Below are 64,659 nucleotides of genomic sequence, written 5' to 3'. Positions count from 1 at the left end.
TTATACTGTGAGATTATTTCATTTGGATCCACTAAGAAAAAGACTTTATGAGTTAACTAGAAACATCAATTTAACTAAATCCTACTAGTGACCATCACACATGAATGAGTTGAAGAACTTAAAAACGTCATCAATGCATCAGCAATTACACAGTCACTGCCTTTAAATAAAGCAGCATGCAGCACAACATCAGTGTTTCTCTGCTCATCCTGGACTGAAGCTCAGGCTCTACTCTTCAACACAATGGTGACACACAAAACACAACAGAAACCCTTTAAATCCCAACAGATCATTAAACACTAACATACCTCCACTATAGCATTATGTGCAAAAACACATAAAATCACACAAAGCAAATCACAGAATTGTACTTTTTTGTTTAGTAAATTTGACAGTGAGATTTTACTGTTAACAACCAACTGAGGAATCTAACATCACACAGATGGGAAATTGATGTAGTCCATTGATTTGTTTTTCAATAAATAAACTGAATTAACGTTTTTTTTTTTGGCACGCTTCACCACCAACAATGCTAAATCAAGACAGAATTTCATTTATAGTGATAATTGGTCATTTTGAATGGATGAATGAGGCATTTTGGTAAGATTTTTAAAAATGGACTGTTCGTCGGATTGGTCCAAGACCTTGGGAGATTTGTCGCACTTGAACTTTGACTGGATTCGAGGAGTTTATGTGGTTGTAATAAAAATTGTAACAAATACTTCCCTCGCCGGTCAATTTGACTCCCATAGAATGAATGGGAAATGGGATTTTTTATTGGTCAAAAAACAAAAAAATCTGGCACAATCCAGAACACACACACACAAATGAAGAAATTAGACTAGAGAGCATCCCCAATGCAGAACACACACACACACATCAGTTTTTTTCAATCAGTCACAATGCAGACTGCACATAGATATGAAGTTTACAATGCAGAGCATGGTTTCATTGTTTGCATATATATATATATATATATATATATATATATATATATATATATATATATATATATATATATATATATATATTATTGAGCAGATTATTAAATGACAATATGATGTTCTCCATGTATGTCATGTATATATACATGACATACATGGAGAACATCACAACCTTCTGTTTTCTTTTTTAACATCCATAGAAATGAATGAATACAAATTATATAAATAACCAGAACAACATCCTTATCCCTACCCATCCTAAAGTACCCCACAAAAAATAAAGGGAAAAAAATGTAAAGTAGGGACATTCTCAATTAGTTAAGTCCATACTTACCCTTCTCATCTCAGTGCGTGCCGTAACTCTGTATGACGCACCCACCGCTAGCCTAGCTTAGCACAAAGACTGGAGGTAAATGGCTCCAGCTAGCATACTGCTCCCAATAAGTGACAAAATAACGCCAACATTTTCCTATTTACATGTTGTGATTTGTATAGTCACAGCGTGTACGAATAACAAGGTCACATGAGACACAGCCATCTTCTAACCGTGTACATACTGGGAACTATATTCTCAGAAGGCGAAGAACTTCCGCGGAGTGTTTTACTCCAACTCTGAGCGAACTCTCTGCTCCTCACCACGGGGCTTCTCAGGCGCTGCGAGCAAATCACTCCACCCAAGTAGCAATGCTTCAGACACAGCCTCAGATGAAATCAACTGAAGAGAAAAGAAGACATTAAATCTGTGAAGATCTCAGGAGAGGAGGATTAAACAACTCCACAAACAGCATTACCAGCTTCACTTATTACTAACCAGACTAACTTTATTTCTGTCAGACGTCTACAGAAGTTTTATTGAGAATTAACAGAGATTTAGATGTTGTTCTATTATTTCGTCATGGAGAACAGTGTTTGCTTTAGTTCGTGACCCTTGACTTTTAGACACATATTTTCTCTGGCTGCTGTACCTGTGTTTGTAAGACACATTTGTTATGGCAGGAAAAGCCAAAAGACAACGCATTCAGGTGATGTTGGTTTGTTATTGATGATAACAACATAATCATCATCTACAATCAGTATACAGTCTTTGTGAGGTGTTATTAGTTTTTATATTTTTGATTATAATAGCCCTGTGATTATACAGAATGAGATCCAGGAATTTCATAATAATTTGTAAAGGATTTTGAATGCATAATAAGACATATTTCATCTACTGTATCCTTCAGACACAAAGAGACATCAAGAATCAGCGAAGGAATCTCAAGAATGGTGACGATCAAAAGCTTCATGCTGCAATGCATGCTGGGTACATCTCACATTGTGACTATAGTATGAGCACACAGAAGTGTGCTGTGAGGTTACACTTTTAGCTCACTGTGAGATCAAATTGTGAACACATCACGAGTATCCTGACAGCTCATGGGGAGATCAAATTGTTGACTGAGGGTTGCTCATTTCACAACTTAACCAGTTTAATAGTTCATATCACCGCTGTTTTAAACAATATGGTGCAATTTATCAACTAAATGCATTGGTTTGGGGGGAAAAGATTGGAAATGTTTCCTGTTATGAAAAAAGACTTCACTTTAGGTTTTGATAAAGACTCTATAAAGAAATTATTACAGACTGAGTAAATGATTAAGAAATGACATCACAACAGTGTGTATATGTGTAGTTAAATCTCCATACTTTTGCCAATTATGTCTTCTTCATGTGCACGTTTGTGAATAATGTAACATCACATCATTTTTCTCTTTTTATTCTATTCGTAAATGCAAAATACCCCCTTGAGTAACTTTTAGCTTTGACAGTATGCTAAATGTGCAATGTGTAACTGTTTTTGATCATTTTAGCCACTTGTAATTCATTTGTAACATTTTAATTGATAATCTTGTAGACTGTCACTAGGACATTGTGAAGGTACTGCCCCTTTAATAGTGAAAGTGAAAGTGTTTTCGGTCGTATTGCTTAACCCCCGCGCCACTGGTGTCCTATTCCCGTGAAAGTAAATCCAGCAGAGAAATGATCAAGGGCACGACGATATCCCATCACACTGACATCCATACAGTGCACTGACCTGTCTTGTTAAATATCTTGTTTTGATAGACTGATTTAGCAGTTGTCCTGGCCTTCCTCTCCTTCTTTTCTTTTTTCTTTTCCCCTCTCCTTCTTTTTATGACGTACCCACATTTTTTCCACGACATTTTCAGTCAGTCTCACTTCCACTGCGTACTTCTAACTTCAGCTGTTCTCGGATCAGCCTGAACTCTGATTGGTTCTATTCACTAGCTTGGGTGGGACTTGAGATTTGATTGGGTCCTCCGCTGACTGAACTGAAGTGATTAATAACAATAGGACTAAACCATTTTTAGGGAAGGAAGGAAGAGGAGATTGTTTAAATTTCATGTTCTCTTACGAGAGGTTCTCTCGTATTGCGTAAGAAGCTTACGCTACGGGTAAAGTCATCTTTTCTCGAGATATGAAGCCAAAAAATTATCCTTAATTTAATATCTTGTCAACGCAGTGCGGCAGCAAGCAGACCTAGAGCAAGCGAAGTCGCGTGCTCATTGGCTGCTCTGCGGCAACTGCAGCAGCCTATCGCTGAAACCTTAGCGTGACGTCACGCCCAATGAGCGCGCTGGGCGCGCTCACGCGTCACAGCCCATGTGAGGAGGCGTGGCTTAGCTTATAAAAGAAGGTTCAGAGGCTGCTATTCTCTGATTTTTGTCTCTTCAGCGACGCACTACGCATCGCTGGACTCTGAGGAAGCCGCCGTTGAAACAAGCGCCTTGCAAGCCGAGGATTACCTGAGGAAGCCGGTCGTCTTCGCCGCCTTCAGCTATCCCTGCCTGCTTCGCTATCCGGCGATTATATCCTTTTTCATTGCATCATGCCTAACTGCATTTCCTGCAAAGCTCCGCACAGCGAAAGAGACCGCCATGTGATCTGCGTTCTCTGCCTGGGTCGTGACCACGCAGCCCTCGCTCTCTCCGCGGGCGGCTGTGAATTATGCGAAGAACTGCCGATGTCGACCCTGCGGGCTCGACTCGCCTCGTTCGACGCTCTCGCTGTCTCACCGTCTGCCTCCACCGGGCCGCGCAAGAAGAAGCGCCGCTCTCAGAGGCCACCGGAACCCGCGGCAGCTGCTGAGTGCTCGCCGGAGCCCCTCCCTCGAGCCTCGCTATCTCCCTCTCCCCTTCCCGACACGCAGCGGCCGGCCTTCGCCCGCACTGCCGTCGCCCTAGGGGATGAAGCGGATGACGCCGCTTTATCAGACAGCTGTTCTCTTATGGCTTCGGACAGCGAGGCATGGTCGGGGTCTCACCGCTCCGCCTCCTCGACACAGGAGTCTAGCAAGTCCCGCGCCAGTGTCGACGCGGAACTCCTCCGCCTCCTCACCAAAGCGGTCGACCAGCTGGGACTGGACTGGTCCCCACCCAAGGCCCCCGCGCCTAACAGGCTCGACGGGTGTTTTCTGCCTAGCCGCCGCCAAGCGCCCGCCTCTAGGTCAGCACCCTTCCTGCCTGAGCTCCACTCTGAGCTCGCTAAGTCGTGGAACGCCCCATTCTCCGCGAGACTCCGCTCACCGGCCTCCGCGACCCTCTCCCAAGTGGACGGGGCCGCCGAGAAGGGATATACACAGATCCCTCCGGTCGAAGAAGCCGTGGCAACGCACCTTTGCCCGCCATCCGCTAGATGGCGCTCAAAGTCTGCCCTGCCGTCAAAAGCCTGCAGGACCACCTCAGCCCTCGTCGGCCGCGCTTTCGCTGCCGCCGGCCAGGCCGCTTCCGCCCTGCACTCCATGGCTGTGCTCCAGATCCTCCAAGCCGATCTCCTCCGTGATCTGGACGAGAGAGGCCCGGATCAGGACACTCTGACTGACCTGCGCAGCGCGACGGACCTCTCGCTTCGCGCCACCAAGTCAGCGGCACAAGCCATCGGAAGGTCCATGGCTTCGCTCACCGTCACCGAAAGGCACCTTTGGTTGACGCTGGCGGATATGAGCGAAAGGGAGCGCGCAGTTTTCCTCAACGCCCCGCTTTCCTCCACCGGCCTGTTCGGCCCAGCGGTCAGCGGGATTGTGGATCGCTTCTCAGAGGTGCAGAAAGCCTCACAGGCTATGAACCTCTTTCTGCCCCGCCGCTCGAGCTCCGCTGCAGGCCGCTCTCAGGATCAGCCTCCTGCACGCAGCTCGACACAGCGCTCTGCTCAGCCTCCATCTTTGCGACGCCAGGGCGGCCGCCCTAGACAGCGCTCAGTCAGCCGTCGCAGACCGCCTCCCCCCCGGGGACCCCGGCCTAGGATAGCGCTGAAACCTGAGCCCGCGAAGTCCTCCTAGCAGCCGCAGGGAGGAAAAGATGGCTGAGTCCCGCTGCGGCCGGACCGCCATCAAAGCGCTCAGCCCTGTCAGTCCCCTTAAAAAAGGCTACTGCAGTGGTTCACATCGCAGCCAACGAGCCAGTAACACAACTCGCTCGCCTGCACACAAACGCCGTTTTTACGGCGACCCAGAGATATCTCATAAAGAGTTTGGTTTCGGGTTTAGAAAATGTGCCCACACCCACGTGCTCACCACTACACACAAACACAGTTTCCCCGGTAACGCTCACAGAGCGCACTCTCATAAAGCGGGCAAGCGCCGCTCGAGTGCTAAGTGTAGAAAATGTGCCCACGAATCTGTGCCCACACCTACACGCTGCACGCTCTGTCACTCAGTTATCCCGGGATGCAGATCTTCTAAAGCTCCCCAGCACTGGCCGTGTTGTGTATGTAAGCCCCGCGCCCGCTCACGAGCGCGCGCACTTACAATCAGACACGTTTATCCCCATGCCGCTCTCGCGCCACGGGCTCCCAGCTTCAAAATGTGCCCCGTCCACAGTGATCGAGCCATTGAATGCTGCACAGCCAGTCTCCGCTGTCTGCGAGCCCCCGTATTCGAGCACCGGCGCGCGTCCCCCTATCTTCTCTGATACAGGTTCCCCATCCCGCACAGCGCGGCGATCTGAACCCAGAGACCATTCGACCCCTAGCGAGATGTGCCAGCGCATGGCAAGCTATCCAGGGCGTGTCAGAATGGGTGCTGAATACCATAAAGCACGGCTATTCGCTTCAATTCGCTCGCCGTCCGCCTCGCTTTCTAGCGCGAACCGAGACGAGTGTGAACACAGAAGTGGCTCATCTGCTTCGGGCAGAAATAGCAAAGCTGTTGCACAAGGGGGCTATAGAACAAGTGCATCCTTCTCTGAGCGAGTCGGGCTTCTACAGCCGTTATTTCCTCGTACCCAAGAAGGACGGGACGCTGAGACCCATTTTAGATCTGAGACACTTGAACAGAGCCCTCATGAGACGGCCGTTCAAAATGATTACAACCAGACAAATCCTCGCGCAAATTCGCCAGGGAGACTGGTTTATCTCTCTCGATCTGAAGGATGCATACTTCCAGATCCAGATAATTCCCCGTCACAGGCCATTCTTGAGATTCGCCTTCGACGGCCGGGTATATCAGTACACCGTCCTGCCGTTCGGTCTATCTTTGGCACCCCGTACATTCACGAAGTGCATGGACGCGGCTCTCGTTCCCCTGAGAACTCAGGGGATACGGGTACTGAACTATCTGGACGACTGGCTAATTCTAGCGCATTCAGAGTCAGAGCTTTTGTCTCACAGGACAGCGCTTCTCGGCCATCTGGAAAATTTGGGTCTCTCGGTCAATTGGGCCAAGAGCTCATTACTGCCCCGCCAGTTTATCTCGTTCCTCGGAATAGAACTGGATTCGGTGGCTATGACGGCCAGACTGTCAGAGCAGCGCGCGCGCCGCATTCGACACCTAGCCGCATCTTTCCAGACGGGCAACCAGACTCCGCTGAGAACATTCCAGCGAGTTTTGGGGCACATGGCCTCAGCGGCTGCAGTGCTTCAGCTGGGCTTACTGCGCATGCGCCCGCTTCAACGCTGGCTAAGAGCGCGAGTGCCTCACCGAGCCTGGACGGCCGGCAGCTTACGAGTCAGAGTGAGTCAGGGCTGTGTCTCAGCCCTTCGACCCTGGCTGGCAGCCGAATGGTATCGCACTGGGGTGACGATGGGAGTTGTCTCACGCCGGAAAGTTATCTCGACAGACGCGTCCAACGGAGGTTGGGGAGCGCTTTTCGAGGGCAGACCGGTCTATGGCCGCTGGTCAGACCAGGAGTGTCGCCTTCATATAAACTGTCTAGAGATGCTGGCGGTCGAGAATGCGCTCAAGCACTTCCTCCCATACCTGCAAGGCCACCATGTACTGGTCCGCACAGACAACATGTCAGTGGTAGCCTATGTGAACCGCCAGGGCGGTCTCAGATCCAAAATGCTCTGCACCCTGGCGGAACGCCTCCTAGTGTGGGCTCAGCACTCACTGCGCTCACTGAGAGCCGCGCACGTGCCGGGTCGCCTGAACGATGGTCCAGACAGACTGTCCAGGGACAATGTTCCCCCGGGAGAGTGGTCCTTGCATCCCCAAACAGTCCAGTTACTGTGGCGCCGTTTCGGCAGAGCGAAAGTCGACCTCTTTGCGTCACAAGACAACGCGCAATGCCCAAAGTTCTTTTCAAAGAACGAGGACGCGCTGGCCCAGAACTGGCCCAGCGGCCCGCTTTACGCTTTTCCCCCGGTCTCCCTGCTGCCGCAGGTTATCGAGAGATTCAGGGAAGCGCGCCACACGGTGCTCCTCATAGCCCCGTATTGGGAGAATCAAACATGGTTCCCGGATCTAATACGGCTGGCGGACACAGCCCCCTGGCCTTTACCGGTGAGGAGAGACCTTCTCTCTCAAGCCCACGGCTCGATTTTGCACCCCCATCCAGAGCGCTGGTCTCTGCATGCGTGGGTCATCAACGGTTACCCGTTGACTTGCCAACAGGGGTTGTGAACACGATCACACAGTCTAGAGCCCCCTCTACGAGGCGGCTCTATGCTTCAAAATGGTCTGTGTTTAGTAAATGGTGCACCGCCAAAGGGCTGGATCCACTAACATGTGGGGTATCGCAGGTGCTGTGCTTCCTCCAAGAGCTGTTGGACGCGGGCAGGTCCCCCTCCACGCTCAAAGTTTATGTTGCGGCCATCTCAGCTTTTGCCGACTCGGCGCTGGGCCGCGCATTAGGGAGGAACGAGTTCATCATCCGCTTCCTCAGGGGAGCGAGGAGATTGAACCCGCCGCGACCCCCGTCGGTTCCTATTTGGGATCTTTCCCTGGTCTTAGAGGCCATGAAAGCGCATCCCTTTGAACCCATGGAAACAGTGGATATGAAATATCTCACGCTAAAAACCGTTTTTCTGATAGCACTGTCGTCAGTTAAACGCGTGGGTGACCTTCACGCGCTGTCAGTTAACGCTGCATGCCTCGAGTTTGGACCTAATGACTCTAAAGTCATCCTCAAACCGAGACACGGTTATGTCCCCAAAAGTCTGGGCACACCGTTCAGAGCGCAGGTCATTTCTCTCTCCGCTTTGCCGTCATCCGGCAGCGAGATCGATGGTAAACTCCTTTGCCCTGTCAGAGCGCTTAGGAATTATACTACACGCTCCGCCGCTGTCAGGCGCTCGGAGCAGCTTTTCGTTTCGTTTGGTGGGCGCACCAAAGGTCTCGCCGCCTCGAAACACAGCCTGTCCAGGTGGATAGTGGACGCGATTGCAGCCGCTTATGCGTCTAAAAATCTGCAGTGCCCGCTGGGTATCAGAGCCCACTCCACCAGAGGCATGGCCTCTTCATGGGCTTGGTCTAGCGGAATTTCCATTCATGACATTTGTACAGCGGCAGGCTGGGCCTCCCCCTCTACATTTGTGAGATTTTACAATCTGGAAGTTCCTGCCCTGCAGGCTAAACTCTTATCTGTCTAAGTCCCGCGTAGCCAGCCCACTCTGTGTGCAGACTACTGCTGTGTGATTTAGCTCTCCTGGTTGAGCTCAATTCTGGGGTTGTTAGTCAGACCGGCCACGCCGCTCTGAGCCCCTTATGTGTGTGCTTATGTACTGCGCTAGCCATTCTTGGCCGCCCGGTTCCCTGTTATAGTGTTCCCCGGGTTTCTCCCTGGGACTCATTCAGTGGATGCGGGGCGCGCACGGCGTTGACAAGGGAAGTTCCCGTAGCGTAAGCTTCTTACGCAATACGAGAGAACCTCTCGTAAGAGAACGTACTCGGTTACCTAACGTAACCTCTGTTCTCTCTAGAGAGGGAACGAGTATTGCGTAACCCGCCGTGCTCGCGCCACGAGCTCACTCGCTTCAGCGACAAAAACCAGAGAATAGCAGCCTCTGAACCTTCTTTTATAAGCTAAGCCACGCCTCCTCACATGGGCTGTGACGCGTGAGCGCGCCCAGCGCGCTCATTGGGCGTGACGTCACGCTAAGGTTTCAGCGATAGGCTGCTGCAGTTGCCGCAGAGCAGCCAATGAGCACGCGACTTCGCTTGCTCTAGGTCTGCTTGCTGCCGCACTGCGTTGACAAGATATTAAATTAAGGATAATTTTTTGGCTTCATATCTCGAGAAAAGATGACTTTACCCGTAGCGTAAGCTTCTTACGCAATACTCGTTCCCTCTCTAGAGAGAACAGAGGTTACGTTAGGTAACCGAGTACGTTTTTTTTTGTTTTGTTTTTTTTGGTTTTCAGTTTTACACAGAAAGAGACACACACACACACAGAGACACGATGGACGTGAAGCTGCTGTGTCTGACTGTTGTTCTTCTCTCCTCACCCCTCCTCACACTGTGTGACCCGCTGTGAGTATTAAACACACCGTTTGCTCATAGAGTTACTAATAATCAGTTTAAGATTTCAAACGCTGTGATTTGATCTCCTCAGGTTTGTTCTGTCAGCTCCTAATTTGCTGAGAGTGGGTTCCTCAGAGAACGTGTTTGTGGAGGCTCAGGATTACACTGGAGGATCTTTTAATGTAAAGATCACAGTGAATAAATATCCAAAGAACGACAGGGAGATACTGTCTAAAACAGTGACACTGACTGCAGAAAACAATTACCAGATCCTTACAGATATAAAGGTGAGAGCTACATAACAGTGCAGTGATGTTTAATTCTGATTAATTTATCATCAGATATAATTCAGGCTGATTATCTGTTCTCTAGATCCCTGATGATCAGAACTTGTTCTCTGATGACCCTCTGGAGAAGCAGTATGTGTATCTACAAGCTCAGTTTCCATCTCACACTCTGGAGAAAGTGATAATGGTCTCATTCCAGTCTGGATATATATTTGTACAGACAGACAAGCCCATCTACACGCCTGCTAGCAGAGGTACGATTATGTGCAAAGAATTGGGAAAAATACAACGAAGTCAATTTTAAACTTGTTATATAATTGTTTATTATTAAAGTGACTGCTGCATGTATTCAGGGTTTGAATCTGAGTAAAAAACATCAGAACTCACATTTCAGTTTTTTGCTTTGACCTCTTTTTGCAGTTCAATACAGGATTTTCTCTCTGACGCCCAACATGAAACCACTCAGTCAGACTGGAGTCACGGTGGAGATCATGGTACACACTTATATAAGTGCTCACTGTTATCACACACACACACACACACACACACACACACACACACACACACACACACACACACACACACACACGTGTCATTTCAGCTGTAATGAGCATGTACACTGCTGATCTCAGTAAACACACATTGTTAATGCTGATTTCTGTGTTTCCGAAGAATCCACAAGGCATCACAGTTTCATCAGAGAAGATATTTACAGTGAAAGGGATGAAGTCTGGAAGCTACGCCATTCCTGAGGTTGCCAGGTGTGTGAAACACTGACTGAAGATATTCAACCTGAGTGAACTTTAATGATTCAATGATTTGTCTTTAATTTATCTACACAATACTCATAGATGTGATCTGTGTTATAAGATTCATTTGATCTGTTGTATAATGCTTATTTAAAAATGTTTTGAAATGTTTTTGTTTCAGTCTTGGGATCTGGAAGGTTGTCACTCGGTACACAAACACTCCTCAGAAGACGTTTACTGCAGACTTTGAGGTCAATGAATATGGTAAGATGTGTGTCAACAAAATTTGTGTTGTGTAAATGCGATTAAAATCTAAGATAATGTATTTATTTATTTGTGTCTTTTCTCTGGTTTGGTTTATAGTGCCGCCAACATTTGGAGTCAGATTAAGACCCAGTAAGTCTTTCTTCTATGTGGGTGACGAGAGCCTGACAGTCGACATTGAAGCCAAGTAAGACAACATATGTTCTGCTTCACTGTATTCAAAATTAATCTTTAGTATATGCACACACTGATTTAAAATATATTTGTTTGTAAACTACAAAATAATGTGCTATGCGAGCAACCAAAACTTTTCATGAGTTGAGATAGTATAACTTCCAAAGAAATAAATATTTTTTGTTTTACTGATAGTACAAATATTGTTTCAGTTGTGTCTGACCCTTCTCAATAGATCTGCACTATACAATATGTGGTAACACTTTAATTATTTAATACAGTTTGCTGAACATTTAAATGGTTTTGTAGGAGCAATTTATTGTACTGTAAAGCTTTTGTTGTCAACCGAGTGGCGCTGTGACATATTATAATTAGAGAAACAAGAAGTGTGTGCGTAGGTAATGGGAAAGCACACAGTTTTTGAGTGTGCTAAAGGGTAGTAAGGAACATGGTAGTCTCAGCCTCAGTGAAGACCATGGATGGCACACTTTACTGGAAACACTGTCCACACTTTGGAAACACTTTGCAAAGTCGCGATCTGATTGGTTGAATTCTACAGGATGTCTGGAAGATGTGTGTGTTGCGTTCTTTAACTGTCCGCCTGGAAACAAATGCAGTGATGCCAAAACCCCTCATGGAAGAAGAACGCTGTTGTGTTTACAATGAGCACTTACCAGGATCAACTAAATGCTGCATTTTCAAAAGTATGTGAAGTTCGCGGCTCCATTGTCGTAGTAAACTTTCACAGCGTTCTTGAATGAATAATTTATGAGATGCACAACGGTCTGTTATTATAGGGACATCAACTTCACATTTTCACACCTCTAAACATGACGTGGAGCAAAACGAACTGATATTGGTTGTGTTACATGTCAGTCAAACCAATGAAAGCTGCGAAAGAGTCCAGACCTTCTGACGTCTGAAGCTCTGGCTACGCGAGACTAGGAACATGGTGGATTATGGACAGTATGCTGGGTCTGTAATGTATGAACTCTTAATGAACATTAAGGAAAGAAGTGGATTTGATGCAATGTTTATTCATTGGAACAAAATAAAGAAAGACATTTGTATGCATCTACATCTGAATGCATGGACTTTGTTTGTAGGCATCAAATACTTGCTCACTGCTGTAATAAATGACAACGGCTTAATGGAAATCTGTTACAGGTTTTATGTAAGATTTAATATGACAGAATCAACCTGACCTGATCATTTGGTTACACCAGGGTTTTTTGAAGTGTGGGGCACAGAGGAGTATATTGGCTACTTTATTGATACTTTTGATACTCATTGATACTTATACGTATGCATGCATACATAATGACCAATGAGAAAGAGTGTTACTAACCCAAGTACTATTACTAGTACAATCAGGATGCACTTTACTTTCCGTGAACTTCTGGAGCTGATCTTTGATTAGTTCAGATAACATTTTAAGCTGTCAAATGGTCATGTTACAATGTGCCCCACCTATGGGGCATGTCACATTTTACTTCCATTCTTTTGGGGTAAATCAAGTAAACTGTATACACTGTAATTAATATAAATAAAAATATAAATACTCTAAACAATAAGTAGGTTTACACAAACTGAGACAGTCAAAAACTGTTAGGTTTGTGTTCATTTATGCATGACTGACAAATATGAAACACATTCAGTTTATTAATACAATTACATAAATCTTACCAGTTTAATTTATGCATAACTGACAAATATAAATCACATTCCATTTATTAATTTATGTTAAAACAATGTAATCCACATGGGTGGAAATTTATATGCAATTCAAATACATAAATCTTAAGTTTAGACGTAAATGTTTACATGTGCAAACAATAATGTATTACTATTGAACTTAGGGCTTTAAAGAACAGTTAAGAAGGTATACCAGCAGCCAAGGGAAGAGGTCAAATATATGTAAAACTCATTAAGGATTGTGTTTGACTTGAATGATAAACTTGGCGCCTCTCTGAAATGTGTGGCCCCTGCTTTTAAAAAATCCTAGATCCGCCACTGCTTTTATTCACATACAAACATTGATCAGTGAACATGAACAGAAGTTCAACTGAAACTGTTTGACGCGTGAGAACAAACCTCTTCCTAAGCTGAAACGTGCTGCGTAACACGAGAATGAACCTCATTGGTTCTCACACGTCAAGCGAACATGCTTGAGCTTCTGTTTACCACAACTGATGTGTGTTGATGAATGTTTATATGTGAATAAAAGCCTAAATTAAGTCTGTTCATAGAAAGTGATTGTGTCTCTTCAGAAAACTTGGACTAAATCACTCAATATGGATTAGTTTTATAGCGTCAGTTGCGTAGCTGTCAATGGAGGGACAGAAATCTCTCAATTTCATCAAAAATATCTTTATTTGTGTTCCAAAGATAAACGAAAGTCTTATGGGTTTGAAATGACATGAGGATGAGTAATTAATGACAGAATGATAATTTTTGGGTGAAATAACCCTTTAATCCAACAAAAAAAAAAAAAAAAAAAAAGGAAAGGAAAAGAATCGCTCATTGCTCTTGACTATTATAGCATTTTTAATTTGCCACTCTTTGACTTTAAAACCCTCTGGTTTACACCAGCAAACATTTATTCTGTCTGTCAGAACAGGAAAAGAGCTCCTTAATTAAATAGTTTAAAATAGTCCAAAAATTAAAATTACACCCTCATGTTGTTCAAAACCTGTATGACTGTGGAAAAAGAAAAGAAGGTAGTTAGACAAACGTTCAAGCTGCTTTTTTTCTATGTAATGAAAGTGGATGTGGATCAAGCGCAGTTGTCGTCACCGTTCAGTTTTTACAGCAGAAATAGTCTGTGCTTTTATAGGTACCTGTTTGGACAGAAGGTGGAAGGACATGCATTTGTGATGTTTGGTGTGATGGACGGTGAGAAGAAAACAAGTATTCCTTCTTCTCTTCAGAGAGTTCAGGTGGGAGACATTAAACCGTTTACAAGCTGGGATCAATCTCATTTCTCTTCACCTAGAGAGTGACTTAAAACATTAAATACATTTTTATCTTGTCTTGTAGACTGATGTTAATGTCTTTCTCGTATGAATAGATTAGGGAAGGAGAAGGTACAGCAGAACTGACCAGGGAGATGATCACTAAGACCTTTCCAGACATTAAGCAGCTGGTTGGACGATCAATCTATGTTTCAGCCAGTCTTTTAACAGAAAGTGGTAAGACTCAACAGATACTGTACATCTGTATGCATGTTTACATAAATATTTATATATGAGAGGCTAATCGTGTGTGTGTGTGTGTGTGTGTGTGTGTGTGTGTGTGTGTGTGTGTGTGTGTGTGTGTGTGTGTGTGTGTGTGTGTGTGTGTGTGTGTGTGTGTGTGTTTCAGGCAGTGAAATGGTGGAAGCAGAAAGGAGAGGCATTCAGATTGTGACGTCACCGTACACCATCCACTTCAAAAGAACACCACAATTCTTCAAACCTGGGATGCCCTTCGATATTTCGGTATAAACATAGATAAACATTACATAGACTAAGTTACATTAGAAAGTAGGGGTGTGCGATATGACAAAGTCTGCATGAAACAAAATTTGCATTGTCTTTTTTTTCCTTTTTTGGCATTTATATAGATATAGAAATAAAGATATATTTTGCCATATCTCCTATCCCTACTAGAAAGTTGCAAACCTGAAGGGTTGCAGGAACTGAGGAACAACTTCATAAATATATTATTTATTTATTTTGCTCTGGGTTCTATAACAGGTTTACGTAACAAATCCTGACCAGACTCCTGCTGAGAATGTGGAAGTGGAGGTCAATCCTGGAGGGGTCAGAGGTCAAACAACAGCCAATGGCATTGCGAAGGTTACCGTCAACACTCCAGGAGGATCTTCTACACTGCAGACCACTGTAAGACCTGCAAACTCAACTAATGTTCAGTCAGTTTCACTGAAGAACTAGTGGAAAATAGATCAGTTAACATATGTTGAACAAGCAATGGAGTATATTCTACACAGCACATCAGAAAACAGTGTATTTGCTCTTTTCAGGCAAAAACCAAAGATCCACAATTAACAGATGAACAGCAGGCAGTGAAGACGATGACGGCTCACGCTTACATTCCCAAAGGAGACTCCAAGAATTACCTGCACATCGGCATTGATGCTGCAGAGCTTCAGATCGGTGATCAAATGAAAGTCAATCTGTACACTGGACAAAGTCCAGGAGTCAAAGATCAAGATTACACATACATGGTAAAGATTATGGTTATTTCATATTCAGCTGCACCACAAATGTATTTATTATATCAATATTTGATTAACTTCCACAGCTTGTGTTTGAAATCATATGAATATCATAAATACTGTTAACTCATCTGCCTCATTTTCAGATCTTAAGTAAAGGTCAGATTGTTAAAGCGGACAGGTTAAAGAGAAGAGGACAATCTCTAGTGACGCTGCCTCTACCTGTAACCAAAGACATGGTGCCGTCCTTCCGCTTTGTGGCTTATTATCATGTGGGCTCGTCTGAGGTGGTGTCTGATTCAGTCTGGGTCGATGTGAAGGACACGTGCATGGGAACGGTGGGTCAACCATCACAAGAAATTATTGACATGCTCATCAACTAGATCTGATTCAGTGTCTCTCGTTTTAACAGCTCAAGCTTCAGGTGAAGGGCAAGAGGAATACCTATGAAGCAGGAGATGAGGTCAAGCTGCAGATAACTGGAGATACTGGAGCTAGAGTTGGGCTGGTGGTGGTTGACAAGGCTGTGCATGTCCTTAACAAGAACAGACTCACTCAGACTCAGGTGAAGGATCTTCTTCAGACGTCATGGCACAATCAGCTCTGATTTAAACCGCATGTAACTGGTGTCTTTTTGCACCTTTAGATCTGGGACGTCATAGAGAAGCATGACACCGGCTGTACGGCAGGAGGAGGAAGGGACAGTATGGGGGTTTTCACTGATGCAGGTCTGATGTTTGAGTCCAGCACCGCAGGAGGAACCGACACCAGAACAAGTATATATTTGTAATTTCTTCAATTTTAGTAAAAAAAACCCATTATATTTTATTTTATATTTCACTACAAACAATCCAGAGGGGCAGTGTCCATGAACATACAATTAAAAGAATTTCTTACAGATATGCCCCTGAATGTCTCCAGTGTATATGTAAGGGATAATGTAGAGCGAGGCAATACAACCCTGACAGGCTGATCAGGATCAGAGTCTTGAATCAGCCTGAATGGGTTGTATTCGCTATAACAACTGCCTCGCTCTACATTATCCCGCTTATTACATGGCTACCTACCAAATAAATCAATAATTTGACACAAAATATTGATTTAAAAAGGAGTTTTGAGGAGTTTATGATTTAAAAACGATTTTATTGCTTCCGCTAAAGAAAATAGTCTGTTCCGTCTCTACAGTTAGAATCCTGCTTCTATAGCAACGCTCTGTTTTTCATGGCAACGGTGTGTTATACTAGCAGCGGTCTATTATCAAGAAATAACAGGCCGCATTCTACAAATTCAACCAAGCCATGTAAAAAAAAAAATATATATATATATATAATTTAAGTTGGTATAATCGGCGCTGGAAAAGCACTGCATCAAGTTCAATTGTAGTGAATTCCCTCTCACACATTAGAGCGCCATATGCTAATTTCATTCTAATTAAATTCCTCTAGCGCCGGAGTGTCCCTTCCTTTCAAAGAGAAGACGGAGATCACCGGGTGAGAATCTGCTCTTATGATTCGACCCTTTAAAGATTAAACATGTTTTAGAGTTCATCTCTGCTGTTTTTTTTCTGGCTTAAATGGACCCTGTATTGGAATAAAGTTAACATTAATCTTGAGGATTATCAGAATATGCTAGTAATGATCCAGTCATGATGTCTACAGAGCCCGTTAAGGGACATGGTGGGAAAAAATATGAGATGGGAGGAAAAATATTATGACAATACTTTTGCATTCTCTCACAAATGTATAGCATTCCCCCAATACACTTTCAGAAAATAAATTATTGGTAAATCAGTGCATAGGGTTCTAGCACCATCTGGCCTTGGAACCCTAATACATTTTTACTTGACTTTGTAAAACTTAAACTTGTTTACAAAATTGATTGTTTGTCCTTTTGCTGTATTAGGTCTATTCTGTCACATTTTTATCTGTTACAACAGATGATGAGGATGATGATGATGACTATTATACAGACTCTGATGAGATCGTGTCACGTACTCAGTTCCCTGAGAGTTGGCTTTGGGAAGAGATTGATCTATGTGAGAATTGGTGAGTAAGAGACTTTTAGACAAAAGCCGTCATTTGAGCATCGTTCACACCACTAGTGACTCGTAGAAAGTAATTTACATGAACTCATTCGACGAGAGTTGTTGGTGACACGTGTGTGTGTGTGAGTAAAGTAACTTTATGAGCGGATCTCGGGCGCTGTTGCTATTATACCGGCGGGATAAATGACTCTTGCGCCCGACGCAAATCTAAAATGGGTTGGTCTGAAGTAGCTTCATTATTCATAGGTGTGGTTTGGGTGTAACGTGCAATAAACCAATCAGAGCGTCATCTCACATTCCCTTTAAGAGCAGGCGTGCTTGTTCCATGGCAGATTGCTATTATAACGGCGGATTTGCCAGACGCACGCCAGGAGCGGTTCACAGCCGAGGAGACCGGCGTTCTCGTCAGGGCCGTAAAACACAGAGAAGTGACATTGTATGAGGATGGAGAAACCCACCCAAATTAGCTTCGGTTAAACAGGCGTATAATAATGTGGGTAAATGTGTAAGCTAGATTTATGCCTATTTTTTCACATCTTCATGGACACAACAATGATTTCCCTCATGATAATATTTTTCCTTGTTAATTATGTATGGTTTGCAAAAATGAGAACTGCTGCTTCTGTGTACATGAGAGAAGCAAAGTGTATGTGCATTGTGCACACGCTACATTGATTATGGCCAAGCATGCGCCCTTAAAATAGCATCTGAATAACACAAATAGTTTTTTGAAACTGCAAAATAGCACCAGGGAACGTTTGCGCCGGAACACGCCGCCTCTTTTCGCTGAACCGCCCCCCCGGGAGCGCAAGTTCATTCCCTAATTTACCGACGTGCGTCTGTGCAGGGAAAAGTCCGCTGTGTGTCGGGTGCAAAATAGGAATGATACATGCATCGGTGTACAAAGTCAATTGCCCTGGGTGCAAGATAGGGCCCTGTGTGTGTGTGTGTGTGTGTGTGTGTGTGTGTGTGTGTGTGTGTGTGTGTGTGTGTGTGTGTGTGTGTGTGTGTGTGTGTGTGTGTGTGTGTGTGTGTGTGTGTGTGTGTGTGTGTGTGTGTGTGTGTGTGTGTGTGTGTGTGTGTGTGTGTGTGTGTGTGTGTGTGTGTGTGTGTGTGTGTGTGTGTGTGTGTGTGTGTGTGATGATAAACAACCATTAGAATTCCACATTCAGTATTTCAACAGTTTTTGTTGTATTTTCCTCATATCTCAGTCCAGCACCAGTCAGAGATAAAGTGATCTACATGAAAGACTCTATTACTACCTGGCAGATCTTGGCTGTCAGTCTGTCACCAACACTTGGTAAGATGAAGCTGCAAACACAGGATACATGGTCTGAAAATCATCATCATCATCATCATCCAGGAGCTGCTGCTTTAAACTCTTCTGTGTGTCTGTGTTCCTCCTCAAAGGCATCTGTGTGGCAGAACCTGAGGAGATTATAGTTTTTAAACCATTTTTCATTGACCTCAAGATCCCTTATTCAGCTGTGCGCGGTGAACAACTGGAAATCAAGGCCATTATTCACAACTACACACCAAGGAATCTGAAGAGGGTAGATCTGATTTGATGTTAAAAAAAATATTTTTTAATTTATGTTATACATTAAAACCATGTTCATCATAATAACTATTTCTGCAGGAGTCAAATCATAGACATATCAGAAATATCTTCTGTCATCACACATTTCATGTTCAGTTGAAATGCATTTACTTTGGAGGAAGTTTCCTCTAGATATTGAAGAGATTTGTGTCCCGCTCTCCTGTTTTCACAGGTGCGTGTGGAGTTTATGGAGACAGAAGATGTTTGCAGCTTTGCCAGTAAGAAAGGCAAATACAGAACAACAGTAAACGTTGACAAAGACTCCAGCATAGCGGTTTCATATGTGATTATTCCCATGACTCTGGGAAAACACATAATTGAGGTGAAAGCTTCAATATCTGAGTATGAGGATGGAGTGAGAAAGACCCTGAAGGTGGTGGTACGTTTGATGGGATTTCTGTCTATTTTGATCTGGTCATTCATTAATGTAATCAGTTTTGGCAAAGTTTGTCATATTTTGAATCTCTCTCTCTCTCTCTCTCTCTCTCTCTCTCTCTCTCTCTCTCTCTCTCTCTCTCTCTCTCTCTCTCTCTCTCTCTCTCTCTCTCTCTCTCTCTCTCTCTCTCTCTCTCTCTCTCTCTCTCTCTCTCTCTCTCTCTCTCTCTCTCTCTCTCTCTCTCTCTCTCTCTCTCTCTCTCTCTCTCTCTCTCTCTCTCTCTCTCTCTCTCTCTCTCTCTCTCAGTCTGAGGGTGTGCTGATTCCATTCCAAAGAGATAATGTGGAGCTCAATCCTGTTAAGAATGGTGAGATTTACTGTGAACCACAGATTAACACTGCTGTGTTACTTTCATTAAACAACATTACACACATTATACTTTCAGCCAATTATGAAAAAAAAAACTTTTCTAAATATCATTATAGTTCGAGTTAATCAAGAGACCAGAATGAACTCCTACACTTTTTCCTACTCTTACTCACCAAAAGTGTACAAAATTTTTACCAACTCATTACTCTTCCTCCATCTTCCTGTTTGTCTTTGTTTCTCATCCCAAATGGAACAGGGGAAAAACCTGTAGTTATTAAAGCAGAAACACTAAAGGATCGGGTTCCAGACACACCTGTTATCACCTACATCTCGATTACTGGTGAGGAAAAATATGTTTTCATGAATGTGTTTTAATTATTTCTTAAAGGTTGTATGCATGTTTTTGTTTAAAGAGAGATGAAGCTATATATACAATCATCTGATGGCATCCATCTGTTTCTTCTACTCCAGGAGTTTTGTAGTAATATTAATGCTCGGGTTGGTTTGCAATAATTGCAATTGCAACTATGTTCTGTATGAGGATGCTGAGAAGGTTTCTTTCAAGATTTTATTCTCCACTTGTGTGGTTTAAGTTTAAGCACTTGATTAAAAATCATGTGTAAATGAAACTAAGATGCATTGTGATCAAAACCACATTCAACTTGAAATCTACTGCTTGCCACACATGCTCACTCAAGCGAAGTTTTAATTTCTTAAATGTTTTCTCATTTTCTTCGCTTGTAATCCCTATTAGCACACTTTACTGTGAGAATGTTTTAAAAGCAGTGCAATGCAATTGACAGATCCCTTAGCAATAACATTTTCAATTATCCTTTTTATGTTTTTAAAATTCTGTAAATGAAGAAAATATATATATTTTTTAATATAACCTGTAAGAATATAAAAATGTCATTGACAGTTTTAGCAGGTAAGTGCAATCTGATCTTTAATCTTTCCTCGCCATTGAGGGCATTTTCCATCTTTTCATGTTTTCACTGTTATACGGTAGGGCGCGCTATTATACGCATCTTCTGAAATAGTACTGAATCTCCTGATCAAAACACATGCGAGAAAGATGCAGAAATGTGTAATATCATATGTAATCATATGCATATGATTACATAACACTATAATCAACATTAAAGGATTAGTTCACCCCAAAATGAAAATTTCCTAATAATTTACCCACCCCAATGCCATCCAAGATATCCATGTCTTTCTTTCCTCAGTGGGAGAGAAATTATGTTTTTTGAGGAAAACATTTCTGGATTTTTCGTCTAACAATGGACTCCAATGTACTTCATTGGTCACCATCGTTTTTAAGTCCAAATCAATGCAGTTTCAAAAGTCTTTGAAGTGTTTAAACGGGCTGTACGCGATCACAGCTGAAGAAGAGGTTGTTATCTAGCGAAACGATAGGTCATTTAAAAAAAGAAAATGATAATTTATAGACTTTTTCACTTCAATAGTTCGGATTGAGCTGATCAACAAGTGTACAGGGAACTACGTCATCATGTTGAAAGGTCACGCCGGCAATACTATTTGAACTACTATTCATATTCATCAGAATGTTATTCATATACTATTCATATTCATATTCACTGAATACTATTACTATATAGCAAACAATACTATTTGAACTATCCTCCTACGTACGGTCGCATTGTAAACAGTGGCGCGGTACTTATGGTGGCGCCGGCGTGACCTTTCAACGTGATGACGTACCCGGTAGTTCCCTGTCCGTTTGTTGATCAGCTCAATCCGAATCCGAACTATTGAAGGGAAAAAGTCTATAAATTTTTTTTTTTTTTGTGTGTGCTGTGAACTCAATTTTATTTAGTACATATTACTGTTAGGTTTTACAGTGTATGTATATATATATAATTTTTTTTTTTTTTAAAGACTACGGTATGTTCTTTCTTTTGACATATTGCATGTTCAGATATTCTTACAACAAAGTATTCTGGGGTCCATTAAACTTTGTGAAAATGATCAAAAACGCTGTCAGGGAAAGATTTAAAGAATTTGAAACTGTCTAGATACAAAACCAAATAGTGTTGAGAATGTTACATACAAAATATTCCATCTTGATGAAGATAATAAAAAAAAAAACTGAATTCTCAGCCTGCTCTTTCCTCTTTCCAGGTGAAGAGATCTCTCAGACAGTCGAGCAGGCCATCAGTGGAGACTTCATGGGTCGCCTTATTGTCCAGCCCAGTGGTGATGGAGAGGCAAACATGATCTTAATGACTCTACCTGTCATTGCCACTCATTATCTGGACAGCACCAATCAGTGGGACACTGTTGGAATAGACCGCCGTAGTGAAGCCATTAACCATATCAACACAGGTCAGAAGGACAAATATAAGGTCAATTCAGGTTGATTGGGACACATTTTGCCATTAAGATGACTAGGAAAATGTGTCCCAATCAACCTGAATTCACCCCTAAAGAAAATGAAATAAAATCAAAAGCACACTCAAAGATGCTCTCATGAAAAATGTGGAAAATATATGTAAATAAATATTCTTTTTTATCTTTTGTGTATTAAGGTTATCAATTGCAGCTGGGTTACCGTAAACCAGATGGATCCTACGCTGCCTCGACAGACAGGCCGAGCAGCACATGGTAGTTATTTTTTGTTTCATTTCATGCCTGATTTCTCTTACATATTGTATTATTTAACATTGTTATAAGTAGTAAGTTATAGTAAAAATAATTAGAAATTGTAATTAATTTGATTTATTAATTTCCTTCTGTTTGTCTGTTAAAGGCTGACTGTATATGTTGCTAAAGTCTTCGCCATGGCCAGTAACTTAATTGATATAGAGGAAAATGTGATCTGCAGCGCCCTCAAGTGTCTGGTTCTCCACAAACAACTGCCAGACGGCTCCTTTAGAGAGGATTCAGCTGTAACTCATGGAGAGATGGTGGTAAGTTGAATGTGGCCTGTTTGTGTTCACCTGTGTTCAGAAAATAATAATCACGCAGCAGATGAAATGATCCAGAACCAGGAATTTTTTGTCTGTGATCTCTGTGGTTTGACTCTATGATATTTGAATGTCCGTCTTCAAAGATAAGATCACAGTTGGATGCCGTATGATGTAGTACACCACCATGACTTGTTGAGAATCAACTGAAGAGCTTGTTCTCCATTTACAGTTTTTCTCAATTGCTAAAACACAATTTCTGAAACCTTGCTCCATTTTCTGAAAACATTAAACACAAACCCTCATCTTCAAGCACTATTCACAAAACCTCTGACTCCTCTCGCAAAATGAAACTTTGGCCTCAAAACAGTTTTACCTGTGTTCAAAATCAAACACTGCTCTCAAATCATAGACAAAGTGATCAAAATGTTATACACTATCAAGCAGTCAGTAAACAATACACCAAAAAATAGAAAACACATTGTTCAAAACATATAGTTCTCAGGGAGAAGTACATTTATAATCTCGAAACAAATTTCATATTTTTCCGTCATTGTCTTTTGATGAACGAAAACATGTTCTATCATAGTAGCTCAAAACTGATCAGAAATTACTACTCTGCTTTGCTCTTTGCAATTTTTTTGTTCTTCTTCTTGTACCCCTATTTTTACAATACTGTACCCTGCATCTCACAAACTTGTCCTTTGTCTCTGTGATACTGTAATTATTGTTCTTTGTTGATATGAACCTGCAAGTTGCAACCAGTCAAAATCTATTGAGCAGTCAGTGCTGTTAACAAATGGAAAGCACAATGTTCAGGGCCATACAGTGTGTTCATTGTACAGTATACAGCCTTCAATGCACTGTACTACAGCATACAATACTAAAAGGGACAAAAATCAAAGGAGTAAACGTGATCAGTGTGCTGCTTCTTGTCTTTGGGCATCATTTGAAACAGGTTAAATCAGTGTTGAGTGGTTGAGTTCAGTCAATGACTTGTGTTCTCTATTTATATTTGATTGTTGCCTCTTGTGTTTATCAGTATGGATGACATGTGCATTAGAGTGCAGAATGTTTGAGACTGAGAATGTGTTTAGAGTTTTGCTGTAAAGTCTAAGTGAGATCTGCAAATTGTGGTTTATCGTGTGAAATGGTTTAAGGTATTGACAACAGACTGCACAATTAGCTAAATGAGTTCAGGCAACTGAGAACTTTGTTCAGACAATGGGTTTTAGTGTTTTTGCCATTGAGAAAAACTGTAAACCAGGAGCTAAATCCTTTTAAAACTCTTTGCAAACCATAAACCTTTGACGCCACAACCATTTATGTCTGGGTCTCGTTCCGTACTGAAATGTTTGGAGCACACGCACAATATATCCGCTCACACGGGTGAATGTCAAAATAAAAGACCTCCTTTACCATAACACAAATAAAAGCCAGGATCAGAAAATTAAATGCCGTACAAAAATAAATACTACATAAATCGTTTAAGGACTATGAAAATAATAAAGCAGACAATATAAAACAAAGTCATTAACAGCCAGTACTAACCATAGACTGTAAAAAACATATGGATGTCGTGTCCGTGACGTCACCCATAAGTTTCTAAAGAGCATTTTTGAAGCCAAAAGTGTGTGGAGCCGGCCATCACCGTCTTGGCAGCGCGTCACTCCCGGATAACAGATTAATGTGATGCGGGATGTGGGTGGAGCTGAGGTGCCTGTTGCTGAAACCACGCCCAAGTTAGCTCAGGCTAAGGAGCTAATGCTATATGCTACTGGCAGTACCGTCGCAAGTGCTGTGCCAAGTGTGCGACTGCACAGGCCTCGCGCTAAAGTGGCAGCTGATTTGATGATGTAAAGCCAATAGTTAAAGCTATCGTGATGCTGTATTATTTTGCTAGTTAAAAATGTATTATGCAGTAACTTAATATATTGCTCTGAGCGTGTGTGTGTGTGTGTGAGTGATTAATTCGCCTACATGTCAGTCAGCGCGGCATCGCAAGTCAAGTTCATAAATGGGGCCATAGATATTACCTAAGAAGTTCAAGTAAATGCGCTAGCAAGCCTCGCTCATTCAAGGATGTGCATTTATTGCATGGATGCAGAGTAAGCACTGACACCTCCAGGATTTCATCTGACGGTAAAGAAGCAAGCATTTACAGTCTATCTGTTCCATGAGAGCAACGGTGTCGGTACCGCAGAACGAGTGTAGCCTCTATATCTATAGACGTTTTTAAAGGGGACATATCATGCTAAATCCATATTTTTAGCCCTTAAATGCATTTTGTTGTATATTTGGAGTGTTTAGAAGTACAGAAAATTTGAAATTAGTCTCTTCAGGTGCTTCGTTGATATCTTTATATTCTGTTTTGGTCATATTTTGCAGCCTGTTCCGATTTTTCTGTTATCTATGACGTTTTGTGAACTATTACTTCACAGTATTTGCAGCGGATGCCAAATAAGGACATTGACTTCCGGCCCAACACTTCGAGCAATCCGCCATTATTATTTCTCGCTGCAATTTTGTAGTCCAAGCTCAAGGATGCAGACAGAGGTTACGAGAGTGTAAGTTAAAATGTTCGGTTGTTGGATGTAGTAACCCACACGCTTCACTACACCGTCTCCCAGCATCAGAACCTCTTCAAAGTGCCTGGTTGAGTTTTATTTTCCACGGAAATGTACCCACATCTGTGGGTAAAGTCATTTTTGTGTGCACGAACGCAAAGCACTTCAAGTAGAAAGTGCAACAACAGGGTTTTTCCTGCATTGAACTTATTTTAGCGCCCGCCAAAGTCTTATTTGATCGGTGAGTAATGTAGATGAACTGCCGCGCTTGTGAGAGGGCGCATGTTTAACTGAAAGAACGAGCAGAGAGAGAGAGAGAGAGAGAGAGAGAGAGAGAGAGAGAGAGAGAGAGAGAGAGAGAGAGACACGCGCGCGTGCTCTCTCTCTCTTCCGAGCCAGGCGAAAGTGTAAACAAGACTTCACCGTCTCCAAACTAGGCGCTGTCTTGCTCTCTCTCCCTCGCACATATTAATCAAAATAAATCGACACGGTGGTAAAAGGTTGGAAGACCAAAGTTTCATGTGGAGCATTCGGAGATATTTTTTTCCTGAATTACCGTGTGAATTGTGCTAAATAAGTTGTCTTATCTTTTCTGAAAAGCGTTCCGGAAATTAACCTGACATAAAACTACACTTTAATAAAACGAAAAAACTATCCAATGATGAAATGTTTCCTGTGTTGACACAAATCTTGGATGTCCAAAAGTTTCTGTGCCGCTAGATAATCGTATCTCTGCTATCAAACTATAAAAATAGCCGATCGGGGTGGAGTTGAACCGAGTGTCACCTCTGCAACCTGGAGAGGGGGCGGGGTATGACGTGTCTCATTTGCATTTAAAAAGACCGCACCAAAACGAGTTGCTCTCAGACGCACATCAGAAAAGGGGTAGAAAAGGGGCCTGTGGAGCTATAATAATGAGGCATTCAGACCCAAGCATTGCAGTTCCGCTTTATATAGACCACAAATGTATGATTTATTTGTACAGTGAGGAAAATAAGTATTTGAACACCCTGCTATTTTGCAAGTTCTCCCACTTAGTAATCATGGAGGGGTCTGAAATTGTCATTGTAGGTGGATGTCCACTGTGAGAGACATAATCTAAAAAAAAAAAAATCCAGAAATCACAATATATGATTTTTTAACTATTTATTTGTATGATACAGCTGCAAATAAGTATTTGAACACCTGAGAAAATCAATGTTAATATTTGGTACAGTAGCCTTTGTTTGCAATTACAGAGGTCAAACGTTTCCTGTAGTTTTTCACCAGGTTTGCACACACTGCAGAAAGGATTTTGGCCCACTCCTCCACACAGATCTTCTCTAGATCAGTCAGGTTTCTGGGCTGTCGCTGAGAAACACGGAGTTTGAGCTCCCTCCAAAGATTCTCTATTGGGTTTAGGTCTGGAGACTGGCTAGGCCACGCCAGAACCTTGATATGCTTCTTACAGAGCCACTCCTTGGTTATCCTGGCTGTGTGCTTCGGGTCATTGTCATGTTGGAAGACCCAGCCTCGACCCATCTTCAATGCTTTAACTGAGGGAAGGGGGTTGTTCCCCAAAATCTCGCAATACATGGCCCCGGTCATCCTCTCCTTAATACAGTGCAGTCGCCCTGTCCCATGTGCAGAAAAACACCCCCAAAGCATGATGCTACCACCCCCATGCTTCACAGTAGGGATGGTGTTCTTGGGATGGTACTCATCATTCTTCTTCCTCCAAACACGTTTAGTGGAATTATGACCAAAAAGTTCTATTTTGGTCTCATCTGACCACATGACTTTCTCCCATGACTCCTCTGGATCATCCAAATGGTCATTGGCAAACTTAAGACGGGCCTTGACATGTGCTGGTTTAAGCAGGGGAACCTTCCGTGCCATGCATGATTTCAAACCATGACGTCTTAGTGTATTACCAACAGTAACCTTGGAAACGGTGGTCCCAGCTCTTTTCAGGTCATTGACCAGCTCCTCCCGTGTAGTTCTGGGCTGATTTCTCACCTTTCTTAGGATCATTGAGACCCCACGAGGTGAGATCTTGTATGAAGCCCCAGTCCGAGGGAGATTGACAGTCATGTTTAGCTTCTTCCATTTTCTAATGATTGCTCCAACAGTGGACCTTTTTTCACCAAGATGCTTGGCAATTTCCCTGTAGCCCTTTCCAGCCTTGTGGAGGTGTACAATTTTGTCTCTAGTGTCTTTGGACAGCTCTTTGGTCTTGGCCATGTTAGTAGTTGGATTCTTACTGATTGTATGGGGTGGACAGGTGTCTTTATGCAGCTAACGACCTCAAACAGGTGCATCTAATTTAGGATAATAAATGGAGTGGAGGTGGACATTTTAAAGGCAGACTAACAGGTCTTTGAGGGTCAGAATTATAGCTGATAGACAGGTGTTCAAATACTTATTTGCAGCTGTATCATACAAATAAATAGTTAAAAAATCATATATTGTGATTTCTGGATTTTTTTTTTTTAGATTATGTCTCTCACAGTGGACATGCACCTACGATGACAATTTCAGACCCCTCCATGATTTCCAAGTGGGAGAACTTGCAAAATAGCAGGGTGTTCAAATACTTATTTTCCTCACTGTAAAAAGGAACGATTTAAAAGCATGATATGTCTCCTTTAAATATGAAAACTGCAAAAAGCAACAAAATTGTCAGACATTCATGTCATGAGTGCATGTTCACAGATGGATCCAACTGAAAAACAGCACTGGTTGTTCTCTCGATACTCAATCCTCGACAATGATGGAAACCAGCGGTGTGGGCGAAGGTATAATGGGTGTATTAAACTGCATATAATAATTGCGAAAAAAGCACAAACACGGCAGAGATGGCAAGTTCCGCGGCTGGAATTATCTGAGGTGTCGGGATGCTAACAGACAGCAGACAAACGGCTAGCAGTGACAGCAGCGGCAACCCTGCTTGTTATCATCAGATGTCTTCAGTAATGCTCAATCATCACTCAATCACTTAATTATCTCATTAACTTTAACACTGCTTCAGTGTTACTTAGAACACTCTGTGTGTGGATTATATAAACACTGAGCAGTGTTAATTTAACTGGGGATTTTGCAGTGTAAGACATCTATAATAATCACTATAGTGAACTATAAAAGACGTCACAGCCATGATAAAATGTTATATTGTAGCTTACAGCAGTTTAACCCCCTGAGGTCGGCTATCGCGCCGGCGCGATAGGCTCGTTTTTTTCCGTATGAGTGCAAAAAAAAAAAAAAAAAAAAAAATTAATTTTTATCTTATATGCTTGTGTTGTACATCAATCTATCCTGTTAAGTGTGTATTATTTTTGTGTACACTCACAATAAAAACAAATTGTTGTGCTTTTCGCCAAATAAAGAAAAATAAACATGATGCGAGTTCTGCCTCCTCTCTGTCAGTGTAGTCCATTCTGAAACGCGTCCGGAAATGAACCATAACTCAGTGAATACTCAGTCAAACAGGCATACAGACAGACAGGCATGAAGCTTGAATTCTCTTCTTTTAAACGACGTATTTTTTATAAAAAACAAATATTCACAGTTTATGTAATATGTATGCAAAGAGAGAGATGTCAGTCGTTCTCATCTCAGCTAATTAACTTTTAATGTGCTCCGCCCACGGAGAGCGCGCGCTATTCAAACGCAAATGTGAGGCGATCCAAACAAACCTGTGAAACGCCTACATCAGCTGGATAACACACACCGCGAGTTCACTTTCAGACTTATGTACTTTACGATGCTGTGAGGAATAATACTATCTTGATAATAATCCTGCAAAAATTTACCTCAGAAGTTCGGGAAGTATCATTTCGAGGAGCAAACGGATCCCGCTGAGGAATAGGTCAGTTCTGTTTGCTTTGTTCTAATCTGAATGAATGAACGCACAGATGCGTGCTGTTGTGGAGCTACTACAGCTGGCAAAAATACTGTTTTAATATGAATCGCGAATACAAAGAAAGATTACACTGGAAATATTGTTACAATTTTAAATGTTGTTGTAATTGTATAACCTTAAAAAAAAAAAAAAAAAAAAAAAAATAATATATATATATATATATATATATATATATATATATATATATATATATATATATATATATATATATATATATATATATATAAGGATAGATGTAAACAAAATCTTAAAAGGTCATTATAAGCCTTCTCTTTAAATAATTTTATTATGCTTTATTAGTGACACATTTGGGAAGAGAATATATTCCAAATCTGAAAATACAGTATGAGAACAATTAACTGCACAATTACTAGAAATGTTTACCTTGGATATTGTACAATTTGCAAGCAAAATTTGTGGAAAAAACAACAAACCAGTTATATATTGTCCTTGCATTCTTGTGGCTCAGTCACACACCTGAATGAAAGGCTCATTACGTATGCAGCCTCATTATGCGGGCCCCATTGACTCCGCAGGTGTGAATCACGCCCACCCGCATATGGCCTTTCCAAACAAAAAGTGTTTTACAAGATTTAAATCAATGTATTGTGTTATGTGAATGGATTAGGCAGGATGATTTTCACATAATTTTGAAGAAAAAATTCTAGGCAATGATATCCATTAGTCAAAAGTCTTATTTACATATATTTAGAATGTGTTTTATGGCCTTATTTCAGAAACTTTAGTTTTTTGTTTTTTAAAAAACCATGCATAAACATTATTCTATCAAAAATACAAACATGTACATGCATGGTGCTCACATATTATGGTAGCCCTGTTTGTGCTAAATAGAGTGAATTTACACCTTTGCCATTAATATGTTTATAAGCAACTGAAAAAAGCACAAATGTCAGGGCATGTCAGAACATCTCAAGGACCCCAAAAACCCCTCAGACCCCAGAGGGTTAACCAGTATTCTAGAAATACTTTAAGGTTTAAACGCAAAGGCAATGAAAAAGCTTTAGACAGCAGAATGCAAATATTATACCCCCAAAAATAAATAAATAAAATAGATAATACAAAAAAAGGTTTTATGAGGGGATGTGATCCCACTTATTGTCAGCATTTCTGTTACTCACAGACGCCAAATTCACACCTAGATTTTCTGAGACCAGCAATGTTTATTATTGTACATGAATGTGCAAATTGTTATTAAATGATTAAAACTCACACATAATCTGATTGTTTTGTGATATAGTCTTGTTTATGTGTGCTTTATTCCAGGGTGATGTACAAGGTAAAGATGCTGATGCCTCTCTGACAGCCTTTGTTGTGATTGCCATGCAGGAGAGCAGAGAGATCTGTGCAAGATCAGTTGGTGTAAGTGAATTTGTTTCACCTCCAGTGGCCGCTCAGGGATTTCTTAAATAGAGGAAACACAGTAGTTATCTGGGGATCCTTTTCACCATTAGGTCACTTGATGGAGTTTTTCGGTTCCTTGCCACTGTTGCCTTTGGCTTGCTCAGTTGGGGATATTTTGGGGATATTTAATTGAATTTTATCAATCAATAAATTCCACTAGAAACAAACATTGTTGTATTATTTTAATTAATACTGTGAAGCTGCTTTGATACAATCTGTATTGTGAAAAGCGCTATACAAATATACTTGACTTGACTTGACTTGACTTGACTCTCCTGAGTATTTCTCTATTATTAACTGCTTTAAAATCCCTTTTTGGATACCTTTTAAACAAAAAATGTAAAAACACAGAGCCAAACCAAACACAGGGCCTCTTTCAAAGGTGGTTTACAAATTTGTGATTGCTAATATTACTTAAGTCAAAAATTGTGGATATCAAAGGGGGTAAATTATTAAAACTGACAGCTCTTCTTCACAGCCAAAACGTTGCAGTCAGTGAATACTGTATGTGGCCACAGAGTCAAGGCAAACAAAATGAATATCTATGACTTCATCACTGTCTAAAACCTTTTTTTCTGTCATTTGACTGTATCACTTCCCACATAGCAACATTGTGTTGGCCCAGATCCGGCCCACATCTGGCACACGTGGAAAGATGATCTGGCCCACATGCAGCGTGGAATGATGGCACTTGGGCGGACCGCTCCTGTTTGCCAAATCTGGGCCACAAGCAGGCCATAGCAATCTTTCTTTCTTTCTTTATTGTATTTATATAGCACAATTCATTGCAACTGCAGTTGCACCAATGTGCTTTCCAGACATAAAAAATATAAGTAAATACATAGACACCACAAAAAACAACAGAGAACAACAACAGAGAATTTTGACTCAATGCCCAGAGGAATTAAAAGCCTGGGTTAATAGATGAGTTTTTAACAATGATTTAAAACTGGAAATAGTCTGAGCCAATCTAATGTGAACTGGTAACAGATTCCAAAGTTTCGGGGCAGCGATCGAGAAAGCACGATCCCCCTATGTTTTAATCTAGATCTTGGAATCGTTAAAAGAGACTGATCGGAAGACCGCAGGGATCTATTTGATGTATAACGTTTCACTAAAGAATCAAAGTATGTAGGTGCCAAACCATTTAAGGATTTAAAAACAAACATTAAAAGTTTATATTCTATACGGAAACGGATCGGCAACCATTGGAGAGAGTACAAAATTGGAGTAATGTGCTCACGCTTTCTTGTACCTGTCAATAGCCTAGCGGCCACATTTTGGACTATCTGCAAACGCGCCAATGCTGTCTGACTAACTCCTGTGTAGAGAGTATTACAATAATCGAGTCATGAAAAGATAAAAGCATGAATAACTTTCTCAAGGTCATTAAAAGTAAGAAAGCTCTTTACCTTGGATAGAAGTCTCAGATTAAAAAAGCAAGATTTAACAACATTATTTATTTGCTTATCAAATTTGAGTTCTTTGTCAAATAATACGCCTAAGTTCTTCACAAGCGCCTTATTGTACATAGCCAAGGGACCAAGATTAGAATTGAGAGAAACGTCTCGGTTACGTATGTAACCCTCGTTCCCTGAGTAGGGAGCGGAGACGTTTCGTCGGATGACGACGAATGGGGTTTCGCTTAGAAAGCCTCTCACCTTCGAGTATATAAAACGAGCCAATGGCAATGAAATGCCATGGGTCTGCGGAATTTGCATAGCGTATCTCCGCCCCACACAGGGGGTATATAAGGAAGTGCGCAAGCAACATGCAGATATGTCTTCGCTGAGGAGCCGAGACTGAACTCAGGCGTTCCAGCGGTACAGCGGAAGTGGCAGGGAGACGTAACGTCTCCGTTCCCTACTCAGGGAACGAGGGTTACATACGTAACCGAGACGTTCCCTTTCGTTGTCACTCCGAGTTACGTCGGATGACGACGAATGGGGTTCCCAGTGTAATCACGCCACCTCTCGACTGTCTTCCAGTGCCCTGCGTAAGTCTGAGCTCCCTTTCGTGAGACTGGCACGGACGAAGGACTCCTACTTAACACAGGAATACCAAGGTACACTGGGAAGCATATCTCAGTGGAAATATGCAATCATGCCCAACCCGAAGGGGGGGACTTGGAATACACATATGACCCCGAAGGGCTGCATACGGAGTAACACTGGGGTGTCCAGCCGCAGGTGGAATATTTCAACCCCAGGGGTGGCAAGATGGCTTGCCAAGGGAAAGACACATGCTCAAGAGGCTTACAGTGGAAAAACACATGTGGGGGTCGCCCGGAGGGGAACCATGCACATGGAGGCACCTAGCCAAGCGCGAAAGCTGCCGGTGGCATAACTCTGGCGTTGACGTCGTCAGTGCTGGAGGAGACTCAGGGCTTATTAGGCTCACCTGAGGAAATATCGCACGTATCCTGTCCGTGGAGAGGAATGGCGAGCAAGCGAAGACACCTGAGCAGAATCTAGTACCGGCTAGTTGAAGCGAGTACATGAGAAGAAACTGGCTCTACTCGGAGATTGTAGAATCTCGCGAATGTGTTGGGTGTCGCCCAGCCTGCAGCTCTGCAGATGTCTGTTAGCGAGTAGGGCTTGCATAGACTAGTCGAGTAGTCGATAGATCGACTACTTCAACCACTAGTCGACGCTGTCGGAAACAATCGACTACTCGAGCGTCCATTAAACAGAAATTAATTAAAAATGGCGAACGTCACCAACAGACACCACGCGTCAGATGTGTGGAAGAATTTCATCAAGGATGACAAAAATATTGTAATTTGGCCAACTCTGCAAGAGGCCGTTCACATATTGCTTCTAAAAACGTGTGGAAAGCGCGCGCGGCCGTGCCACTGTCTCCTACAAGCGCTTGCGCTCCCGTGGCGTCTGTCGTTGCTATGCAACCAAACTGCGCTCTACATGATGACGACGAAGAAGTATCATTCAGCAAAGGATTAATTGATTTCTAGCCCTTGCATTAGCTTTACTACTAGATATATTTCTGGAGATGAGAAGGAAAAACCCGCCTAGACAAACTAGCGCACCACGTCCGTTGCTTTCATTATGAGCGCGCTCGCCGCGGCCGCGCGCCTACATTTAAAATAACGACCTTGAGCGCGGAAAAGACGCGATATGTGAACGGCCCCTAGAAGCAGAGGTCTGAAATGAAAGGCAAGAACGGCTATTTATTTGGCTTTAGACTGTTAAATTAAAATTTAAAAATGAAATGTCATAATTATAATGTTTTGAGAGTTTACTTATGTAATTGTTGCATTAGGCTATGAATTAATAAATGTTTATTGATAAGATCTAGCTATTTCATGTCTTTTCATATACAGTAGCATAAACGACGAGTAGTCGAGTAACTCGAGTATTGTTTTGATAAGAAATCGACTAGCAGAAATCAGTAGTCGTGCAACCCCTATTAGCGAGGCACCATGCGCTAGAGCCCAAGAGGATGCCACACTCCGAGTGGAGTGGGCCGTCACACCAAGGGGGCACGGTCGACCTTGCTGCTGGTAAGCCAAAGCAATGGCGTCCACTATCCAGTGAGACAACCTTTGCTTGGAGAGAGCCTTTCCCTTCAGCTCCCCACCATAACAGACAAAGAGCTGGTCTGAGGTCCTGAAACACTGCGTTCTGTCTACGTAAGCACGAAGGGCGCGTACTGGACAGAGCAGTGCCAAGGCTGGGTCTGCCTCCTCCAAGGGCAGCGCTTGCAGGTTCACCACCTGATCTCGAAAGGGTGTGGTGGGAACCTTGGGAACATATCCAGGCCGGGGTCTCAGGATCACGTGAGAGTTAGCCGGCCCGAATTCCAGGCACGCTTCGTCAACCGAAAATGCCTGCAGGTCCCCTACCCTCTTGATGGAGGCCAATGCAACCAGGAGCGCTGTCTTCATTGACAGGAACTTAAGCTCCACTGATTGCAGAGGCTCAAAGGGAGCACTCTGCAGGGCAGTTAAAACCACTGAGAGGTCCCAAGAGGGTACGAGGGGAGGACGAGGAGGATTCAATCTCCTGGCTCCCCTCAGGAACCTGACGATCAGGTCGTGCTTTCCTAATGACTTACCATCAACTGCGTCGTGATGTGCAGCAATGGCGGCAACATACACTTTCAGGGTGGAGGGAGACAGCCTTCGCTCCAACCCTTCTTGCAGGAAGGAAAGCACGACACTGATGGGGCATTTCGTGGGTTCAAGATTTTTAGAAGAACACCAGTTGACGAAGAGGTTCCACTTCAACGCATAGACATGTCTCGTGGACGATGCTCTAGCGGAAGTGATGGTCGCCACCACCGCTGGTGGTAGGGTACTCAAACCTACCTCGTCCCATCCAGGAGCCACACGTGGAGGTTCCATAGATCGGGACGAGGGTGCCATAAGGTGCCTCGTCCCTGAGAAAGCAGGTCCTTCCTCAGGGGAATAGGCCAGGGAGGTGCTGTCGCGAGGAGTACTAGTTCTGGGAACCAGATGCGGTTGTGCCAATACGGGGAAACCAAAATTACCTGCTCCTCGTCCTCCCTGATCTTGCGCAAGGTCTGCGCAAGAAGGCTCACTGGGGGAAACGCATACTTGCGGAGGCCCCGCGGCCAGCTGTGCGCCAGTGCATCCGTGCCGAGCGTGCCCTCGGACAGGGAATAAAACAGGTCTACCTGTGCGTCCCCGAACTGATCCCAAATCAGCTGAACCGTCTGGGGATGGAGTCTCCATTCTCCAGCGAGAGGCCGAAGCCGCGACAGCTCGTCGGCTGCCTGGTTCAGGTCTCCCGGGATATAAATGGCTCGAAGCGACCTCAGATGCTTCTGACTCCATATAAGGAGGTGGCGGGCGAGTTGCGACATACGGCGGGAGCGTAGACCACCTTGACGGTTGATGTACGCTACTGTGGCGGTATTGTCTGATCAGATTAGTACGTGTTGACCCCTGAGCAACGCCCGAAAGCGGTGCAGGGCAAGGCGTACAGCCAGCAACATGAGGCAATTGACATGCCAAAGGCGCTGGGGTCCTGTCCAGGAGCCCGCGGCAGCATGTCCATTGCACATGGCACCCCAACCCGTGGCGGAGGCATCTGTTGATACAACAACATGCCTGGAAGCTCGTCCTAAGGGAACTCCGGCCCGTAGACAATTGAGGTTCGACCACGGGGGGAAGGTCTGACGGCAGGTCGGAGTCACTGGGACTCGGAGCGTGCCGTGTTGCCATGCCCACCTCGGGACTCGATCGCGAAGCCAAAGCTGAAGCGGTCTCATATGAAGCAAACCGAGTGGCGTTACTGCGGCTGCGGATGCCATATGCCCCAGGAGCCTCTGAAAGAGTTTCAGTGGGACCGCACTCTTGCCCTCGAACTGACGAAGACAAGTCAGCAGTGACTGCGCGCGCTCGCTCGTAAGCTGCGCGCACATGGTGACCGAGTCGATTTCCATACCGAGAAAAGAGATCCTCTGCACTGGGCAGAGTTTGCTCTTCTCCCAGTTGACCCGAAGGCCCAGACGAGCTAGGTGCCGGAGCACAAGGTCCCTGTGTTCGCAAACCTGGTCTCGAGAGTGCGCTAGGATCAGCCAGTCGTCGAGATAGTTCAGGATGCGAACCCCGTGTTCTCGTAGGGGAACAAGGGCTGCCTCAACGACCTTCGTGAAGTCGCGAGGAGACAGGGCTAGCCCGAAAGGGAGAACCGCGTACTGGTATGCCTGCCCCTCGAAAGCAAACCGTAGAAACGGTCTGTGTCGAGGAAGAATGGAGACATGGAAGTAGGCGTCCTTCAGGTCGATCGCTGCAAACCAATCCTGCGGCCGCACGCATTCGAAAATGCGTTTGGCCATGAGCATCTTGAACGGCAGCCTGTGAAGGGAGCGGTTCAAGATGCGCAGGTCGAGGATTGGCCGTAACCCACCAGATTTCTTCGGTACAATGAAGTAAGAGCTGTAGAAGCCGGACTTCATTTCGGCTGGAGGGACAGTCTCGATCGCACCCTTCGCCAGTAGGGTGGCGACCTCCGCTCTCATGACAGGGGCATTGCCACCGACCATGTGAAGCGGACTCCCCTGAAGCAGGGAGGAGACCGCGCGAACTGAATCGCGTAGCCGAGCCTGATGGTTCTCGCGACCCAGCGGGACATTACGGAACCACAGACGTGCCGTCGGTGGTGCAGCGAGGCGGAATGACCGGCCCAGGCGTGGGTGGCATAGCGGCCCTGTGCAGGGGCACGGTCATTAACCGCGTCCTGCCAGAGGAGGCCAGGGGAGGACCAGCGTCCCACGAGGGCGTGCTCTGGCAGGGGTCTGGCGACAGAGGGGGATGAGAGGAGCATGGCCCGTGGGCGGGGCATGCTGTCATCCACAGCCTCTTGGGGCTTGGAGGAAGGGACAACAGTTCTTGAAACAAGAATTTTCCCCCGGCCCTCCACCGGGGGAAGGAGTGGCCCTGCTACCAGCTACTGAGAAGAACTGAGCCCTAACCCCAAGCTGCCCGTCTCAGAAGTGCTGCTTAGCATGGCGTTTAGCCGGCTAAGGGACGGAGACAGGCGGTGCCATCCTCCTGCGACCTCCTCGTACTCTGGGCCAGTGAAGGCTCGAGGGGAGGAATCGCAGAGGGCCGGTGTCGGCGGGAAGCAGGCTAAGGAGACCGCACGGACAGATGACCGTCGGTGCAGAAGGTCCTCAGCCTGCTTATAGAGTGATCGAAGACTGTTGGGCGCAATCCTCAACCAGACCGCCGACCAGGCTGCCCGTCTCAAGAGTGCTGCTTAGGCTGGCGTGGCAGTCTAAGGGGCGGAGACGGGCAGCGCCGCCCTCCTGCGACTTGCTCCTGCTCAGGGCCGGTGAAGACCCGAGGGGAGCATGGAGGCATGCTTCTTGGCGGGAAGCAGACTAAGGAGACCGCACGGATGGATGACCATCGGTGCAGGACCCGAGTCTACTTCAGGTGGTCGAAGCCACACCGCCAAAGAGCCAAGCCCGGGACATGGGGGAGCTTAGAAAATGAACTCAGACACCCCCACATTAACCTGGCTAAGCCCATATCTGGACCACACTAGTGGACATCACCTGACCCAGGATCACGCAGGTACTGATGTCGCCGAGGAATTGACTCGTCGGTTGTTGTGCCTCACCGAACCCTCAGATCACCCTGGCCACCAGCCAAAGTATCCCTTCTCGAGGAAGAGATAAATTGGGGTGTGGCAGAGGGGACTCTACTCACATGGAGATCATTGAGTCTCGATCTATAAACATCTTATGGTCATGTTCCCGCAATGAAAAACATGACTCATCAACGAGCGCTGCCGAGCGTGATTAAGCCCAACACGCAAAACAGCGCTTGCGACCGTTAGGCAGATGAATCACGCACACACATCCAGAAAATAGAAAATACACGGGCGAACCGTCTTGAAAAAGACGTGCCGCGTGCAGCTCTTTTAGAGAGTGGAAAAGCTAAGCAGAGTGCTGAAGCGCCCGGGGAGAAACACACTCACTGTAGGCAGATTACTGCACAAAACAGCAGCAGGAAATGCGATCTCGCTGGAACACGCCGTCACACCAACACACTGAAGAGCCGCTCGTCTCGAGGAGATTTGAGATGACACTCAGAAGGCTTGTGGAGTGAAGTACTGAACTTGGCTCCGAAGCGAAAACATATCTGCATGTTGCTCGCGCACTTCCTTATATACCCACTGCGTGGGGCGGAGATACGCTATGCAAATTCCGCAGACCCATGGCATTTCATTGCCATTGGCTCGTTTTATATACTCGAAGGTGAGAGGCTTTCTAAGCGAAACCCCATTCGTCGTCATCCGACGTAACTCGGAGTGACAACGAAAGGGAACTGGATTTTCATTTTGTCCAAATAAAATAATTTCTGTTTTATTTTCATTTAATTTCAGATAATTTAAAGCAATGCCACATGTCAGCCAAGAGCAAAATAAATAAACCAGAACTGGACCTTATCTGAGCCACAAAGTCTGTGTATATTAAATATGGAGTCATCTCAGCCTTAATAAGCCTGTTAACAAGCAGAATCACTGAAGGAAAGAAGAGAACAGAAAAAGAGAAGAGCAGAAACACAAGAACTACAACTGACTTCAGCCACAGCCTCAGATGAAATCAACTGAAGAGAAAAGAAGACATTAAATCTGTGAAGATCTCAGCAGAGGAGGATTAAACAACTCCACAAACAGCATTACCAGCTTCACTTATTACTAACCAGACTGACTTTATATCTGGCAGATTAGTGTTTCCATTAGTTGGGCTCTTAACTCGTATTCTAACTATTGTCTTTTTTGTCAAACACATTTGCAGCAGCAAAGAAAGCTAAAGTGAAATGAGATCAGCTGATGATGGTTACCTGTTGATGGCTTTATAATCATCCTGAAACAGACTGATGCACTGAGGTTTTTATAATCTAACAATTGTATTGTTCCACTAATATATTCACATCACAAACCCTGTGTTTCTGCAGCATGAGATCCAGAAATATTATAACAATCAGTTAGACTTTAACAAACATCTCTGTTACTGTAATTTCCTATTATCACTGTAAAGCTACTTTGAAACTATTCATATTGTTAAAAGCGCTATATAAATGAAGGTGACTTGACTTGGCTTGAAGAGTTAGGTTAAAAGTTCTTAGATCTACATCCTACAACATACAGTACACCATAATTGACTCTTTTACACTCTCTTTTATAGAGTCTGGATGAAAGTATCAGGAGGGCTGTTGCATTCTTAGAAGGTCGACTTCCACAACTGACCAATCCTTACGCTGTTGCGATGACGTCCTACGCCATGGCCAATGCTGAAAAACTCAATAAAGACGTCTTGATGAGGCACTCCAGCAACAGAGAAGGTCAGTCACACCAACACGTCAACAATTTGTGTTTTTTTTTTCTTTATACAACATCCAACAATAAAACAAACCCAAGTGGAAGTTCTGAAAGAATTATGTAAGTTTTGGTTTGTAATAATAACTACGTGTTGGTGTAAAAAAAACAGTTATGGAACGAATATAGAGCCAACAGCAACACAGTCCTGTTATTATTCCTGCTTTGTGTTTGAATCAGCCGGTAGGTCCTGGACTGTCGCTGGACAGCATCAACACTCAATGGAGGCGACGGCCTATGCTGTGCTGGCACTTGTGAAGGACAAAGACTTTGATAAAGCAGGAGAGGCAGTGCGCTGGCTGCGTTCACAACAGTCTCAATTTGGTGGATCTGGCACCACACAGGTACACTAACATCTCATCATCTGACTGTGATAAACTGATGCAGAACTTGTCTTTGAATGCTGTTCTGCACTTTCCAGGCGACCATCATGGTGTTCCAGGCCGTGGCAGAGTATCGCACGCAGGTGAAGGACCAACAAAACTTCAATCTGGACGTGGAGCTGTCCGTGGCAGGAAGAAGCAAACCTGTCAGATTTACCATTAAAAGAGACAATGTGCATCTTACACGGTCAGACAAGGTGAGGATTAAACTCATCAACTTGATATAAAATATGTGCTGTTCATGTCAAGTGGATGTTTTTGTATCATTATTCGTCATCCTTCATATTTAGTTGTCTGTATCAATGGGGGGGGGGGGTATTTTATTTTTTTAATAATTTTTTATGATACATTCAGGGTGCAAAGAAATTAAGTAAATAAACAAAATAAACAGGTATAAATAAGTAATAATAATGATAATACAAAACAACAACAACAGCAACACAAAATAAAATAAAAATAAATAGAAAATAAAAGACATGACAAAAAGTAAAAATGTAGGTAGTAAAATCAGTATACAAATACATTTTCATCAGCAGCTAGCAATGGAAAACTGAGAAATACTAATACAAATAATGTATTTTGTATAAATACTAGGGCTGGGAATCGATTAAAAAAATTAACTAATTAATTGCACAATTTGCAGTAATTAATTGCATTTAACTAACTAAAATAAAATAAACAACACAGGAAAAAAAGGAACAGAAAATAGCCCTATATTAAAATAATATTAAACATCAATATATCAATATATTATTATTTTTAAATAATCAATCAACATAATCAATTTAACAGATTTATTTTTATTTTTTATACTAATTATCAAAATGAAATATAGTCCTACAAAGCTATTATTACCAGAGCATGTGATCAGAGCAGGTAATTTTACCATTGTTGCCCAGCATGACTATACCAGCTCAGTAGGGCTATTGCAAACAGAAGTCTACTACTGAGAAATGTCACGTTATTTGAGCGGACTTTGCTTTTCCAGTGCGTTTGGGCCGTTAACGACAGAGCAGAACGCGCAGCGCAAACACGGAGCGGAACATTGAGCAGAGAGCGCAGCAGCGCGCCGACACACACACACACACACACACACACTGAGTGGAAAAGACCCGGCTCATGAAAGCTGCGCGAGAATGAAACCTGATCGCCGAACACGGAGGGGCGGGACGGCATATTTTCGGCTTTTTCAATAGCAGCCGCAACAGGAAATCATTAAAACGAGGGCAAAAAAAAAAAAGTGCTGCATTAATTGCGTTATTTTTTTTTTTAACGCGTTAAACATCTCAAATTAATCTCAAAGATTAACGCGTTAATTCCCCCAGCCCTAATAAATACACATTTTAGAGAATGATGTACTGCACTGTTAAAAAAAACCTGTGAAATTTACGGTAAAAAACCGGCAGCTGTGGTTGCCAGTATTTTACCGTAAAAAATAAGGTAGCAACCTTTTATGTTTTACGGGATTTAAATTTACGGGCAAAAAAACAATGTAAAAAAAACCCTGTGAAATTTACGGTAAAAAACGTTAGCTTGGTTGCCAGTATTTTACCGTAAAAAATATGGTAGCAACCTTACTTTAAAAAAAAAAAAAAACCTTTAGCAGGATTTAAATGTGTGGTAAAAAAAAACATCAGCTGTGGTTCCCAGTACTTTACCATAAAAAATACAGTAGGAACCTTTTAGTTTTCACGGGACAACCGTTATATTACATAAACCGATAAATGTTATCATTAAATTTCACTGAAGTATTAAAGTCTGCTTTATATCTTTGTAATATACTGATAACCATCATAATAACACAAGTGGCAAAAAAGAAAAAAAACCACGACGATTTAAGTATACCATTAGTTTTTCACAAACTGAGGCACATGGTAATATTGAGAAGGTGCACAGTGTCATACACACAAACACAAAACACCATCATGGTGACACACACATGACTCCAAATAATGCCATTAACATTCATTAAACAATATATGATGTAATATAAACCCCAAATGTATAAAACTGATAACAAAAAACAAGAAGAAACATAATTATTTAAATGAAATAGCATCAAATGTGAAGTGTCACACAGGGAATTCTGGGAATGTCCATTTAGAGAAACAACAGGAACAGAAAAAAGAGACGAGCAGAAACACAAGAACTACAACTGACTTCAGACACAGTCTTAGATGAAATCAACTGAAGATAAAAAAACATTAAATCTTTGAAGATCTCAGCAGAGGAGGATTAAACAACTCCACAAACAGCATTACCAGCTTCACTTATTACTAACCAGACTGACTTTATTTCTGTCATACATCTACAGTTCTGTTTGAGAATTAACAGAGGTTTAGATGTTGATGATTTATTGTTTCATTTGAAGTCACCATGATGGAGATCAGTGACTGCTTTAGTTGGGCTCTTGACCCTTGACTTTCTAATTTTAGTTTTTCTCTGCCTGCTGTAACTCTGTGTTTATAAGACATGTTAATTATGGCTAGGAAATCAGAGAGAAAATAAATCGTGTGATGGCAGTTGTGAATCAATGATGGCACACACAGATGTCACTGAGCTCATTAAAATTCTGCTTTCTGACTTCGATTTATGTTGTTGGTTAGTGAATCTGCATAAATGCCCAGAATTTTTGATATAATATAAAGGATTTCTTAAAAGTTGTTTTAAAAAAAAAAATTCATTCTTTTAGGCACGCACAGATGTCAAGATTCAGTCTATGCATCTCAACAATGGTGAGGAGCAGAATATTCAATTAGGAAAAGTAAATTACATAGACAATTCAGATCATAATTTATTCATACCGCAATGCATGATGGGAGCCATTAATGAGTTGTGATTGGTGGCAGCCACTGCAACATGCTTTATTATTGTCACCATTGTTGAGATTCACAGGCTGATTATTGATGTCTGTGTTTTAAATCAATTTATCTGAATGTCTTTTGATCAGAACAATGTTTATTAAATATTTTGAATTATAAGTAAAGTACTGATAATCATAGGCTGAAGAATCACTAAACTGCAGCTAACAAGTTAAACCAAACTATCTCAATAAGTTTCCTTTATCAGATCACAGCATGATTATGTCAAAACATAACCAGCACTATAAGATAACATTTTACTTTGTTCATTTAACTGTTATAAATCAATAACAGCAGACAAACAACAGTAAATATTAAAGTAAACATATAATGGTCTAGAGCCCAACTAAAGCAAACACCCATCACCTTAATGGTAACTTACAATTTGTGATTTTCTTCTTCAGTGATTCTGCTTGTTAACATCAGGTGTCTTCAATAATGCTCAATCATCACTCAATTAATCACTTAATTATCTCCTCAGCCCTAAATGCCGCTCCATCTGAAAGCAGGTGATGGTGATTTACTACTAATCAAGGAACCGGCTTTACTGACGAGATGCGCATAACAATATCGCGATTTAAATCGCCCAGCCCTAATTGAGCCTCCAATCAAAACTCATCAGTATCTCCCAGCATGCATTGCAGCAGGAATACATTATGCTGAATTGCCTTAGTATTTTCTTTTATTATTATATCTGCTTTTATTTTTTATGTTGTTTTTGTTGCAGCTTTTTAGTAGCTTGTTTTGTGATGTTCAGAGTTTTATCTGATTATTGTGTTGATTGTCACCGTTGTTGAGATTCATACACTGAATCTTGATGTCTGTGTTGGTTTAAATCACGCAGTAGTTCAAAACCTATTTTCTACACCATGTATTTTTAAAGTTCTTCAGATTATCTGTTGCTCATGTACAGAAATATTATACTCAATAATATTAAATATTTATTTTTAATATTATAATCAATATTATCACTTTGCTCAAAGTGAGAGAACTCTTTATGAGGTCAGTGAATCAGGCCACAATATGACAATTATCTCATCATTAACCTGCCATCATCACCTGGTCACATTTTCTCTCTGATTTTCATGCCATAACATTTGCAACATGACATCATGACTTTGCGTAAACATACACGCCACTTTCAAGTCAAGTGGCGTGTTATTTATACGCATTTTGAGCTTTCCGCGTGTATGTCCACGCGCGTGTATGTGTATGCCGTTAAACGTCCGAGTGATTCCGCGTGTATGTGTACGCCGTTAAATGTCCGAGCGAAACGGAGGAAAATGTATATCTACATCTGGGGAGCAATATTTTTTTTCCTAGGATGGTAGGGGAGCACTCATAAATGGTATTAACCCGAGTGATGGGTAGGTTTAGGGACGCGGTTGGGGTAGGTCATATATATTTATATACAGTAATGTAACGTAAATCAACAGCGTTGATAAACACACTGAAAAGCGATTATGCATGTTGATAACACGCCAAAAATGGAAATACGAATTGGCGTGTCATACATACGCCATTTCATGAGATCAGTCTGACATTTGTGTTATATAACCACACAGTTAAGGCAGTCAGAGTAAATCTAAAGTTAAAAAGTCAAGGGTCAAGAGCCCAACTAAAGCAAACACTCATCTCCATAATGGTAACTTCAAACTTTATTATTTTCAATAAAACATCAACGTCTAAACCTCTGGTAATTCACAATAATTAGATTACAGGAAACCACAGCTGGCAGGTTTTTATTTTTTATTTTTTATATAAAAGTTCAGTTCAATGTTCAATGCCATAAAACCTAAAATATTACTACCGTATTTTTTACGGTAAAGCACTTGCAAGCTGCTAGTTTTTTACCGTAAACTTTAGTTCAGTGACGTAAAAGCAAAAACAATTCTACCATATTTTTTACGGTAAAGTACTGGCAACCACAGCTGCCAGTTTTTTTCCGTAATATTTAGATCACTGCCGTAAAACCTAAAATATTACTACTGTATTTTTTACGGTAAATCGCTTTCAACCAGCTGCCAGTTTTTTACCGTAAACTTTAGTTCAATGCCGTAAAACATAAATATTTATACCGTATTTTTTACGGTAAAGTACTGGCAACCAGCTGGCCATTTTTCACCGTAATTTTTAGTTAGATGATGTAAAACTTTGTAAAATTAGTAAACATTTGCTACCGTATTTTTTACGGTAAGGTATGGTAAATGCAACGGTAAGTTTTTTTTTTACAGTGTACTTCCAAAATCCGTACATTTAACAGTATATTAATGTAAAATTACATGAAATGTCCCGTGAGAGCTATTACAGTTTTTCACTGTACATAATAATAATTCATTAATAATAATTCATTACATTTATATAGCGCTTTTTCTGAGACCTCAAAGCGCTTTACATAGATGGGGGAATCTCCTCAACCACCATATAGTATAGTAACCATATAGTAAGGGTACATACCGTTAAGGAATTAACATTTTTTTGCCGTTGCTTTTTTTACAGTTTTTTACTGTTAAAATTACGAACATTTTTTACAGTGTGGGTTGGTGAAGAGAAAATCAAATTTTTTGAAGTTTGATGAAATACAAGGCGTCTTTAATCCACCTAGAGTGTGATGGGGGATGGGAGTTTTTCCAGTTAAGCAAAATTTGTCGTCTGGCAATAATTAAGCAATAAAATCAGCAAAATAACGCGGTAAAGAATAACCAGCAGGCAGTACTCCAAACAGGCCAATAATACAGGTAAAGGTTGAATATTGAAAGAGGAACTAAGTGAAAGGGAGTTGAAAACAGTACACCAGAATGGGGATAGGGCAGGGCAAGACCAAAACATATGTATTCGAGTGGCAGGACTGGAATGGCATCTATCGCTTTCCGGGTCGAGTATTAATACGGACCAGTCTACTCTTAGACCAATATGTGCTCTGTGGACAACTTTACATTGTATCCCTCCATGACGAGCACAAATAGAACAGGAGTGAACCCGATTTAGAACTTCTGCCCAAGTCTCTTCATCCATTTCTATACCAATGTCTTGGGACCAAATTATACAAAGTGAATCAACAGATATAGACTGAAAAGAGAAGATCGCATTGTATTGCATTGAAATAGACCCCCTTTGACATGGATTAATACTTAGAATCATGTCTACTTCAGATGGTGGAGGTTTGTCTGGGAAATTAGGAAGTTGTTTGCGCATGAAATCTCAAATCTGTAAATATATATATATTAAAAAAAGAACGTTTAACGTTTAAAATTCAGTTAACTGTGAAAATGATGCAAAAGTATCATCAATGTACAAGTCAGCAAATTAATGAGACAAGACCGCATTCTTTCCAAGAGGCAAATGCTCCATCCATGGTGGAGGGGGGAAATAAAGGGTTGGAGCAGATGGGAGAAGACAAGGGAACGGCCTGAATTCCAAAATGGCGCAAAAGCTGGGTCCGGATCTTAACGCTATTAGTCACTAGCACATTTTTGGAATATTTTGCTACAGATAATTAGGTTAGGAGACAAAGAAATGAGTTTGAGTGTTTGCATGAGGCCAATAATACAATAAAAAGTTGGGGAGTCCAAGGCCACTGTTTGGGATCTTGCAGGGTACTTTTACGAATCTTTGGAACTTTACTATTCCAAATAAACCTAGAGGGAAATACTTAGAATGGCAATTATTTGTATTTTATACAAATAGTGTGGTGTTTAGTCAATAAAGTCTTCAGGTATCTCTGCTACATCATGGATTTGATGATCCTGCTGACTCGAGTACGTGTGTTCACTCAACAGGTGGAGATCAACAAGGACTTCAATGTGACGGCTAGAGGAACAGGAACAGCCACTCTCTCAGTGAGTGTTCATGAGCGTTCATATGGTCAACAGCAAGATTGAAGCGTTTGAACATCTAATCTGAGACGTGCTGCTCTTTTCAGGTTCTGACGCTGTACTACGCCAGACCTGTTGAGAAGTCTGACTGTACACTATTTGATCTGACTGTTAAAATGGAAAAAGCCCCTGAAAGTGAGATTGACATAAAGGCCTTTCTTTAGCACTTTATAAACATTAAGGCTTTTCACACTGTGCTTAACCCTGGGTTATCATCACTCTAACCCTGTTTAGGAACATTTGACACTTCTAACTACAACTATAATGACATTAGAAGTGGGTTAGCACTGCTTTCTACATGAATCATGAAACATTAAACATGATAACACAGGATTATGTTTACCAACGGGCTAGACTGACCCAGGGTTAACTTGTATTTCCTCAAATACCTTTATGTATTAAATCTTCATTTTAATGAAATTTATTTTCATATTCCCTTTAGAAAGGGAAGACTTGACTTGAACTAAAACCACCAAATACTTTTGTTTCCTTTTAGCAAAACCAGGAGCCATTGCAAGTTACAACTTCATTATGGATTTCTTGTATGTGAACAAATACCCCAATTTTTATTTTATTTTTTGTCAAGAAACCATTTAATTTGTAATCAATCAGCATGTGCTCATTTAGGCTGTTTTCACACTTGGTTTGTTTACTGTCCCACATTCGCTGTATGTTTGCTTCATGAATGAGAGTACCAGGGACAGTTAGATAATGATTTCAGGGGAGACTCCAGTTTCACTGCATTCTGACATGGAAAAAAGAGTTTATTCAGAGACAAGCAGCTCTACGCTATACTACAATATAAGAAATCTGACATCAAACGGACTCAGGTTTGCATGTAAAGCTCTAGTGTGAAAGCAGCCTTAAACGCAGAATCAGTTGATGGAGGAAAACTGAAGACCTGTTAATAAAATCTGCACTTTATCTCCATCTTTACAGCTACAAAAGTGATAAAACTGACGCCACTATGACTATTCTGGACATTGGCATACCGACAGGATTTGATGTTGAAGAAAATGATCTTAAAGAGGTATTATGATGATAAACTGATGCAGAATTGCCTCACATCTGCAGATAGGCCATAAAACATGTTGCTCATCATGTGATGCACTGAGTTATTTTTCTCATTTTCTTGCCCTCAGTTGTCCACGGGGAAGGAGAGATACATTCAGAAATATGAAAAGAATAAAGTGCTGTCAGAGCGAGGATCCCTCATCCTCTACTTGGATAAGGTATTTCAGCAGACTGTGTTGCTCGATGATGTCAAAAGCAGATTTGTTTTCTTTTTATCTTGAAACCATGTGTTTTGGTTAATATCACAGTATTGTTGAAATCTTGATTCTGATTGGCTGACAGATGTTCCAAGATGCTCATTATCTGTAAGGGCATGTGGTTCCATGTAACTTCGGTACATTACAGACTGCTTATCAGAATCATATCTCACATGATACTTTAAGCAGAAGTGACTATAAAAGGATTACATGTATTTTGCTATGCAAAACAGAATACTGTTTTTGTAGTGTAATTGCAGCTGTACATTGTTAAATGAATGCAAGAAAAAAAACACCAATTGCAATTCGTATGCAAAAAATAATTTTGTTGACAAAAATTTGTTTAAATTAGATTTTTACATATTATTATTATTATTTGTTTCTTGTGCAAATGTTAATGTGGGCAGTTTCCAGTGTACAATATGATATTTAATACCATGCAATTCGCTTTGATTTGTTTTTGCCTCGTTAGGTTTCTCATAAAGATACAGAAAGAATTTCCTTCAGAATGCACAAGATGTTTGATGTGGGTCTGCTTCAACCTGCTGCCGTCACAATATATGAATATTACTCACCCGGTAAGTTTTTGCTGCACGTGTATAAACACATAAACAGACTTCTGATTAATTAAACTGGAGCACTCATATTAACAGGGTTATTTAGTACCATTATTAATGGCACTAATTAATTATGACAATAATTATCTGGTCTCATAGTGCTAGAAGGATGTTACAGTCATCTGTTATTAAATTTGTGTGTTTCAGATGCTCGCTGTACAAAGTTCTTCCACCCTGAGAGGGCAGATGGCGCTATATACACACCGAGTAAGGGAAATTTCAGCCAGTGTGCAAAAGGTATTATTCTATTACTTTTAAGTTTATACTTTCTCCAGACACGTTTATCTAAAGCAACTTCTAAATGACAAACATCACAACTAATTCACCATAAGAGCCATAAAATTTTCAATGCGTCTTTCTTGCATCAAATGTAGGGGTGGGTGGGGGGGATTCATAATTACTTTTATGAATGGGGGAACAACTCTGTGTGTGTTTAAGTATAGATATCAGATAATCAACATCCCATAACACAGAAAACTGCCAGAAGAAGGATCAGGTCAGTGAACAGGAGCGTTTGGATAGAGCCTGTGAATCTGGCACGGATTATGGTAAACGCATGTTCTCCTTCCTCAGCCATTAACTCTTCCTTCATCCAGTCGCACGGCTGATTCTGATAACAATATATCATGTATCATTGACAGTTTATAAAGTCACAGTATTGGATATGGATCTGGTACAGGACTCTGCCATCTATGACATGAAGGTGGAACTGGTGCTGAGAGAAGGTATGGGCAATTATTCCCGTCTGTCCATCAAAGTTTATTTAAAGTTTGTATTTTTTTAGAGCATGTAACTCTTGAACTGTGGTTGACGTTTGGACGTCCTGTTAGAACTGTGTCCTGTTCTGTCCTGTAGGCACTGATGATAAGAAAGTTGAGGGGAAAGTCAGACCATTTTTGGCTAGTCTTATTTGCAGTGACCTTTTAGATTTGGGACAAGGCAAGTCGTACCTCATCATGGGCAAATCCACTGACCTGTCACGGCTAGGAGGAAGGTGAGTGTTTGTTCTTCCTACAGGATTCTGCTTTTGCACAGGAGGACACGCAGCCAGGTACATTTAGGATGCAATACAAACACGTATGAGGAAAAATTGATTGCATTCACATAGAATTGCTGTATGAGTCATTTGTTAGACAGAGGAAAACTGAATCACACACAAGAACTGCACGTTAGTGTCATGTTTGTGTATTTAATGTTCATTAATGGTTGTTTATACCATGTTTTGCATGTTTTTTGTGTTGTTTTAAGTCTGAAGTACATCTTTGGAGAGCACACCTGGATTGAATACTGGCCCACAAGAGAGGAAAGCCGAACACCAGAATACAGGGATCAGTATATTGGCATCTCTACGCTTCAGGATAGGCCCTTTAAAGAAATATGTGCTACATAATAGTATAAATTTTCTTGATTAAATGAAATGTAACATTATCTCTCTTAATAATCATGGTGCATGATATACAGTGCCTTATATTGAACTTGAATTCTTATTTCAAGATCTTGTTTCTAATATTCTAACTTATCTCGGTTGTTTAAATTCTTTTATGCGTCGGTCGCATTTAAATTCATCCACTTCTCCCACAAACGTTAGAGTGGCTGGTGAAATATATAGGAATATACTTATTCTATTTACAATGCGTGTCTGATATGAATAAAAACATGTCAAATTATGATTGAAATGTTTTTTTCGAATATTGGCGCTTCCATAAGAATATTTCCTTATATTTTTACTTGTAGGCTGTTTATATGAGTGTAAATATCTAAAGCTACAACAACAAAATTGTGGTTGAAAACACTGGACAGTATTTGATTTATGACAAGCGCTGAGGGAGTATGGAATGATCATACATCTTAAAAGGGTTAAACATGTCTTTTATTGCACTTGGTTCCTCCCCTTTGATGCTCATGGTTGTGCGATCAAGATTAACCCATTCATTGAGTTAGATGACTCGCCATTTAGACCAGTAAGTTTTTACCTGCAGTTACTGTTGTGAATTTGGCCCTTTTCTTTACTTTTTTGTTCTTTACTACATATCCCACAATTCCAGCAAACTATACTACATTACCCATATACCCCCTGGTCAAGGACCTCAATTCCTTCCTTTGTTTCTTTTGCATTGGTGAGGTGTGGGTGTTTGAATGGAGACCTAACCATGTCCTTTGAGTCCTTTCCTTGGGATGCATTAAGTACGTTTGCTTTGCCAATTGTATTGTTTGAATTTGTTTATTTGAATTGTTTGGATTGAGTATATATATGTTGTTATGCTTATTGATGAATTATATGAGTTTGATTTCCTTTATTGTATCGTTTGTAGTGGGGTCATTCCTGGGATTCGGTAATATTTCAACTTGGACTTCTTTAATTTTTGAACTACATATGATTACATTTCTAAATTCCCCACATTATTAGGCACATATCAAACCTTCAAAAAAATCATATTTTCCCATCTCAGGCATTAAAGACTTTTTATTATTTTCATTTTTTTTCCAGATTTGTACACCTTTTATTCTCAATCCTGTAACGGACAAAACTGAATTCGTTTAAACAGGATTTACACAAAACTTGTTATAAAACAAACATCTACCAATTCTACATCTACATCTACCATACCAATTCAATGACTTCAAATGTAACATTTATGCTAATTTTCACATTTGTATGTGATGGAAGTTACAAATATCCAAATTGTTTGTCCGTGGTCTCTTTATTTTAGTAAGAAAAAATTTAATTTAGATGTTTCACTAAAACCACAATTTTACTGTGTTAGCCCTTAACATGTCGGGTGGTAATCAGCAAGAAATGGTTTAATTTTTAATTGTCTTCCTTATTTTATTTTCCAAAAATATTAATGTGACATGGTTGAGAATACTGTGATGGGGTTGAATACTGTAACAGGGTTGAAAGGACACTACTACTTTTAATTTGTATTTGTTTAATATGAAAATCCCTCTTTGAGACTCAAACAAAACACTATTTTATTTTAGGCAACCATGTAATAAAGACATAGTCATATTTATTTTTTTCATTTTTACTTTATTATCTGAACTGCAGTGAGAATTTAAACAAAGAAAACTACTGCAGACAGTACGGTCGTTAGTAACTTTCAAATATTTTTGGTAAGAAAAAAAAAAAACCTTTTATCAAATGGTCACAATAGGTAAATTCATTAGTGTCTAAAACATTCCTCAGTGCTGGAACATAAAGCAAAACTGCAGCAGATCAAAGTTCATAACATAACAAAACAAAACAAAACTGCAGCAGATCAAAGTTCATAATAACATAAGTAACAATCAGTGGGTCATTACAAAAGAAAATGCCATGTTAACTAACCCTAACCCTAACCCTAACCTAATTCTGCCATTTACAGGGCAATTCAATAATGTTGTTTTCACTTTTGACCGAGGAGATTCTAAGGACGACTTCTGTCGCTGGACTCTCTTTTTATACTTCTCTGTTAACCGCTTTTGCCTGTCCAGGGTTTTCTGGAGCTGTTTCATTTCATTATGTAGCTTATTTCTTTGTTTTCGTGATCGTCTTTTGCCTTCCTCCCTTTGCCTACAAAACAAGTAGTCAAACAAATTAGTCAGTCCAACATTGCATGAAAATGCTGAGTATGTCACATTAAACCAGGGATTCACAAACTTTTTTTGTTAGCCGAACCCCTTTGACCTCAAATATTGATATGAAGAACCCCCCGATTCTCTGATGTTGGTTAATAGTAACATGGCATACAGATAAACAAATAAAATATTTAAATATTTTTAGCAAGTGATTTATTTTAATTTTACAAATTATATTATTAACTCGAACCCCCTGCAGTTCCTTCAGATACCCCATGGGTTTAAAAGCCCCAGTTTGGGGAACCATGCATTAGACAATTACACATGCTTATGATTTAGAACTTATGATTCTTCTGCCTGTTGCACTTCACCTTGACAGTGGCTGTCGTGGCAGCTCTGGCATATGTTCAGGACTTTGTGGTGGAGTGCTTATGTTTCTTAATGCTTCTCTTCTTTCCTTTGCTTCTTGTGTATGCTGCTCTCCACTCTTTACGCCTCTGACGCTGTGCTCTCTCACTTAGGTCACTAATTGTTTTTTTCTTTCCTGCCTCAACATTCCTTCTCCATCTCTGCCTCTCTCTCTCAAGGTACTGTGCCCTTTTTTCTGGGTCAGCATCTCTGCGTGCACGAAACTGCCTTTGCCTCTCTGCTGTTGATGTGGGTGCCATTTCTGACTAGGATGCCTGTTGAAGTTTAAGTGGACACATTACATCAAATATTTTATCTATAACAATTTTTATTTTATAAAATAAAAATTATTTTTTTAAATTAAAATCATTGATTAAATTAAGTGAATAACTCAACCCTGTCACAAAGGTTACAACCCTGAAACAATGACATATGTGACGGGGTTGAGTGTGATGAGTTTTTTTGCTCAAAATGGCCACTGCTCTTAATGTGGTGTAGAAGAGTGGGCCACATGGCAGCCAATGAAATAAGTATATTTTAGATTTTTATGGATTAAAATAAAATTTTGAAAAGTCGTCATTTTCCATCTTAATTGTATGTGATGGGGTTGAGTTGTTAAGCTTGACAGTACCCTCCCTGACTATAATACACCTCAAAAAATGAATAAAAAGTGTGATATCACTCACCTTCTTCTGCACCATGCTGTTGAAGAGAGCTGAATGATGCAACTTCCTGTGAATGATGTCACATATGGGTGGAGTCTAAATTATTATGGGCGGAGAATGGTTGGCGTGACGGGGTTGAGTTCAGACTGAGGGACGTAACTTTATAAGTTGTTTTTTATCAAATATCTTGCATTTTTTACATTTTTTCCTTTTCAAAAGCAAAGAACACAAATAAATACTTGAATCATTGCCGAAAATTATAAACACTGTGCACATTTTATTAATTATTTTCCAAGTACAAATTCAGCGAAGAACCTCAGGGACATGACAAAATGCTTGCTGTAAGACAGAAATAAAAAATTATTTAAATGCAATAATTATTTGTATTCATTATAAAGGACATACCAAAGTATTGTGAAAAGCTTTTAAAATTTCATTTTGGTGAACCACCACTTTCAAAAATCTAGGGGACTGAAATATTACCGAATCCCAGGAATGACCCAGTGACTTAAAATCATCTTGTACATCCAATTCATCATGTCCATCTGTAAAAAATGTAATCACTTACAGTAATTTCAGAAAGAAATGTGGAAAATGAAAAAAACATGTTGAAATCAAAACTGACACTTTTAAAAAAGTGAATAAAGCAGTATTTATAAAAAAAAAAAAAAAAAAAAAAAATTGTACACATCATTATTGTTTTTAAATTAACGGGCCTCATAAATAACTTCCCTTCCCTCTTGCAGCAACATCTCTTTCTCTCTGACGAGGTGATGAGGTGTTTACTGGTGTGAGGGCGGGACAACCTGTCACTCACATGAGATCGACCAATGGCAAACCACAACAGTCCAAGTCCAAGTTGGGGTTAGCTTTAAGTAGAAAAGTAGAAAATTGTGGAAAATAACAGATCTGTCTCAATAGGTTATATGCGTTGAAGAAGCAGAAAGACTGCGTCTTAGGAGCTCCTCAAGTACTGTGATTTATAAATGCAGGATGTGTTTGTTTAATTAACTTTGGTCTTTTACTCACACATCTTTATTTTTATTGGGATTGTGCTATCATTAATCATTAAATCTTTATTAAGCATTCAGTCAAGCCTGTTTAAAATGCATAAGCTCAGGAGGAGAGCTAATAAACGAACAAAGACGTCAATCGATTTGCTTTCTGAAGAACAATCGCTTAGGCACAAGCACATTGTCTCTCTGTAGGGTCTCTCTTCTCACTTTGGTTTTGTTGCATAGTCTTATTCATTGAAAGGTTTATTAAAGATCACGGCAAATTCAGATGTGCATACCTACAGTTTGAGGAGTCCGACTGCACCAAGAAAATAAAAGAATAATCTTTTGGGGATTCTTCCTATCGTATTTATCTGACATGATAAAATTCCAATGCAATGGATTTATTATGCATGACTGAGCGGAAGCCTGTGACGGTGGATCAAATTTCAATATTTATGAGGACGTCCCTTTTTCATTTCTGCTGCTTCATACTGCATTTCTCTTCTCTAACCCTCATATTCAGTTGAACGATTCTTACATTTAAATGGAGCTAAAGGTCAAAATAAACCTGTTTTTTAGCATAACATTAAACTTACAAATGCAAATGCATATGTTGTTTCATGAATGAACAGCACTGGAGTAATGTGAGATTACAGGAGATTCAGACCATACAATATTTTTAGATAATTTTACCAACAGGATTAAACCAACCCGGTCACACTAAATGCGTCTCTATAGCACGCATGGTGTTTATCGTGAAATGTATACGCGAAAATGAGTTTTTAGGTGCATATGATATGCATGGGCAGGTTTAGGGTAGAATTAGTAGTGGTGCGGGGTACGTATGTATTATACGTTTGGGTAGGATTAGTGTTGTGGGGTGCGTGTGTATTACACGTATCATATGCATGCAAAAACTGCGTATCATATGCATGTAAACACTCATTTTTGCGTATTAAATTGCACGATAAACACAATGCGTGCAGAGATGCATTTTCATAAGATCAGGCTGATTTGATTTTAACACACTGAGTAATGTTGAGGTTGGCATTGTGAACATCCTTCAGAATTGAAATTTGTGTGAGGGTTAGATTTAGAGCAAATATATCCATCCATCCATCCATCCATCTTCTTCCGCTTATCCGGGGCCGGGTCGCGGGGGCAGCAGTCTAAGCAGAGATGCCCAGACCTCCCTTCTCCCTAGACACTTCCTCTAGCGCTTCCGGGGGGACACCGAGGCGTTCCCAAGCCAAGTCGGGAGACATAGTCCCTCCAGCTTGTCCTAGGTCTTCCCCGGGGCCTCCTCCCGATGGGACATGCCCGGGACATCTTCCCGGGAAGGCGTCCAGGAGGCATCCAGAACAGATGCCCGAGCCACCTCAGCTGGCCCCTCTCGATGTGGAGGAGCAGCGGCTCTACTCTGAGCTCCTCCCGAGTGACCGAGCTTTTCACCCTATCTCTAAGGGATCGCCCAGCCACCCTGCGGAGAAAGCTCATTTCGGCCGCCTGTATCCGGGATCTTGTCCTTTCGGTCATGACCCAAAGCTCATGACCATAGGTGAGAGTAGGAACGTAGATTGACCGGTAAATCGAAAGCTTCGCCTTGCGGCTCAGCTCTTTCTTCACCACGACAGACCGGTACATCGACCGCATTACTGCAGAAGCTGCACCGATCCATCTGTCAATCTCCCGTTCCATCCTTCCCTCACTCGTGAACAAAACCCCAAGATACTTAAACTCCTCCACTTGAGGCAGGAACTCTCCACCAACCTGAAGTGGGCAAGCCACCCTTTTCCGACTGAGGACCATGGCCTCGGATTTGGAGGTGCTGATTCTCATCCCAGCCGCTTCACACTCGGCTGCAAACCGTCCCAGTGCATGCCTGAAGGTCCTGGTCTGATGGGGCCAGCATGACAACATCATCCGCAAAGAGCAGAGATGAGATCATGTGGTCCCCAAACCTGACCCCCTCCGGCCCCTGGCTGCGCCTAGAAATTCTGTCCATAAAAATTATGAACAGAACCGGCGACAAAGGGCAGCCCTGCCGGAGTCCAACATGCACCGGGAACAAGTCTGACTTACTGCCGGCAATGCGAACCAAGCTCCTCCGGTCGTACAGGGACCGGACAGCCCTTAGTAAAGGACCCCGGACCCCGGACCCCATACTCCCAGAGCACCCTCCACAGGATGCCGTGAGGGACACAGTCGAATGCCTTCTCCAAATCCACAAAGCACATGTGGATTGGTTGGGCAAACTCCCATGAACCCTCCAGCACCCTGGTGAGGGTATAGAGCTGGTCCAGTGTTCCCTGACCGGTGGAGCAAATATAATTAGTTCAATATAAAAACAATCAATTGTCAATGGAAAATCCCACTATATAAAAGTGTGTATGTTTGAATTATTAAGATGAGTGCAGTGCGGTCATGGGGTTGAATGGGAAAATAATTCAATCAACAAAGAAAATGCACTCATTCATATTTAATTTGTTCATAGCCATATATCTCCAACTACACACACACACACACACACACACACAACCAGTCAACCAGATGCTGAACCAAATCTATTTTCTATACAGTTTTGTGTATATGGACATAACATTGTATTGCATGTGTAAAGAAAAGTTATTATTTGCTAACAGTTTACTTCAAAGCAACTTGATTCAATCAAGTTATTTTTTCTAATTTTGGTTGTTACTCAGTTCATACATTAAGTATTTGAGTAGAGAATAGAGATAACATATTTCCATTGTGTGGAACCACCACTATCCATAATTTAAGTTAAGTCAATTATACACTTTGTAAATCTTTGAATTTTATTTACTGCAGAGCACAAAAACATGCAGACAAAAAAAAAAAAAAAAAATAAGACCGTCAAATCTGTGGCAAATCTTTCATTCCCTAACAATTAAAGAAATTATTTGTGAAATGTTCATAGATTAATATTACTAAATAACCAGACTGGCAGACCATCAAAAGGTTTCATAAATGCTTGTCAAAAGTGTTTATTTGAGGAATCACTTCAGTAAAGTCTCCGTTCTTGAGTAAATGGCTGGTCTGACTCATCTTAAACAAGCAGGACTGAAGGAGTCGGTGAAGAAAACACACACTTCGGCCTTTGCGTGAGCCGAGACACGGTCTGGTATTTTTTTAATGGTGACAGTGAGCAGCTCTAGATGTCACTGAACATATGCATACAAATGATTAAATCATACAGCTATACATTTACTTGGTCAGTTTAGCTAATGGTTTTTTGATTGACGGCAACTGATTCACACACAAAAAAAATGACATCACTTACCGTTCATGTCACTGTAAATCCAACATTTCTTATATTAAACAAAAAAGGGGTTAAACATGCTTGAATAATAATAATAATGAAAACTATTATAAAATGGTAAATTACTAATCGCTTTTTTGTCAATATCATTTTAATACTTAATTTGCACCTTTTTTTTCAAAATACTTTATTCAGCATTTTACTGTAATTTTTGTATTTTTTTTTTACCATTTCTTGTACGCTTGCTTTTATGCTTTGCCATTGTGAGTTTGTCATGCCAGTAATACAGTACACAGTACATTGAACTGAAAATTGAAATCCAGATGGGCTAAATCATCTTTCTCCATTGACAGCCATTCAAAAGCAGCCGTGTATTCTCACAAAAAAAAAAAAAAAAAAAACTTCCTAGCCTATGACCTGTATTTTTCGAGTAGCATTTTCATGCATGTCTTCGCTTTCTCACCGTTTCTAGCACTTTCTGTCTGTCTTTGAGAGAGTTGGTGAAGTGTGTGATGAGAACAGGGATGCAGAGTGTTTAAATCACAGTCATTATATAGAGAGCAAACGAGCGCTAAAAGCTTATCAGGAGGCAGACATACGCCTACATAAACTGCATTTTCCACTATATTACTCTGATGTAAAATGAATTATAAAAATATTGGTCTATTGTTATCCTTATTGTAGTACCGTGCTGTCATTTAGCATGCTAATCCACACGTATATCACTGTTTATCGGTGATTTACGAGGTCCATTTCATAGGATGTTATCTCAGTGTACAACAAGGCAACTCACTGTGGTTTAGAACAGACTCCTTCAGTTCATTCACCGAGCAGACGAGATACATGAAGACGGATACTTTCAATTAAAAACTCAGACTCAGAGTAAATAAACAGCTTGCATGAATCCCCGAGACTTCCGTTGACACCGCAGGCGCGCGTGACCATGTTAATGTTCACATGAACACTGCGATTATAAACCTTTTACAGTTTATGTTATAAACACACAGGAAGCATTATCACACACGTTCGCTAGATGTGGAGCCACGGGCCAAACTGTTTGTCAGTAAAACGCAGCATAAACACTGACAGATCGTTGAGGGAACGAGTCGGTTGGAGTTTGTTAATGCAGCTCGTGCAGAAGGACGATAAGAACTGGACAATACATCAGTCGGCAAATGGAGATTTAAAACATAATCTCAGATATTTCTGTCACACGTACTTAGCTCTATATATGAGACCGTATTGTTGTTTACACTGAAAGCTAATTATTCCAAAATAGTTTTTTTGAATGTATAAAATATGTCTGTTACTAGACCTCACATAAAAAGCAAATGTTTTTAGGTTATTGTTGCAAATGTAGAAATGCTCAATACAGTCAGACATGATTAATTTATTGCACGAGTGAAGGGCTGCATCCAAAATTGCAGACTCGATTGAGTAGTTAAGTAACCATGACCGCTAAAAAAGTATGTTCCATATGTGTGTATGTAGTATGAGTGTATACGTTCGCCATGTTGTCATGATCATGTGACTTACCAACGTCAGTTGCGTTACTTCCCTTCGGTCCGTGTAACGCTTCACAATTCAGTTTTCAGACCATACGAAAAATGGAAAAATAGAAAATCGGTTAGATTTCATTTATTCAAATGTTTGTTTCTGAAATCACAATTTAGCAAAAGTAAAATTGAAAAAATGGGAGAAAAAGGCAATATCCATTGATAATGTACTGGAAAAAAAAGAAAAAAGAATGTCTGGTTTCAATTTTTCATTTTTGCATTTGCATTGTATGGTCTGAAAACTGAATTGTGAAGCGTTTCACGCTCCACCGGAAGAAGTAAATCCTCTCCACCGGAAGAGGTCATCCAGGGACTGTTTGCCTACTCATGTATGACTACTGTGAATTCAGACATACTATCGTCACATACTGTTTTTCGCCTATGTGATTTTGGATGCAGTCAAGGTGTCCAATAACTGAAGTGTTACTGGGATGAATCGAATATTATCCGGCTGGTCATGTGATTCACCCGTAAGGTCCCCTGCTCACTGTAAGATAAAGCCTAATAAATAGATATTAGGCAACCAGGGTCTTCATCGCATAAACCCATTTGAAACAGATTTCTCAAAAGAACTCACATTTTCAACTATTCAAGGCAGAACCCTTCAGTTCATTCATTTAGGCTTAGCTGGCCCTAAATCGGTTTTGTCAGATTTAAATCTGTGTTGTTTTCACATAGTTCTTTATTTACAGTCTAATCTGAGGATGCAATGACATTAAGGCCTCTAGAGAAATCTAGCACTGTAATCTTGCAAAATTCAAGATGAATGATCTGATCATATGAATAATCTTGATGGTTGATGTTTAAAGGATTAGCTTTGAAACATTTTAAATCTTCCTAACATTAAAAAAATGATTTTGTAACGTCCTACTTAAAGGATTAGTTCACTTCAGAATTTACATCCAAGATATTCATGTCTTTCTTTCTTCAGTGGAAAAGAAATTAAGGTTTTTGAGGAAAACGGTCCAGGATTTTTCTCCATATAGTGACTTCAATGGGGTCCAATGGGTTGAAGGTCCAAATTGCAGTTTTCAATGCAGCTTCGAAGGCTCTACATGATCCCAGCTGAGGAATAAGAGTCTTACCTATCCAAACCATCGGCCATTTTATATAAAAAATAAATAATTATATACTTTTCAACCACAAATGCTCGTCTTGCACGTCTACGCCTTCACGCATTATGTAATCACGTTGGAAAGGTCAGGCGATAACCTGACGTAGGTGGAAAATGTAGAGTGAAAAACTCCAACTCATTCTCTCCTCCAACTTCAAAATCGTCCGACATCGTTGCTTTCCTTTTTTTTTTTTTTTAAATGGCGCTTGACTTGCACGTTGGCTTTGTAAACACTAGGTCGCTACCTCACTACGCGTGACCTTTCAACATGATACGTAATGAGTGACGCATCACAGAGCTACTGCAAGACGAGCATTTGTGGTTAAAAGGAACCCCGACTATTAAGACACACAGGCCTAAATATGCTACAATTGCTCTCTCCTACAAAATACATAGTTAGAAATACATAAAATATTTTCGTTATTTAAAAAAAATCCTCACGGTGTTTTACAGAATTTGAACTACGAAGGCAGCCATTATTTTTGCGCGCGCAATGCATTCTGGGTCGATGACGTGTAAAGGTTGTGTCGGTTGTGTTCAGAACAGAGAGAGGTGAGCTAATGGCGCTAAGTTTTACTGTAGCTACATCCTAAAAGTGAATATAATGCCACATTGTGCAGCATTTGGTTGTAATTTCGAGTCCAAAGGCAACAAAGGGAGTGATGTAAGCCTCCACTGCTTTCCAAAGGAGAAGAAAATAAGAAAAGAGTGGGAAGTTGCTTGTGGACGAGTACAACTCCCTAAAGACCCACAGCTGTGTTCCCGTCACTTCAGCCTGTAAGGCTGTAAAGCATTAAAATAAATATCAGTAAATACTGGTAACTTAAGTAATATAATAAAGTTGAATCTATTTAAAACAAAAAAAAAAACTTTAATTTAATATTTCCACACAAAGACGCGTGATATAGCCTACCGCTCTGCGCTTTGAGAGGGATGTTTTCTGATATCTTCATGTTTTCTACTTGTTGTAAAAGGTATGAAGAGCGAATTTAATCTTCCACAAGGGCAAGACATTTAGGCTATGTTTGATATTGCGCTGCCAGAGAAAGCGAAACTAAAAATCACCTGCGTGTGTTTAACACGCTTTACAAATAAACTTGACGCGCCTTACCATGTCTAATAACAAGCACAAACTGTGTTAAAAGGAATTTGACATGCAAGTACAAATGTAGGCTATCTGTCCTACAGTGTTTTTCTACTTTACCACTGTAAATAATATGAAAATAATAGACCTAATTAAAAGCGAACCAAGGAAGAAACGTTTATAATCCCCATCGGAAATGGGTGAGACGCGAGTGACGATATGGAAAAAGAAACAGGAGATTCCATGGAGGGATGAGTCACAATTTTTGAAAATTCAAGTAGTTGATTTAATTATAGAATATCTAAAAGGGTTGTGCGATTATTCTCTAAAATAAAATCTCCATGTTCTGGTGCTGATGCGGTGGTGACGCGTTCATGTAACTAGATGGTGATGTTGCCAATAACGCACATAACAGCTGTCACAAAGAACCGGCAAAAGTAATGATTATGAATGTGTCAAATATAGCAAGGAGACATTTGAATTGTTTATTAATGAACTAGTGTTTTCTGTGTCAGAGTCGGCTGCAAAGATGAAGTTGACGATGCTGACTCGTCATCTTCGCAGTGAACGCGCCAATAGAGAGAGATGCACACTTCATACAGAATTCATAAGCAGAGTAGGCTTGTCGGTTTATTTTCGTTTTGAATTGTTTTCTTTAAAAGTAGACAATTCAAGCTTTCTATATGGAATAACTAATGGAATATTGTTAAATTCGCTGATAATCGGGTGACCAGATCGCAAACCAGAATTCAAAGCCGACAAAGCTTAAATTTATGGGCTCACGCACAACTCTCTCATTCGTCATGAATCCAAACTTTTCCATGGCTGCGATGTAACATTTAATTGCTAACCTATTATTTCTTTTGTAAACCAAGCTTTGTGCTTCACTCGTGTCATAATATTCATGTAAAACAGTATTCACATACAACATTTTTTTTAAATTTGTTATTTGTTTTATTTTGTTTTAAAATAAAAAAAATTGTTTACCGGCACAGCCCTACGGTGTGCTCGGGTTCAAACTGAAAAGGCTGAATGGCAGACGTGTTCATCTCGCTACTGTCAAAACTTAGCTAGCTAGCCGGTACGTTGGAAAAACAATAAACGAAGCTGCTACAACTGCTAAGCTACAACCGGCTACAACCATAGACAGAAAAAGAAAGGCTACAACCAATACATGTCACTACCCAGAATGCATTGAGACGTAAATAACTATGGCGGCCTACGAGTGAACGGATTTTCGTGTTTTTTTTTAATAAAAACATCTTTGTATCACCTTTTTATAGCTGACGCCCACGTTAATCTTATAAGGCCAACATGCCGCACTAGTCGGGGTTCCTTTTAAAAACTAAATTAATGTTTTATTTTTATGATGGATGGTTTGGCTAGATAAGACTCTCATTCCTCGGCTGGGATCGTGTAGAGCCTTTGAAGCTGCACTGAAACTGCAAAAATATGGAGAAAAATCCTGGAATGTTTTCCTCAAAAACCTTCATTTCTTTTCAACTGAAGAAAGAAAGACATGAACATCTTGGATGACGTGGGGATGAGTAAATTATCAGGAAATTTTAATTCTGAAGTGAACTAATCCTTTAAGTTGAACGTTACAAAATCACTTTTTAATGTTAGGAAGATTTAAAATGTTACAAAGCTAAACGTGTTTGCTTGACAGTGCAGAAATGCTCTGTTAAACTGCAGAGTTTAGCTTCCATTGTAAATCAGGTGTGCGAGCACCGCAGTAATACCGCAGTAAATGAACTGAAGGATCTGAGCTACACGAGGGAATATATCAGAATCTTTTGTAAATGACACACAATCTCAGAGTCATTCACAGTCAAATTATCCATTCAGCTGTAAATCAGGGCCGTAAAAGAAATGCTGTGGAAATTACGCCGACGGCCGGTGAAACTTGTGTGAGAATGTGAAGTGGGGCTCTGTGATGTTTGATCAGATGATGATCAGACCATATGCTCAAGCAGCGCTGAAACACACACGCTTCAACAGTGCCTCATTAACAGAGATTACTGCATCATAAAGAGAGAGAGAATGTGCTTCAGCAAATGACCTGAGAACAGAATTAATGAAGGGGGAAGAAGAGGTACATCCCTCACTTCAGCAGGCCTTTATTACATACAGAGAGTGTGTGTGTATGTGTGTGTGTGTGTGTGTGTGTGTGGGGGGGGGGGGGGGGGGGGGGGGGTTCCCAGAGATCTCCATACGAAACAGTAAATCAAACCATACACAACAGACTAAACATCCTGGCTCAGGGAGTTTTATTTTCACAACTTTCCTTTCGATTTCTGCGTCTTTTTTGCTCCCTCTTTACTCCTTGTTCTCACAGGCAATAACACAAGTGATTTACACATGTACCATAATTCAACTCTTCCATACAAATTCTTTCCACAAAGCACAGAATAACACTCAACTGAAGCAGATGCGTGAGATCACGATCACATGACGTCCAGGACTCCACACGAATCTCCGTGTTTATGATGCTGCATTATTCATACATGAAGCTTTAGATACATAGTCACTTGAGATTTAGCTGTCAGGTTTGAACTAAATCAATCTCAGCTTTTCAATGTGAATCTTAAAAAAACATAAAAAATGCAAATGATTAGCAGCATCTTTAAAGGTTTGGCTTCTGATTGGTCAATACAGCGTCATGTAAATCAAACCGCTACAACATGAAACACCTGCTCATTACTGTTCATTTCTGATTATTTTTGGTGCATAGCAATGTTCTGTTATTTAGGGACTAAATCTTCAAGCAGAAGGATGACATTTGACACTAAACTATTTGTTTTATAAAACCCCTGTCACTTGAGGTTGTTTTATATTGTGAATACACTGTGTGCCGCTTTATAACACCCTTTAACAGTATATACTCATATCCTTTATATATATAATCTCATATACTCATGTATAGTATTTATGAGTATATAGTAAGGTGTAATATCTCATTTTCATTTAGTTTAACTTTACTAAAAAACCTAAAATTAAATAAATAAATGAAGAGTTCAGATGCAAAAGCCTCTAAGTGCCATCTGAAATTTTCTTCTAAAATTAGCATTTTTTTTTCAAGCTCATATGTTTAAGTTCAGTCATTTCACTTTAATGACAATTAATAGGTCATTTTCATTGCCATTAAAGTGAAATAACTGAACATAAACATACAAGCTTGATAAAAATTATCATTCTAGAAGAAAATTTCAGATGGCACTTAGAGGCTTTTGCATCTGAAGCCTTCAAATAAAACAAACAAAAATGACAAAAAACAACAAAATGTTAAGAACTAATTCAGTAACAATACAATAAGGTCTCATTTAATAACATTAGTTAATATATTAACTAATAATGTGAACTTTTTTTTTTCAACATTTGTTATTGTTAGTTAATAAAAATATGGTTGTTCGTTATTTGTTCATGTTAGTTCACAATGCATTAAGTAATGCTGATAAATACAATTATTGATTTAGAAAATATATTAGTAAATGTACAGTAAGATTAATAAATGCTGTAGAAGTGTTGTG

The 64,659-nt window shown here is 41.1% G+C and overlaps 2 protein-coding genes across 2 annotated transcripts in view; one reads left to right on the top strand and one right to left on the bottom strand.

The window, feature by feature from the left end:
• The first annotated feature begins 9,341 nt into the window (after positions 1-9,341).
• On the top strand, positions 9,342-51,470 carry LOC307152123 (complement C3-like). Its single transcript, XM_079860528.1, has 40 exons — positions 9,342-9,690; positions 9,773-9,968; positions 10,054-10,222; positions 10,389-10,462; positions 10,641-10,729; positions 10,899-10,981; positions 11,081-11,168; positions 13,992-14,094; positions 14,226-14,346; positions 14,519-14,634; positions 14,893-15,039; positions 15,180-15,383; positions 15,521-15,712; positions 15,787-15,939; positions 16,021-16,150; positions 16,820-16,864; positions 17,311-17,419; positions 18,630-18,718; positions 18,829-18,971; positions 19,191-19,397; positions 19,701-19,761; positions 20,020-20,103; positions 21,909-22,112; positions 22,316-22,391; positions 22,537-22,696; positions 30,446-30,541; positions 39,269-39,425; positions 39,640-39,803; positions 39,881-40,039; positions 46,483-46,542; positions 46,626-46,713; positions 47,075-47,120; positions 47,518-47,608; positions 47,721-47,810; positions 48,322-48,427; positions 48,614-48,703; positions 48,940-49,014; positions 49,108-49,191; positions 49,322-49,460; positions 49,715-51,470. Exons 1-40 carry the CDS (start codon positions 9,620-9,622, stop codon positions 49,854-49,856), a joined length of 4,701 nt encoding a protein of 1,566 aa, XP_079716654.1. The 5' UTR covers positions 9,342-9,619; the 3' UTR covers positions 49,857-51,470.
• An 11,709-nt stretch (positions 51,471-63,179) lies between these two features.
• The window catches only part of gcgrb (glucagon receptor b), a gene marked incomplete at its 3' end in the record, with an annotated part of 40,701 nt that continues 39,221 nt past the window's right edge, over positions 63,180-64,659 (bottom strand). Inside the window, exon 10 of the mRNA XM_079855308.1 lies at positions 63,180-63,191. Coding sequence (XP_079711434.1) covers positions 63,180-63,191 — 12 coding nt within the window. The remainder of the gene's footprint in view (positions 63,192-64,659) is intronic.

Source organism: Squalius cephalus (genome assembly GCF_949319135.1).
Source record: "Squalius cephalus genome assembly, chromosome: 2".
In the NCBI taxonomy this organism is placed as follows: Eukaryota; Metazoa; Chordata; class Actinopteri; order Cypriniformes; family Leuciscidae; genus Squalius; species Squalius cephalus.
Note: the sequence above shows the minus strand (reverse complement) of the source record. Positions and strands in the feature narration are given on the sequence as shown.

Coding starts and splice junctions, on each gene's coding strand:
- LOC307152123 (XM_079860528.1), top strand. CDS start 9,620: ATGGACGTGAAGCTGCTGTGTCTGACTGTTGTTCTTCTCTCCTCACCC. Junction 11,169..13,991: donor ACAGTCGACATTGAAGCCAA/GTAAGACAACAT, acceptor GTGCTTTTATAG/GTACCTGTTTGGACAGAAGG. Junction 14,347..14,518: donor CAGTCTTTTAACAGAAAGTG/GTAAGACTCAAC, acceptor TGTGTGTTTCAG/GCAGTGAAATGGTGGAAGCA.